This window comes from Hydra vulgaris, chromosome 05 (assembly GCF_038396675.1).
Source record: "Hydra vulgaris chromosome 05, alternate assembly HydraT2T_AEP".
NCBI lineage: Eukaryota > Metazoa > Cnidaria > Hydrozoa > Anthoathecata > Hydridae > Hydra > Hydra vulgaris.
Genome location: NC_088924.1, coordinates 14,125,223 through 14,192,500, shown reverse-complemented (window position 1 = coordinate 14,192,500; position 67,278 = coordinate 14,125,223). Strand labels below are relative to the sequence as shown.

At 27.9% G+C, this 67,278-nt stretch overlaps 1 protein-coding gene and 1 long non-coding RNA gene across 3 annotated transcripts; both read left to right on the top strand.

The window, feature by feature from the left end:
- The first annotated feature begins 10,867 nt into the window (after window positions 1–10,867).
- Window positions 10,868–44,069, top strand: LOC136080600 (lysyl oxidase homolog 2-like). Of its 2 annotated transcripts, none has more exons than XM_065797451.1 (12): window positions 10,868–11,711; window positions 25,254–25,446; window positions 30,416–30,583; window positions 31,847–32,077; window positions 35,734–35,928; window positions 37,787–37,930; window positions 38,409–38,577; window positions 39,065–39,199; window positions 39,398–39,560; window positions 39,970–40,100; window positions 42,826–43,155; window positions 43,277–44,069. In XM_065797451.1, the coding sequence occupies exons 1-12, from the start codon at window positions 11,479–11,481 to the stop codon at window positions 43,450–43,452; spliced, it is 2,268 nt and encodes a 755-aa protein (XP_065653523.1). In that variant the 5' UTR covers window positions 10,868–11,478; the 3' UTR covers window positions 43,453–44,069. The 2 variants fall into 2 exon arrangements, with proteins under 2 accessions (XP_065653523.1, XP_065653524.1); XM_065797452.1 differs by having other exon boundaries at window positions 42,826–43,168.
- Window positions 44,070–56,493: 12,424 nt separating this feature from the next.
- LOC136080599 (uncharacterized) lies at window positions 56,494–59,220 on the top strand. Its single transcript, XR_010638553.1, has 3 exons — window positions 56,494–57,167; window positions 57,366–57,462; window positions 59,031–59,220. It is a non-coding gene; the product is annotated as an uncharacterized LOC136080599 (long non-coding RNA).
- Window positions 59,221–67,278: the final 8,058 nt, after the last annotated feature.

The window sequence follows — 67,278 nt, the reverse complement described above, 5'->3', positions numbered from 1 at the left end:
GATTTTAAATAAATAAACAAATCTTTGATTTACACTAAAAAGTTATTAATTGAAAATAAGGTTTAAGTGCGCTAAGATATTTTTTACCCTTTTTATATTTATATTTCTGTAAAAATTTTGTATTAATGTACTGATCTACATTAAAAATAAGGCTACAACCCTTTCAAATTGAGGGGGGGTTACAAAATTACAACCCCCTCAAATTGAGGGGGTTTTATTTAATTAAACTTTATATGGTCATAATTTTTGAACGCTTAGAGATAATACTATGAAACTTAAAAATTATCGATGAATATAAGTATAATTAAGAAAAGTACAAAAAATATTTTATCAAATTGTTGCTCTCACGTTTGTCGCAAAAATGTTGGGGCTTTTTTGTTCCCAGCCTTTAACCATCGCAATTTTTTGCAAACCCTCATTATTTGATATAAGTATAAACATATAAATGTTTGGAGTTAGCTCCATGTCTGGAAGTTAGCTATCTCAAAGATCAAAAAGTGCTGGATCCGCCACTGACATGAAGTTTTCAGAAAACAAATAACAAATGGACGGTTGTCGTATTAAGTATTCTTTGTTGTTAAGAACCGCAGCCATTATAAAAGTTCAAAAAAATTTCGTATTTTCTTACGCATTCGTACTTAAACATAGCGCTTGTAAACGACCGTGATCAACATTTAGGGTGGAATGCAGGAAGCGAACTTGAGTCAAGTTCGACTTCCTGCAACTTTACATTGTAACCAATAGCGGCAGAGTATTTTTTGAGGGGAAAACCCTGCCGCCATTGGTTACAATGTAAAGTTCAAGTCGAACTTGACTCAAGTTCGCTTCTTGCATTCCACCCTTAATTGCAAATAAACTTGAGAAAATTTTGAGGTCCCAATAGTAGTTTTAAATTTTTACACCGATGTTATTTATTGATAAACTTTTTTTTTTTTAGTTATTTAGATGTTTCAAGGAGTTCTTACGGTCTTGACACAAAGCACCGCGGAATAGCATTTAACCAGGAAGTTCACGCCTCCTTCCTTACCTATGATGCGTATACAGGCGGAGTCATCAACCTTCTACACATCCATGTACTTACTACCATAAGGCTTTGGTAAAAAAAAAACTACTTTTAATTTTATCAAAATTATCTTTAGCTGCTCTTGATTTCATTGTGTTACTGGCTTCATTAAGCCACGATAAAATACTGCTCTTTATTTAAAAAATCGGTATTTTTCGAAATAATGTAACTTAACTTAAACCAAAATTATAATAAAATAGACATAAATTTGATATAAACAAAGTCGCTGACATTTAAAAAATTTTTCAAAACTTATTAATTTATATACCATTTTTATCAGCATTTTAAAAGTTTTTTTATAACCATGCTTTAAATAATCTTTTTGTAAACAAGATGCTGTAAAATTTTAATATAAAATTTTTTTTTTTTAAAATAATTCCTAAACTGCTAGCTGCGTAATAATTTTTATTTTCTTTTTATTGAAAAATGCGCGAAAGTGAGTTTTTCAATGTGTAAACTTAAAAATTGGATAACATTTCACTCGGTCAAGAATCTTTTTTCAGAACTAAATATGATATTTCCGTTAAAAACTCATAATTTCCGTTTACAAGTCAAAACAGCTTATAATAATTAACTTTATCTAAACCTATTAATGAATATCAAATTACTGAATAGTATTAGTGTGAAAATTCATAATGCAAAGGTTGTTTTCAGCAATAATTCATACTAAAGGAGTCGTCCATAAATTACGTCACGCTCTAAGGAGGGGCAGGGGAAGGGTGGTTGTGGTTTTGTGACGACTCATACAAAACTTGCGTAAAGTATTACGACTTTGTGACGAGGAGGGAGGGAAGGTTCAAAACAGTCAAAAATTGCGTGACGTATTTTATGGACGACCCAAAAGCGATACGTAAGAGAAACCAAGTTTTATTGCACTAAAAAATAAGTGCCGCACAAGTGTCAACTCAATCTCTAGAACCTCTTCACAAAATCAACATCGTCACGAAAACAAATTTTTCTATTATTTTTTATTATTAAAATTGGTTGCTTTTTAAAAATACTTATGGATAAAAATATTTACGCCCTACTAATATCAAAACTACGTGTTTGGTGAACTGATTTGTAATTAATTAGTTCAAATTGCGCATTTTTTTCACCATACCTACTCCAAGTTTTCGTGAGACCAATAATTTTAAAATCATGTTTTAATTCATCCAACAAAAACTTAAAATTTTCAAAAGTTTTTTTAAACTTTGAATATTAATGTTGAAAATTGAAAAAATATTTTCATTTTTTTGAAGATATTAGAGAATATTCATTGGTTTTCAAACATTTGTTGATTAAATGATCAAATTCATTGTCGTCACTGAGAAGTGACGTCACTCAGAAGTCACTTCAGCAGCCGTGGCGCAGTGGTTGCGTACTTTCCTCAAAAAAAAAGAATCCTTGGTTCAAACCCCACCTCTGGGCAAGTTTTGCGACATTGCTTAGGAAGGAGGCGTGAACTTCCAATTAAATGCTAATCCGCGGTGCTTTGTGATAAGACCGTAAGGACTTTTTGGGGCACCTGAATAAAATTAAAAAAAAAAGAGTGGCATTTTCATCTAAAAATTTAATTAATAGGTTACCCTCCATCTATTAAAAGATATTTGTGTAAACGCAAAACAGAAAACAAAATAGTTAAGAATAGTTAAAAGAAAACCAATAAAACTCTTTTTTGGCACGGTTTCTTTGATACCCAATCTTCCGATTAGCTTATCATAAAATATATATGAAAACTTTCCCAGCTGTCTCACGTTTTTTATTATTTCTTTTTTTTTTCATTAAGTCTTTTCTTATTATATTAGTTTCGTACCAAAAGTCTTTATAGATGTAGTACTTTCACCATTAAGTTTATAAAATTTTTTTAAAATTTCTTCCTTATCTTTATAATCTGACAGCTTTATCATGATTGTACGTGACTTTTTACGTCCACAACAATAAAGTCGTTCAATTTAAATATTTTTCTTCCCTAAAGTGTGTTCGAATAGCTTGAACACCTTTGTTTCACTTTCCGTTCATGTTTCATTTTTGCTTTCTTTTAGTCCATAGATTCTGAGATCATTTCTTTGTGACTTTGACTCTCAATTTCTTTTAGTTTTCTTTTTAATGTCGCTAGGCTCAATATTTTTATGTACTATATTTTTTATATTTTTTATATTTTTATATTTTTAGGAACTTTTTCTTTCTCGATAGATTCAATATTATTTTTTACCTTTTTTTCAATGAGTTCATTGAGAAAATTCAAGCTTTCTTTTATATCAAATCCTTTTCACGTCTAATAATTTTTCCATATTATCTATAATGTTTATTTCTGCTTTTTATTTTCAGTCACTCGTTATTTTTTCATTTGGATTAATAAGTTTAAGAATGATTTTTTGTTGTTGTGTTATTGAAAATTCTTTCTTGTACTCAGCAAACATTTCTCAGAACATATTTTTTATTTCGCTGATGGTAACTCCCATATTAACGACGTTTAAATTGATAACAGCAGATAACCTATAACAATTGATATTATTTATTTTAAATTTTGTATAAAATAAATAATATCAATTGTTATAGGTTATCTGCGAAGAGATTTTTTTAAATAAAAAAAAAATCTCTTTGCAAAAAAAAAACAAAAAAAAACGTCGCCGCAAAATCTATTGCAAAATTTTGGTTTCACCAACACCCAAAAGTTGGGTGTCGGTGATGGTCTTTTATGTTAAATATTTTTGATTACTTTAACATAGTTTAAGTTTAAAGAGAACTTGACTCATTTATAGATAGAGTATGACATCCCAAGCAATGAGCTTTGCAATTTGCCTCAGTCGGGCTAATTAACCGAAAGTTATAACTTAGGGCTCCTTATGTGACCTCGGCTGCGCACACCAAAAACATTAACATAGACACCATCCTTGCACAACACTGTTAATACTCGAATATTTTATAGCTGTTGATATAATCAGCCTCTCTAAGAGCTTCAACGGCGTTAGAAAAACTCATTATCGACCATCCTCAGAACCATTAAACTGAGTTTTAGAGCTGTACCCTCATTAGACGATAACAAGAAAAGTTTCATAGCCACTGGGATATTTTGGAAATGCATTAGGAAATACAGTACATCTTACAAAATACTAAAAACTAACGTGAACCTAAGTTTTATAGCGTGAGTCACTAGTTGGTAACTGAGAAAAAAACTCCACCAGAGACTCAAGCAGAACACAATTATAATAGAAACATTTATTTCGTCATTTGTAAACATTTTACAACGATCTTGTTGTACAAATTTTATCAATAAAATTTAAATAAAATTAAAAAAAATTAATAACGACAGGAGCAAGTAGAAGACAGAAGTCTTGTCATCAAGCCCCTATAGTAAGCGTAAAATATTTTTTACAAAGTTCTCATTATATAAATTTACAAGTACTTGTTATATAAAACAAGTTAAAACATAATTACAACAAGAATACGACAAATTGCAAAAATTAAATAAATACATACAGTGAGAAATATTACAAGATTTTTTTTTTCCATTTAAAAATACAAAAATATGTTAGTGTCTGTTAATTCAAGCAAATACTGTTTAACTATATTTTTAAAACAATTTATTTAAGTTATACTTTACATATTTTCATTAAGAACTATGTTCCACAGACGAGGCCCTCTATATGAAATTGAGTAATCAGATTTTTCAAGAGTTGATTTAAGTAAACTTCTTTAATTACTTCCCATATCTTTTTTTACTATTTCCAATTGAATGTTCTAAGAGGTTAGAATAATAATTTTTTTTTGTTTGCCGTTTTATTTTTTCAAAACAATTTTTATACTTTTTGTATTTTTTTTTTTTTTATATTTTTTTTTAAAAAGTTTTATTTTTTAAAAAGTTTTTATACAACCTTTGTTTTTTTCTGAATGATTTTTTAAGACCATTTGTCATCAACGGATTATTAAAGTTTTTGGAATTAGTTTTTTTTTTTAATTTTTGGAAAGGATCTTTCGTATTGTTTAGAAAACAACCGTAAAAATAAGTTGTATGCATCATTAGCATCATTGCACTCAGTTAAAAGATTCCAATCAATTTCTGTTAATAATTCTCGAAATTTTATAATAGATTGGTTGTTTATTTGTCTTAGATATGCTGCAAATAAATTTTTAGATTCAGGAATTAAAGAGTAATTTATAAGAAAATTTGGAAAATGATCGCTGATATCAGTTTTTAATATTCCACTTTTGATTTGGCAAGCCATGGCAATACTAGTGATAATTTTATCAATAATTGAAGAAGTATTGCGTGTTGGTTTGTTAATTACAGGTATTAAACTGTTCTGAAGTAGAGTATTTACAAACCGTTTAGCGTAGGAATCATTATTTATTTTTTGAATATCTATGTTTAAATCACCAACTAAGTAAATATGTTTTTTAATTACTTTTGGCAATATATTTTGTAAGTGTCTTTCAAACACATAACATACATATAGCAACACAAACATGCACAAACATAAACAAACACAAACATACATATAGCAACATGTTGGTAAACAAACACTGTGCCAGAACTTCAGACAACACACAAACATATAGGAACTTACGGGTGAATGAACTTCACGCCAGAGGCTCAGACAGAACACAAACATGCATACAATGTAAATTACAGGTCAGCTAACATAGTTATTAAAACACCTCTGACTATATAAAAGACAAACATAGATACCACTATAGACATGATAGATATTAGATAGTATTGATTATAGTTCTTCTAGCCTTTACTTAGAAAGCAAATCCTACAAGGTAGCAGGACATGAAATTGGTTGCATTGTAGTAAGATGATCATGATGACCATACGACTGACCTGAAACTATGACGGTCAACTAAACAGCTGCCACTCATAGTTCTAGAAGCACTTTAAAAGGTTGAAAAGTATACATTAATTTATTGTAATGTCAAAGACTTCAGGAAATATTTGGGAGTGTGCTCTTATCCCCCCACCCCGAACCCCATCCCCCAAAAGAAGGATATTTTTAAGTTATATTAGGTTTTTTTTACGAATTTAGTTAGCTAGTTGGGTATTTGACACAATTCAGCCGGGTAAAATTTAGTTTTGACGAATTTTTTAAGGCACCAGTCGGAACTTTTTAAGGATTCACACCCCCGCGTCCTCTCTTTTTTTGAATTTTTTGCCTTTGGTCAGCAGAAGAAGAAATGGATCAAAAAATGAGAGAAAGTTGTCAGAACCAAAATGAGATATTAGAAGCTTGCTAACTATCCAGGAACCACATATTCATTTCTCAGCATTTTTGTTTGGACCCTTTACTGTAGAAAAGTTAAGAAAAGAAAAAAAACTTGACCGATTTGGATGCCTAACAGTAGATAAATCTGCTTTTCTAAGATGACAGAAAGAATGAGATCATTAAATTTAGTAGATAAATTAAAGAAAGAGTTCTATGCTAATAATTCTGCTAATTCTTTGGGAGTGGTAATAAAATAAGACGTTTGCATAATAAATGAAATTTAAGGGCCCACCCTTCACCCTGCCACCCTTGTTAATGATAATGCTTAATAATATGATAATGTTAACAATACGCCTTAAGTTTGTTATTTTGAAAAAGATTTTTTTCTACTACAAGCTATAAAGTCAAATGGTTTACGAAAACAATTTAAACATAAGATTAGTTATCTTGAATATACCAACTAGTAATTATTTTGGTGTAATTGAGTAAGTTTTCAAAAATTTAACTCGAAATATTAAATTCATTCGTTGATTTAAAATCTTTCTCCAATTATTTTTTTATCTTAAAGAAAATGATTGTAAAACTAAATGCGAAAAATTCTTATTCACAAAAACTTCTTATTAAAACCTAGTATAATAAAATTGTAAATTGAATCCTATTGTGAATGTATGTTTTTGTTCGAAGAGTTCTACTTTAGACTGTTTAAACTTATAAAAAACTTTATTAAAAATTTTTTGTACTTGGCGAAAATTACATCTAAAAAGGACCAATCTTTTGAAATTATACAGTAAGAACAATTTTCATTATGCTACATGTCAACCCAAAAACCTTATAGCACTGAATGCAAAGCATTTTAAATTAAAAAGTCATGTTCGGTACAATGGCACTTCAGTTTTCGGTAATAATATTTAAGAACGACATGGTGTGAATGTTTCCTAATAACTGTAAAAAAAATTTTTTTTTATGAATATTGATTATATACTGAATTTGCTTTATCTTATGAATAATTAAATGTATAAATGATTTTAAGCATACTGCCGGCATTTGGTTCCAAAAGACGTCTTAAAAACGTTCAAAAGACGTTTAGGACGTCTTTTGAACGTTTAATAATAAAATTAATTAAGTAAAAGAATACCAACCTGACAATTAGAACTAATTTTTGGAATGTAATGAGTTGTTATTAACAAAACTTATCATTAAAAGGTCAATTTTTAGGTCACTTTTTGTTGAAACAATACTACTATGTTTTACGCAACAACAACAAAAAAAAATTAGTTTGTTATTTTTTCAATTTTATTAAATTGAACCTTTGAACGATAAAAACTCAAATTTTTTGATTTTAAATTACAGAAAAATATTAAATTTTTACTACTTTAAAAAAGCAATTGAAACCACTGCTATTTTAGGACTTTAAACCAGGTAACTTCAATGAAAAACACTGAGTAATTAAAGCATGCTCATATTGCACAAAAATTGTATCTTTAAATAAAGTCAAAACTAAATATTTCTATGATTTGTTTTCAAACAAATATAGATTGGATTTTTAGCTAACATATTTTTCTTTATAAAAAAATTAATTTCATTGTTTTAGCACCGAAATTTCGCGCCACAGATTTATTCATGTCTGATGATATTATTTTAAAAACGCAAAAAAATTAACAGCTTTTTAATTAGATGATAGCCGCTAATTAATGCGTATAAATTTGCACTAATTGTACTGATTCCTGTTATCACCACATAAAGCAGATTCAAAAAAACAAAGCAACTTTAACTTCACTGCTTATATCTGAGAAATCTTTAAGTATGCTCATATTACCAAGGTGCTCATATTACCCTAATCTGTCCTATTACTAACTTTTAATATAAAATATATTATAAAGCATTTACTAACGCAAGCCTTAATTAAAGATTTCCATTGGTTTTCTAAGCTAGGACACTATCCGTAAAAAATAAAGTTGTTAAATCAATTACCTCAAAGTGGTAGGAAATGCTTGAAAATGCGAAAAAATTCAAAATTACTAATCTTTAAAAAGAAACTCAGTTTTTATGACTTAATAATTTTCAAACCTTCAAAAAAGTAAACTTGGAATAATTTCTTTCTAGTGGACTGAATTATTACATTTCATTCCATTAAAGGAGCCAAGGTAGAAATTAAATTATAGAAATTGAAAAATATCAAAATATTACTGTAAAATTTTACTGTTTAAGGTTAAATTTTTTAATATGTTGATTCTAGTTTTACAAATTTAGAGATAATTTGAAGCAAGATTATTCTTAAAAGAAGCTCAGTGTAAAGGGATTAACATGAAAGTCACAGAGAGTAAAGAATGCCAGATTGTTTTCAAAATTGACCAAATTTAAAAAAAAAACTTAGAAAAATTGAATTTCTAATCTTTATCCAACTCTGTAAAAACTACAAAGTATTGATTAAGAATCACTTAACCATTTTGGAAAGCCTCAAATTTAAGCTATGCAATTAACAATTGTCTCGGTATATTAAAACATGTTCTTTTTAAAGTTTTTAAAGCTTCTATTAATCAAGGAATATTCCCAGACCAATTAAAAGTTGCTAAAGTTACTCCTATCTTTAAAGATGGTGACAGATCAAATATTAGCAACTATCGTCTCATCTCTGTTCTTCCGGTATTTTCAAAAATTTTAGAAAGAATAATGTCTAATAGAATTTACAAACATTTCAACAAAAATAACTTACAATATAACAAAATTAATAAACTTTGTCACACAAAATTTAATCAATTTTGCATTGCTTCTCGTGGACCTCAACTATGGAATTATATTGTCCTGCGGAATTTCTATCAACCAACTTCCTTTTATCTTTTCAAGCTCAATCTAAAAAAATATTAAATATTTTTACTCGATAATATACTTAGATACTTCTAATATTCTGAAAATTGTTATTTAACTTATATATTTTTATATAAAATTCATTAAACTTATAAAGTTTTATATATTCACTCTTACTTTTACCCAATCTATTTATAATATTATGTATTAAACGATATCTACTTCATTTTTTATATATTTTTTGTAAACATTCATTCCATTTTTCTTTTATACTATATATTCTTGAAACAACTTTGTAAAAATTATAAATTGTAACACGGTGCTCGGCGATAAGGCAAATCAACGCCTTCTTCTTGCTCCGACCATTAACTTAATTGTAAATTTATGGAAACTGTTATATTTATTAAACGGCAAAATATAATGTTAAATTAAAAAAACAGCTATAACATTTTAAGAGAAAAAAAAAAAAAAAAATTGAATTTTATTATTTTTTTATTCTAATTTTTAATTTATTTTATTGTATGTTATACTTGTCTTTATTTTGCTTGCTTGTATTTTATAAGGTTCTGACGAAAAGATCTTGTGATCTTCTTCCAGATCCTAGCTTATGTTTAATTGTTAGCAGTTTATATATGTGCGTATCTATACATGTGTAAGTGAATATATGCTTATATTTATATATGTGATTGTTTTTCTTATTTTAATTATGCTGATAATTTTAATTATGGAATTTTTTAAAATGTAACACCATATATACGGCATATAATTGTACTGTGACATTTTAATGTAAGCGAAATAAAAAAAACAAAACAAAAAATAAACAAACAAAAAAAAAAACAATTAAGTTTTTACAGAATTGGACAGAGTTGGACAAAGACCTGAAATTCAATTTTTCTAAGTTTTTTTTTTTTAATTTGGTCAATTTTGAAAACGATCTGGCATTCTTAACTCTCTGTGACTTTCAAGTTAATCCCTTTACACTGAGCTTCTTTTAGGAATAATCTTGCTTCAAATTATCTCCAAATGCGTAAAACTGGAATCAACATATTAAAAAATTTAACCTCAAACAGTATAAATATTTTGATATTTTTTAGTTTCTATGATTTAATTTCTACCCTGACTCCTTTAATGGGACGAAATGTAATAATTCAGTGCACAAGAAAGAAGTTATTCCAAGTATACTTTCTCAAATGTTTGAAAATTATTAAGTCATAAAAAGTTTCTTTTTAAAAATAAGTATTTTTTAATTATTCCGCATTTTCAAGCATTTTTGACCACTGTGTATCTCACCTTTTTATTTAAAAGCCAATTCTTAAATTTATGTAAATGTTGGTTTTATTTTATTGTTATTATTATTATTTTCTGTAAAGCTATTGAATAGTTGAAATAAATAAACTTATACCACATACACAAATTATTTTAAAACTAACTCTAACTATGGCTGTTTATAAAAATTAAAATATTTGAAACTTTCCAAATATATTAAAACGAAAATTGACTTGTGTGGTTTTAAAAAATTCTTAATCCATGATGTAATCTTTATTATATCAATAAGAAAAACAAACGGAACTTACTTTGCGCGTGACAAATGGTTTTTACTCGCCAAACGGCTGATTGATAAATTGCATAACAAAACAATAATAACAGATTTATAATTGATAATATAATAACAACATTAACAATTAATAACTACAATTGCTTAACAAAATCTAGTTTTTTAATTGTAAAACCATATTTATACGGTAATTTTTAACTATGGGTGTCAACTGCAGATTTAGAGAATGCTGGTACCTTAAAATGTTTTAAAGCTGTAAGTTACTTAAAGCTTTAAATTTTTGTTCTAGTAAAAAGAGAACGTGATGTTTGAGCGTGCTATTTGGAACGTTTTTTGATATGAATAAACGTTCTTAATATCGTTTAAAAATGGTTGTCTTAATTTGACTAAAAAATAGCAAATAAATTAAAAATGGAATAGAATAAAAAAGTTTGAATTTTTTTTTTTAATTAATAAAGTCAACTGCAAAAAACCATTAAACTAAAAAAAAAAAAAAAATATTGTTTGTTTTTTATGTTAAAGTTTTTTAGAATTTAATAACTAAAGCCATTTAAAGCTACAATGTTAGCACGTTTTTTGTCTGACCATTTGTCAAGCAGATTTTAGGTACATGCTTGGCGTCCTACTTTAAATTTGTATTGAAGGCACTCTTAAGTAAACAAAATAATCTTTAATTTTTTCTTCTTACGGAGTATATCTTAAGTTAAAAAAAATTTATTTGATGAACGACGTTAAATAAACAGTAACTGTGAACGGGGGAAAAATGTAATGTTCTTTTCTAAAGTGAACTGCAATGACAACACACTAATAATTCCTAAACAAAACTATTTATCATAATAAAATCATATTTTACTTATAACGGTGACATGAGTATTTTATTTTTGCTAGTTGCTTTTTCCTTAGTACTGCTTAACACGCGTGTTAAACTTGAGACTTCCCTATTGCGACTATCTGGAAGTAACAATAGTTACGAAGGAAACGTAGAGGTATTTTTAGACGGAAAATGGAAATATGTATGCGACGATAGTTGGGATTTAAGAGATGCTAAAGTAGTATGTCGACAGCTTGGTTTCACGAAAGCAATTTCTGCTACAATAAAGTAAGTAACATAAATACTACAAAACACTAACTCAAAAATGTGTTTAATTAAATAAAAATATCGTTTTAAATATTTTTTAATAAAGTAAAATATTATCTAACTAGTTGTCTAAAAAACGTGTGAAGAGAGGGAGAGGGGGAGGTAGGGAAAGCGAAGATGGGGTTCTTAATATTATTAAAAACATATTGAAAAAAATTATACATCGAAAAAATTGCAAAAATGCAGTTTTTTATATTGCATTAAAAAACCATAGTGTATATGCAAATCTATAATAATAATTTTAATATAAAATGGTCATTTTATCAAAACTTTTACATAATTTCGCATCGTTTGAATGCCACGTAGGCCTATTTTTTGAGCAACTATTTTTGGTAATATTAAGGACCCCGTTAAATGTCGAAGGGTATTGCGCCATCCCTGATTATTTTTAAATAAAAAATAGGTTAAAATGGTCCATATGCAAAATAGAACTAAAGCAAATGTGACCCAAATTTTTTGGCTGTTTTAACCTCCTCCCCTTTCTCTTGTCAGCAATTTGTCAAGCTTTCAGAGCACATCTAGTTTTTCTTTTTGAAAGTAATTAAATTTATTAAAATTTACACTTACTTTTCTTGACCTCCTCCTTGTCTTCAAATCCCCCTCCCATACCTTACTTTTTGATGTAATTAACGGATAGCCACCAACCTAATTCCACCTTTTCAATTTTTTGACCACACACACACACATACATACATACATATATATATATATATATATATATATATATATATATATATATAATTTTTTTTTTTTTTCAAATTGCTTTGCAGTTGATTATATATATATATATATATATATATATATATATATATATATATATATATATATATATATATATATATATACTATATATATATATATATATATATATATATATATATATATATATATATATATATATATATATATATATATATACATAAATATATATATATACATAAATATATATATATATATATATATATATATATATATATATATATATATATATATATATATATATATATATATAAATTAGTAAAAACACTTATCTAATTTTTAGTTGTCTTCAACATTATGTTTTGATATCAGTAGGTTCGTCAGGAAGAACCTACTTCCTATGAACCTACTAATGGAGAAACATAATGTTGAAGGCAATTAAAAATTAGATAAGTGTTTTTACTAATTTATATATATATATATATATATATATATATATATATATATATATATCTCAAGGTTCTAGTCTTGGTCCTGTTTTGTTTCTTATCTGCATAAATGATCTTTCCAACAACCTCGTACCTAAGATACTTGTAGCTCTTTTTGCTGATGACTCAACTTTATACTCCTGTATTAATAAAATATCTTCTCTTTTTGATCACTTAGAAAAGGCAGCCAATCTTAAATCTGATCTCACTTCTGTAACAGAGTGGGGCTTGCAGTGGCTTATAAATTTTTATTCCAACAAAACTCAGTTATTTACTGCAAACAACTATCGCAATACTGTAGACATTCCTATATTAATAAATAGCAACTTTTCACTGAGTCCTCTTCTTTACGTCTTCTTGGATTATTTTTTACTACTGACCTTTGATGGAAACTATATATACAATCGATCGCTAAATTAGCATCCGCTAAGGTTGCTTCTCTTTATTGTACTTGCCATTTTCTCTCCTGATTTCATTCTCTACCTCTACAAATCTCTTATTTGTCCCTGTATGGAATACTGTTGTTACATTTGTGCTGGTTCTTCTAATGATGCTCTTTCTCTTCTAGACAAGGTCCAAAAACACATTGTAATTGTAGTTGGACCCGCTCTTACTGCTCAGCTTGAGCCTCTTTCCCACCAGCATAAAGTTGCATCTCTTTCTTTTTTCTACAAATACTATCATGGTCGCTGATCAAAGGAGCTATCATCTCTAGTTCTATCAATTAAAATTCATTCATGCTTGACTCGTCATTCAGCAAAGTCTTATTCTTTTACTGTATCTATCCCTGCATGCTCTTAAAACTTTTATTTGTCTAGTTTTTTTCCCCGTACTTCAACCCTTTGGAACTTTCTCCCATCTTCATGTTTTCCTGATTCATACAATCTGCAACTTTTCAAGTCTTTGTCAACTGTTTCCTTGCTCTATAACTCTAATCTTTCTTTTTCTTATTAACTCCCAACTTAATAGTAGTAAAAAAAAAAAAAAAGCTACATTCAAGCAGTTGAAAATAAAGATGGTACCATTGTCATTAATAAAGTAAAAATAATGTGTACCTTGAGTGACTATTTTAAATCTGTTTAAAATAGTCACTCAAGGTTACCAGTTCTTTAGAAACATAAATTTCTTCTGACTATGTTGAAGAAATTTATGTTTCTAAAGAACTGGTAAAAAATTAAATTCTAAAAACAGACATTAAAAAATCTATGGGACCTGACTAATATATTGAGTTTAGAGTTATATCCTATTTATAAGAAGTCAATATAAAATGGTTTAATCCCAGAAGAATGAAAAAAGCAAATGTAACTCCTCTTTTCAAAGAAGGAAGTAAACTTAAACCTAGTTATTGTTCAATATTTTTAACTTCAATCCCCTGCAAGATCTTAAAATGAATCATAACTGGTGAATTAATTATTTAAATTCTAATAAACTTTTGACAATTCATCAACATGGTTTTAGAAAATCTTTTAGTGGTAAAGACAACAGAAATACTAGTGGTAAAGACAACAGAAAATCACATGACTGATTTAAAAAAAGCATTTGATTGTGTTCCGCATAAGCGTTTGTTATTAAAATTATCATCCTACAACATTAAATCCAGTTTATCAAATTGAATCGAGTCAGACGACAAGCAATAATCTTGAGCGACATCACTTCACCATGGCAAAATGTTGAGAGTGGAGTAGTGGAAGGATCTGTATTATGTTCATTATTAATTTTGATTTATATAAATGATTTACAAGAACAAATACTTAACACTATAAAATTGTATGCAGATGATAACAAGTCTATTGCACTGGTTAATTCTTTAATAGATTGTAATGTTATTTAAAATGATTTTGATAAGTTAGTAGAATAGATATTTAAGTGGAGCATGGACAATATTGATAAATGTAAAGTAATACATTTTGGTAAACACAGTCAAAATTTCAATTGTTATATCACTGATAATGAGAGTAAGATCAATTTGTTAACAACAAACATTGAAAGAGATTTAGGAGTTATTGTATTAGACAAATAAGAATGAGCTATGCAGATCAAAGCAGTGGCTTCAAGAGCAAGTTGTAAATTAGATAATATTACCAAAGTTTTCTCTTATAAAACTTGTGACACTTTCAAAAAGCTATATAGATGGTATTCTATCATATGACATTAAAATTCGCGGCCGCCACACTGTATGGCAAATAAAGTAAACAAAGGGAGCGTTTATAAGCATAACGTATTTGATTACAATTATAGTTGTAATTAGTACGTTAATTATAACAAGGTATGTTATCTAAATAATTATTTAGATAACATACCTTGAAGTAGATAGATTTTTAAAGATTATTATTGAATAAATTTATGTAGAACCTAATTATCTATCTCACAATATAAGTAACTTATTTTTGCTTAAAATAAAACTCTATTAAATAATTTGTTTTCAAAGGTGTATTATATTAATAATATAATACACCTATGAAAACGAAAAATTTGAATGCATTGGAGTACTCTATATACAGTTTACTTATTTGAAAATTACTAATAATTTATAAGTAATGGTCAAATAAGTAAACTGTATATAAAGTACTCTGAAGCATTCAAAAATAGACTTAATTATTTTGGTTTTACATTTTGAACATCTTCTTTTAAATATTATAACACATAAGATTCTTTTCTTTTTTTTAAATATTATTGTCAATTTGATAACATAAATAACTCAGACACAGTGAAACATTTTGGTTGTTTAAACATGTTAAATAACTTATGAAATTGTATTAATATTTTAAAATGCTATGTATATAAATAATATGCTGAATTACTTATTAAATTGCTTTAGTATATTAAAAGTATTTAATAATAATTAATAACAATAATAATTGGCAACAAGTGAAACCACAAACTTGGAAGAATGTATGATTTTAGAGGCGATCAACACTAGTGCTAAAGATGTAAACAAGTTGCGTAGAAACAAGTTCCAAATGATTATAATTTTATTATAAACTTCAAATAGTTGAAATTATATGTGTATCTTTTTGCTGTCATGTCAAGAATGTTTTTTATAAAACAAACTTTTTATTGACAAATTAACTTATCACATGGGTGCTGTTCATAAGCTAAACTTTAAATTTAGAAGCTTGCATAAAACCAGTGTTTTTAATTAACCCTTCTTTGCATCAAATTCTGCTGCAAATAAAAGTATACATAGTAGACGAAATTGATTGAAAGATCTGCATTAGCAAAGTAGGAAGAGGACACAAATCAAATTCTAAAAATGTTTTGAAATAAGTTATAACATTTCAAGGACTTTTATAAATAATACTAGTAAATACGTAATAGATGTAAGTATTAAAACGTTTTCAAGCAAGTTGTTATTATGCTTAGAAGATCTATTTCATTTCGTTGATTAGTGTGCAATGAGTTTCTCAGAAGAGGTGACTCTTTGCCATTTGAAGGTGTTGTTAGTTGTGGGCCTTATGTACAATTCTATATATTACCACTGAACGTAAACTGTGTTGGACATGTGCAGTTTTAATAACACAACCTTTTTTTGAGACTATGAAGTAACATAATTCTGCACGTTTTAAGTTTTCTGGATTTTCAAGAAATCAATTTTTAAATACACGTATTTCAAAAATATTCTCAAATTGACAAAAAAAATGCTGGACTAGTACATTTGAAATAATACACATTACAACTTTTTTTAGAATGGTGTTCTATATAAAGTACAACTTTTCTAATTTGAATTTTATAGGTGAAAATAAAAGTTTAAATAAAGAGATTTTTAATTATAGAAAGTTGGTTTATTTATTTTCATTATACATTTTTAAAGAGGTTGTTTTGAAACATGTGTAAAAATATATATACATTTTTTTTCATAGAAACAAATTATATTGTTTTTGTCAGTAAAACTATCCCAAGTACTTGTTTTGTCAACATTTGCTCAAGTCAACAGTTGATACCATGATAGTGACAAAATATCTTTTCATAGTTTTCCAGCTATTATTAAGCATCAAGATAGTAAAATGCTTGAGTTGTAAGAGGCACTGCGAGTGGATTGCAGCAGTTAATAGGCAAAAAGAACCAACCAAATCCTGGAAAGTATGCTCTGCTTACTTTAATTCTAAAGGTGTTTCACCTGAACAATGAAAGATATATATATATATATATATATATATATATATATATATATATATATATATATATAATTTTAAATGTAATATGTAGCAGGACTTTTAAGTACTTTTTAGACAGCAACTTTTTTATACCTTTTTTTTTTAGTTCAGTTTGTAAGGAACAAAATAAATATCTCTATGATATTGATATTCCTTATTAATTTTCTTTTATGCTTCAACAATACATATATTTAGGCTCATCCATAAATAAATTATTTGTAGGCATACAATATCTGCTAAGCATATGTGTATACTTTACGGAAGTACTCCACGTAAGGAAGTGATTTATGATTTGTGTTTATTTGTTAAATTTTAATTTATACAAGTCTACCCCACTAACAGGCTGTAATTTTGTAACATACTGAATTGCAGTAGCAGCCTGTAATGTTTGAGCATGTTTCTCCATTTTCACAACAATATATACAGCTAAACACCTATTGTTGAAATAAAAAAATATAGTATTACAGATTTGGAAATAAAAATTTGACGACTTGCTGAAGATCTTTTTTTGTGGTGGATTTCATGGACATTTACTACTAATTTTAAGTTTTTGGGGTTTATCCTCTCTAACCTTGATATCTTATAGACTTATTATTATTGTAATGGTTCCTATAGAAAGAAGAAAAAACTACATTTTTGTTGAGTTTTTGAAACAGATTTTATAAATTGTTAATGAAAAAAAAAACACTACACAATTAAACAATCTTAAAAAAGTTGATTATATATAATTTTAAAAATTAATATTGGTTTAACATTAATATTGGTTTCTACTCAAGCTCTAACTTAGGTGTTGTATATTAATCCATGTAGTAAAATTAAATGTAATGTAAACTGTAGTAAAATGTAAATGTAAACTTTGCTAACAAATCCATGAAGTAAAATCAATTTTTTAAGTGATAATCAATATTTTTATCTGCATTCCACAATTTTACACGGTTCACAATTCTCTGACAATATCTGAATACTGTTTTATTACTGTTATGAGGTTTTACAACTCTCAATGATGAATGGCCTTTTCTCCAATTTTTTTTAATTTCTTTAAGCAGCACAAGCCATAAATAATACTGCAATAGCTTCATGTGCTTTTCGAAGTGTTTATTTAGTGGCAGGAGATCAACCTACAACAGGCTTGTACTATACATAAAAGTCCTTAAAATGTCACAACTTATTTTATAAATTTTTTCAATTTGATTTGTATTTTTTACTTCTTACATATCTTAAAACCAATGAAGACCTTTATATCAAACTTTCATCAAATGCATAAACTTTTTTTAACTGCAGGGTTCAATGTAAAGAGCAGCTACTTTTAAACACACAGCTTTTACCTTTAAAGTTTAATTTATGACCATCAACCATGCTAGGAGTTAAATTGTAAATAAAAAGTCTATGTTTTATGAAAAAAATTCTGGAATTTCAGCTAAAGATAAACATAAATTTTCAACAACTTGAAATTTATAGTATTTTAGTTTATAGTAAAATCGTAGTCATTTGGATCTTCTACAACTTTTTTGTATGAGTGTTGATTGCCTCTAAAATCACACATTCTTCTAAGTTTGTGGTTTTGCTTGTTTGTATTGTATTATTGTTCAAGTTATTTACAATTTACTTAGTTGCTAAGGTTAATTACCTTGTTTGACAATGTTTAGAAAATAAGTTATTTAATATTGAGCTTTAGTTTGAACAAAAAAAGTTAATTATATCATAAAAAAGAGAATTAAATTCTACATAAATTTATTCAAAATAATAAACTTTTTAACTGTTTTTTCGATAAGAACCACTTTAACAGATAATAGTAATTAGCCTTGCGTTTAACTAATGTTGTAATGGAGTAATTATGTTTACATCGTGACGTCAATAGAACACCATCTTTTGTGTGTAAGTAAGACCACATCTTGAATTCGCCGCTGAAGTATGGAATCTTTACTTTAAAAATGATTTTAATATATTGAAAATGTTCAGAGAAGTGCAACTAAGTTGATACCTGAAATTAGACACCTATTATATAAAGAAAAGTTAATCAAACTAAGTCTAATAATTTTGACTGAAAGAAGAAAACATGATGATTTAATTCAATTTTATAATTTTTTTTATCATATTGAATTTATGTCATGGGTCAATCCACCTAAGTCTTTTGCATAACTTTTATTGTCACCAGCTGCCAATACAAAAAGGAATCAACATAGGTTTCGCATTCGACAGGTTAAATGCCTAAATCAGGAACATTTCTTTACAAATCAAATAGTAAAAGCATGGAATCGTCTACCAGAATCAACCATTAAAGCATCAACAGTAAACAATTTTAAGAGCAAAGTTAAAAATTGAGTAGCTTTTGCGCATTGGTTTCATCGTTTGCTTCAGAACTAAATGGTCTGAGGTTCAAAAAAAGCTGTCATAAATTTAAATGTTAAATCTCAACAGCGATACTTATATAGATGTAATAATTATGTTTTTAGTATTTTTGATAAATTTATGCATGCTGACTAATATATTGTGGAACAAACAATCCTTTCTATATGAATATTTGAAAAATTTAGAAAAGCTACTTTACCACCAATAGTCCTTGTGTTTACTTCAATTGTATCACAAATAATCTGATGGCTACCTACAAATTGAAGTCATTTAGCAAACCACAGATGCAATTAAATAACTTTCAACATTACCATTTAGTAATAACAAAAACTACTAATTTGATTTCTTTTTTACAATTTTTGAAAATTACAGTTTGTATTTTTTTAATCTATTCTTTTACTATTAAAATGAAGTGCATTTTTCTTTCTGAGTGTTTTTAGTTTGTTTTTGTTTTTTATTATTATTTCTGCTTCCTCTTAACATTTCTATAAATATCAAAATGAACTTGAGGTAGGACATAATTAGTGTCTACATACACCTTAAAGGTCTACATAGTTACAAGGTCTACATCCATCAAAAATTAAAAAAGGACACAACTGGAAATTATGCTCTCATATTAATAAATGTTTACTGATACACCTATAGAAGGACTTGGAAATACTTAAGAATTTCAAAGTGATAATGATAAAGCAGTGACAGATCCAGGAACTTTTGGTGGTGGGGGGGGAGGATGTTAAAATATTTTTGTTTTTTGCACCATGTTTGCATCTCCTAAAAATAAAAATAAAAAAAGTCCTCAATTTCTAAGATATTTTAGAACTTTCAGATCCTGGTGGTGGTGGGAGGGGGGGATGCATAATCCTCCATCTCCCCCTGGATCCGTCACTGGATAAAAGACCTCCATTAAAAAATAAATAAATAAAAAAAAAAGAAAATAAATAAATAAAGATAACAGTCTCCAATTTAAAAAGGAAGTAAAGTGTATTTATGCACAAACCACAGTAAAAAAATGTGTCGACAGTAATCAAAACAAGGTATGTTACATGTTAAACTAAGTCTAATTATCTTTATTAATTTATAGGTCTAAGTATTGCATATTTTGTATGCAATACATTGTAGATCTTATTTAGCATGTAACATACCTTGTTTTGATGACTGTTGACACATTTTTTTTTACTTTGATTTGTGCTTATATTCACTTTACTTTCTTTTTAAATAGAGGACTGTTATCTTTATTTACTTTTTTTTTCTTTATTTATTTTTTAATAGAGGACTGTTATCTTTACATTTTTAATGAGGAACTTTTATCATCATCACTTTGAAAGTCTGAAGTATTTTCAAGTTTTTTTTGTTGGTGTCTAAGTATGTGGTTATCATATGAGAGCATAGTTTCCAGCCCTTTTTTTAATTTTTGATGGATGGATGGATGGATGAACTTGATGGATGGATGGATGAACTTGATGGATGAATAGTTTTATTTATCACATGTTCCACTTTCCTATTGCTTTTTATTTGTCACATAATTTCTGATCATCCATATCTATATTTATTTAAATCAATTTACACTGGGGCAACTATGGCATGTAGTAAAATCACTATTATATAATAATTTAGTATTTTAACACTTTAGTATAAATGATATGTAGATATTATTATAAATAATATTAACACTGTAGTTTAAACATTATATTAAACTTGTATAAATTTGTATATTAAATGTATTAAACAGTTATATAAAGAGTATGATGCTGTGCAAATCCTACCAGTCTTTTTTTCAAGCATTCAACAGAGGTGCTGATTTGACAGAAATTTAGTTTTACATGTTTTGATATGTTAAATATTTTTTTTCATTTTTTGTCTATTTCCTTCTCATTGGATTTTAGTGTTATTTTTTTCCTGGTTATTTAAAGCAAATTATTGTATTTAGTAGCTGACTTGTGAGTTATTAAAGGGATACTCAATATGGCTCTTCAACAATAATTTTACTTCTAACATACACAGCTTTTTTTTTTGTTTGAGGGGTGGGGGGGGGAGTGAAGTGGTAAGTGGGGGAATATTGGAAGTTTTTTGTTTTTTTAACAAATTAATTGTTAAAAAAAAAATTTCATATCTCTTAATATCATCGATAAAAAAATCAAATTAATATCCCTTTTGATAACAGATTGTATTAATTTTTGATGCAATAATGTAAACTATTTATTTAAAAAACATTTTTTTCTTAACACAGTGCTGATGAATAAAAAATAATCTCAAAGATACTGAATTTCAGCTGAATTTTCTATTGTCAATAAAGCACAGAGTATAGTAATTTTAGAAAAAATTCGTAACTTATATGGAATATTAAATTAATAAAAACAAAAAAACAAACTAAAACTTTCATTAACGATTTCATCATCAGAATCCCATCTGCCAGACAAAACAATAATGGCTAATTTGGGGAAAATAAATCATTTTAAAAAAAAAAAATTAGTTTTGTCCACCCTTGTTTGCTAAAAGGTAGTCGATAAATGATAAAGTAAGTCATCCTTATTAACCAGTAAAAAAATTGTGAGTGCATTAGACTGCCAGAGTGGCTTTTTTTCTAAATAAAAAAGCCAATATCAGAACAAAATTGCTAAAGTTTTGCTTTCTACTTGAGAATTTTGGTGAATATTAACGTTTTAATTAATTATGACATCAATGTAGTAATTTATGTGTTAAATTAAGATTTTTTTATTAGAATTGTTTTCAATGAAATGGAAGGAAAGAAAATGTTCCAAGGACAGTTACTATTTGAATTCTGACCAATTCTCATCTAAAAAGTTATTTATTTTGAGATAAATACTGCTTTGCTTTAATTAGGAGTTTTTGAAATGGACCCAAAATATTTATCTCATATCTAAACATTAATTTTTTTTGGTAGTTTTTATTGCTTATTTTAAAGTTATTATTAAATTTAAATACATTTATTCCAAAGCATAATTTAAAAAGTTGTGAATAACATAAAGTTTATTCATTAAATGATGTGGTCACAACAGCGTTTTGGAAAATTTTATTTATAAACATATTTTTTTTACCAAAGATACTGAACAATCATATTTTTTACATGTGAACTAGGGTTTCTCATTTCCCGTAAATTTAGCATCCCGGGATTCCCTGTGTGTAACTTATTTATCCCGTGATTTTAAAGCATAATTTTTTATTATAATAACAAGCGGTTTCTGACACAAGTTTATCTTTATTTTAAATATTTTATTTTAGATAATAATATAGGTTAGCACGCAAATCTGTATTATTATTTGAAATAAAATATTGTTTTAAAGAACATAAAAAATCAATTGATTTGTAACTTAATCGTGAACGAATTTTTCCCATAAATAGACCTGCGGCAGAAAAAGCTCTTTCTGATTCAATTGATGTCAGCTTGATGGTTATTAATGTGGAGTATATTCTTTCTAAACTTTCGCTACGCTTTCCAGTTGCCTCAAAAAGTTTGATTTCTTTTGTGAGGTTTTTTAAATTGCTAATGTCTTTTAGAACTGCTTTTTCTACTTGTTTGATATTACAAATAGTCACATCCAATTTTTGTTTGTCAAAATACTTTTGTCTAATAAATTTGGAGCAACAGGTTGAGGTATTGACAGGTCAGAAACCATGCTTTCATTATCATGACTCACTTCAACTTTTTTATTATTTGATGAACTAGTGCTAGCATTCTCTATGTACAACCTGGTATACATTTTTCTTGCTGTTGCTTTTAATGCATGTTTGGACGGTAAGAGTAGTTGGAGTTGATATTTGATTCCTGATTATAACTAATTGGGTTGTTTAAAAATTATAGTAGTCCAATTAAATTGGCATTTCTGTGTTCTTCAATTCTCTGATTCACAGATTGAAGCAGTTTTTTAGCTATTAAATTTTTTCTCTCTGCCAAATCGTCTAAGATGAATATCATTGCACCTTCTGCGTCAAGTAGAGTAGCGTTACTTCTACCGAGTCTTTCTATTCCAACTTTTATCGGTTGCATAGAAATTATGGCGTTCATAATCGCATATTCATCTTTGGAGATATTCAGAACTTCTTTTAAATCAATCATTGCATTTAGTATACATGTTTTTACTTTAAGGAATCTTTTTAGCATTGCAACAAGACTATTCCACCTTGTTTTGACATCTAATATCAGCTTCAGTTCTTTGTAAAACAAAGATTTTACGTAGATTTGTGAAACGTCATTTTTAAGAGGTGATATGCGGAACATCCGAACCACTTTTCGAACCTTCTGAATTGTTAAGGCTATATTTATGCTATTTTGTAAATCATCAATAAACGTAACACCTGTTGAGCTGTATGACTCATCATTACAGTCAAATACATTATCAAACAGATCATAATCACTCAAGCTTTCATCATAATCTTGCAACTGCAATTCAAATTCAATATATTTTGCTGAAGAGTCTGACTTTTTGTAAAGAGCATCACATACTGCCTAATGAAGTCCGTGGGCATAACACAGCTGATTTTAATACCACTGTGTGCATTTTAATTGATAAATTGAAATATGACAGTTTATTTTCAACTAGATCAACAATTTTTTCTGCAGAAAGTGATCCAGCTATCAGAGTCAATCCCAGGTTCCAAAACTTTGTTAATAAGCGTAAATTTACATTTAAGTAATGTCAGTTTTTAAAGACATGTATTTGTCTAACGATAAAGAAAATTGCAACCAGCTAGATATTTCTTTTGTTAACTCTAAAACCACAGTTTGTTTAACTAAATCATATTGTTTTTTTATCATACTCATAACATGGGATGGATTTTTTGGTAATAACATGCCTTTTTCAGACAATGATTTTCTAATGAATTCACTTTTTGTTATGGCATTTATTGAGAAGCCATCCACCATTGCTAGCTTTGACACAATTTCCTCGATAGTCTGCTGTTTAACAAACAATGTGATTTTCTTTTGCACAATTTCTGAACCAGTATCTTCATGTAGGCGCTTCATATTTAAATCCAAATCTTTAGGTGCGTTTTTTAAATGACAAAAGAGCCCACTTATCGAAAATCCTTTGCACATTATCTTTACATTGCACTTTTTGCAAATTGTAGATTCACCAGATTTTTCTTTACAAAAATACAGGCATGCTTTCGATCCATTTACAATTGACATGGTATACAAATATTTCTTACATATGTATGTTACCTTACGTATGACTTTATATGTCTTTGTTTGCCATTTTTTAAAGACAAAAATTATTAAATATTTTAATAATTTAATACAGAAAAAGTTTAACTTTTCAATAATTTATAAGTTTAAAAATCAAACTTACTATTTTTGTCGCAAGAAATCTTTTTTACTTTTACTCATATTTTATTTTAACAAGAAAAAAGAAAACATGGCATTGCAAATTGCAATGCATTCCTTGAGTTAGATAGTTTAAGATTATTTCTTGTAGTGTTAGGTTTTAATCTAAGATATGAACACATAAAACACAACTAAATGCAATAATTTTTTTCTTATTTTTGGTTGAATTAGTTCAAACAGTTATCATATGTAAAATTAAAATAAAAGTTATGTTCCGGGATATAAGAGTGATATCCCAGGAAATCCTGCTGCTACTTTTATCCCTGGGAAAACAGGATCCTGTTTAAGAAACCCTAATGTGAACAAAACTATCTAATGGTTTTAATTTTTAATTGTAATAAATAAATGGAGCACGTTATCACCCTAATGTATGCTAATTGATTTTTGTAACCTCTTTAGTTTATGTATATACACTTTAGTCAACATTTGTCACCAACTATAACAAAGCATGTTTTTTTAATTTTTTTAGGTCAGCATTTTTAGTAGGAATAAATGTTTCTTATTGGCTAGATGATGTTCTGTGTTGGGGGAGTGAATCAGATTTGTTGCATTGCTGGCATAGGGGAATTGGTTCACATAACTGTAATGATTTAAAAGAGATTGCTGGTGTTATTTGTTCTACTGTTATTGAAAATGATAAAGTTAAACCTTCAGAAAATAAGGTAATTAAATAGAAAAAGTGAGAACTATGTCAAATGTGTGTTTTTATGTTTTTACTTCAATTATTTTGTTTAATTTTTACATTTTTTTTTAATTATTTCGTTTAGAATTTATTCAAAGCAATCTTTTTTACTGTTTTTATTTTAAATTAAAACAGCAAATAAAGACGATTTTTTAAATCACACATGCCAGCCTAAAAGTGACCATTTGGCAATACTTTTTCATGCGCTGGCATTGAATTTTAAACAGAGAAAACTGATTACATATATATACCCTAGGGCCTTACAATTTTTGGGGCCCTAAAACGGGTTCAAAAATATTTTTTAGTTTTGGCTTTTTAGCGAGTTACTAAGATAAACTACTTTCATGATTGTAATGGTTAATATAAAAAAGAAATAGATAAAACACATACAAATGTGTATACAATAAAAATGCTGTGTTTATGGTATTTAAATTCAAAGTAACTCAGTAATAACACAAAACAATTAATATTTTTTTGAATCCAAGTAAATTTCGGATACTTGATTAATCTTAAAATCTGTATATTAATGTTACTTTGGAATTTACAAATACTAAATTATTAAAGCTATGTATATTGTCAAAAGTTATTAAGGTGTTGCGCTTATCTAAAAATACCAAATTATTGAAGTTAAATTTATTATTATAAAAATTAAAATTATTGTTAAATTTTTTATACGTTGTTTTGCAGGTTACAAAGTAAGAACTTTATGTTTTTCCACCTGGACAATGAATTATAGGTGATTGATTTATTATTTAGCAAGACAACAATCTTAAGCGCATACCAAAGTTGTGCATAAGCTATATTTTATCAAAAGAATATCTGAAACTATTAACATTTATTGCTTGACCCTCTCAGTTGATGGGTTGTTATCCAATTAGATTGCCTTTAGACAAACTAGACAGGAATGTCTGAAAATGTGACCAACGTCTATGGAAAACTTGCAATAGTGCAAGAGTAATATTTTGCCACTTGAGTTTAAGATTATGGTAGAAAAAGTATTCTCCCCTCTATTTCAGTATGATGTTGTCAACATCATACTGAAATAGAGGGGAAAATACTTTTTCTTCACTTCCAACAAGGCTGCAAGCAACCACTATTAGAGTTGGAAGTTACTGAAAGAGAAAAGATAGAGTTTGAAGAGCAAGATACCGATTGAGAGACAACTTAAAAGATTGCAAATTATATAAATCAGGAAAGCAAGATGAAGAAAGTGAGTTCCAAAGAACTGATGTTTGAAGAAAAAAACTAGGCAAATAAGAGTTTTTGGAGCACTTAGGAATGGTCACAGAAAAAGGATGAGACTTAATTGAATGACAAGTAACACAAGAATGAATTTTAGTAGATGGCACAAGAGATGCTAGCTCCTTAGAGCAGTGCCCATTATAGTATTTGTAAAAAAGAGAAAAAGAAGCAATGTTATGACGATGCGATAGTGGTTGGAGGTTGGCTGCAATAGCAGGTCCAACTATGTTTACAATGCGTTACAATTGCACCTCGCCTAAAAGAGAAAGGGCATCATTAGAAGATCCACCCTAGATATGGCAACAGTATTACATACAAGTACGGATTTGAGATTTATAAAGATAGAGAATAGAAACCGGAGTAAGAAAGTGTTGAGCTCAATAAAGAGATGCAACCTTAGAAGATGGTAATTTTGCAATGGATTTGGTATATGCTTTCCAAGAAAGATCAGAAGTAAGAGGTAATACTAGGAGATGAAGGGTAGATAACTCATCAAGTTCATTACCATTCATAAATATAGGAAGATCTAAATTATTGCAATAACAATTTGCTGAAAAAAATTGAGTTTTATCTAAATTAAACTGATCAAACTGTTTAATTTAAGAGATCAAACTGTGATCAGAAACACCTAAGGGTGAATGTGGAGAAACTGAGCTCTGACTAGAATCAGAAACATAGAGATATAGGTTGAGTAGAGAAGGTAAATGGTTCGGGTTGTCTGGAAAGCAAGTTGGAAAGTTAACTATTTGTGTTAGAGATTGAGAAAGGCAAAAATTGATGGCCTTAACGCCAGCAGAGTCACTGACACTAGAGCCAAGCCATTCAATGTGATGGGCATTAAAGTCAACAACAACAACAATATTGGCTGATGTTATCCATCAGGGTGAAGGCTTGGTCAATTTGATCAGAAATTACATCGAAAAGAGTGTAGTCTTGAGATGAAGGAGAGCAATATAGAACAAAGAGAAAGGCAATAGAGTGAAGTGGTGCTAAACGAAAGCACATAAAATAACAGTTTGTGGATTCAAATCTAGTTTCTCGACAAATGGGTGAATTTTTACAAATGTAAATGCCCAGGCCAACCATGTGGCTATTGGAGTCTTTACGAATTAAAGGAAGATAACCATCAACACTAAGATCACAAGATGAGACAGCTGAACTCAAATTAGTCTCACAAAGAGCTAGTAGGTCTGGTGAACTTTGCAAGAGATAAGACTCAACAGAAGAAAAGTTACTTCGAAGACCACAAATATTAGTGAATGATATGTTCAGAGAACTTGGTGATAATGATGTTTTTTTGTATTTTATAGTTTTTGGTACTTTAGTCATTTTAAATTTTTTAAAGAACTTGACTCAAAGCATTGATAGTACTCAATACACTATTTAATAGTCCAAGCAATTTCCTCATTACTATTATTATACCCTAAGCCGTTACAAAGAGCTTCAAATGTGGCCTAAACAATGTATACCAAAAGTACAAACAGGAACACCATCACTGCGCAATGTGGCACTGTTAATACTTTGATATTAGTCAGCTGTTGATGGAATCAGCCTCTCTGAGAGCTACCACAGAGTTCGGGAAACCTGACTACCAGCTGGCCTCAGAACCATCAAACTGAGTTCAATGTAGAGCTGTACCCTCATTAGGAGATAATAGAATGAGTTGCCTAGTCATAAAAACAGAGACACAGCAAAACCCATGTATTTAGTCAAGAAGATCCAGCATTCAACAAAGTAAGCTGGAAACAAATTATTAAAAAATACATCTGCGCCAGCCTAATAGATGAAGAAGGGATGCGAGGCTAGTCAACAGATAGAATCTGTTTACCCCTAAAGTAATAAGCTTCAGATGCTAATATGTTTAAGCATTAATAAATAATCAAAATATTAGAAACTTATATGTAATATATAAGTTAAATGGAAATCTAAGAAGATTAGCTCTCTTTTGAGTTAGAGTTAATATTTAAGTCAACTCATTGAAGTTTATTGAGTCTCTTTATATATATAGAAATTATTAACTAGGTTACTAAAAAAGGTTACTAATAAATGATATTTAACATAATGATACGTTTCATTGCAATTTTAATTTTTGATTTTTTTTGTTGTTGTTAGCAGGCTCCTTAACACCCTGTTCACTCATCATTTATGCTCTGGTTTAACACTGCTTTGCCTGATCACCTTTCTTTTTGTTTTTAATGTTCTCATTCTAAGGTTGCACTCTTTTTAATATTATTTCTGGTAAAATTGACCAAGCTTTTTCTCTTTATCTGCCAATATTGTGACTTGTTCATCAGACTGAATGGTTTGGGTTTAGAATATTGCCATTAATATAAAAATTCAAATTCTGAGATTTAAACTGAATCTTGATCTGGAAATTGGTACTGGCTGGATTTTGCTAAAAACCAATTAATCGGTATCGGTACCAAAATGGCAGGCCTATCCAAGTAGGGAAAATAAAGAAAATAAGTAAATAAATAAATAACAATAAGAAAATACCAAATAACTAAAAGATTATGTTTATTGCAAAATAAAAACTAAAAAAGCAGAAAAACTCAAAAAGTATTTATAGGAAAACACCACTCTGCATATATTACTTATTTCTGCTGTCTGCCCCTAAAGTTTACCTTGCTAAAGCTTGAAACTTTTGTCTTTCTCTGTTTAAGTTAACATTAAATCAATAAAGTTTTTATGTATATTTATTTATATGTAGAGTATGCAATATTAGTTATTTAATAAATATTTCTGGTTATGCTATTAAACTGATCTTATATTGGGGGAGGTGAGACTCTTTAGTCTCACCTCCCCCAATATAAGATCAGTTTAATGTATATATATGTTATTTCACCTACTCAAGGCCGAGAAGGCCACTACAGACGAGGAGGCTACTTATTTGTGGTATAAACTCTCTCAAAACTCTATAACTCCGAAACACGAACCTTGACGAACAAGGCTGCTGCGCAGAGAAACAAGTTGAGTTGAGCGCGGTACTACCAGGGACTTGGCGGGAATCGAACTCCGAACCTCTCGCTTATGAAGCGAGTGCTCTACCACTACACCACTACCGCATTTTATATATATATATACACACACAATACATGCAACACCATTCCTGGATATAGATACATATAGATACTGGTAAAGTATCTATATGTGTGTGTATATAAGTATACGTATGTGTGAGTGTGTGGCTCAATCATAATGAACATTAATTTTAAATTGTTCTTCACAAGTTTGCATGCAAATCTTTTGTACAATTTTTATAAGATTGCTTTATAATTTTTTGTAGAATGCAGGTTTCATATATCTGTGATTTTACTTGATGTATTTGATAGATTTATAATTGCAATAAGAGTTATTTAACAAGTAATTTAATTATAAATTTTTCAGATCTAATAGTTTATAATATTTATAATATTATAATATTTATAATATTTATAATATTATAATATTATAATACATTTATAATATTTATTTGCAGATAATTTATAATATTAAACAGGTAATAATAAATATTTTTGTTCATTTATTTTTATCTGCACTGCATAACTTGGTTGTTATAAACACTATATAATAAATTTTACCATATATAGTAAAATCATTACTAATGTTGTTATTAATTTGAGAAAATATATTTATCAGAATAGTAGATATTTTGTTGTCTATTTTGTTAGGTCAGTATTGTTTTTATTCGGTTTATAATTGTTTAGAGTGAGAAATTTAATATTCGTTTAAATGGCAATGTTGTAGAAGGTTTCATATCATCGGGATACCTTGAAGTTGACTATGATGGAAAATGGGGTTTATTTTATACTCAGTCATGGACATATGAAAATGGTCATGTTTCTTGTGGAAATCTTGGTTATTCAGCTGTTGAAGTAAGTACTAAGTTTTGTTAAGTGCTAAAAAAAAAACAAGTTTTGTTAGTCCTGATTTTTTTAGAAAGAATTTTGTTATTCTCTTATTTCTGTCCTTTCCATTAATAACTGAATACATGGTAAATGCAAATTTGGTTTTTCATTTTGCTTGGGTTTGATGAGTTAAGTTTGATTGTCTATTCAAGTATAAAATATTTCTTCTTTTTTTAAAAGACTTCTTTTTTTGAAATAAAAACATTACTTTGGATGAATTTTTTTAATCTTTCTATTTTTCAAAGAAAACTAGTTGTTTACACATTTTATAGTCTTCAAATTGAGATTTTTTTAAAGTTTTCAATTCATTTTTAAAAACTTTAGTTGTTTAATCAGTAACCAATAGTAAGCAAATTATAGTTTTATACTATGTTATAGCGTGCAATTATTTTTTAATTTTTCTAAAAAACAATCGATTAGCTAAAATAAACAGAATATTTTGTATTGGGAAAAGAAAAATGTTTTTTGCTTTTTATAACACTTTAAAAAAAAAAGTAATGAATAATTTTTTGGGCACATATGCCACACTAACGGTACCAAATTATGTCTGGGTTTATAATTATTGATAATATTTTGTATTAAGAAATTGTATTATTGTATTATCATGTTATTAATATCATTTTTTTTATTTTGTTGATTTTTTATTTATGTTTATTATGCTATTATGCTGTTTTTATAAAGTTTTTTATAAAAAATTTTATTATATTTTTTTTGTTGATTTTCTGAAATATACTTTTATAATTATTCCTACAATTTTTCAATTGTTAAATTAAAAAATTAAACTATATAAAAATAAAATTATATAATATATAAAGTTATACAAAAATTTGTTTATTCTATGTTATATAATAAAGTTATACATTTTGAAGTTTTTTTTTACTTATGTAACAGAATTCTAAATAAAAAAACCAATAACAAACAAAAAAATTTAGTAAATTAAATTATTTAAAGACTTTTTCACTAAAGTTATGGAGATAAACACAATTCATCAAATGAACTCGTCAAACTCATCTAATGAACTTTAGTATATGAGTTCTTCTAGTGCTGTGTGACCATGAAATACTAACTAATCTTTTTGTTTGTTAAAATACAAATTTTTAATTAATTTTAAATTATATATTGTACAAAAAAATAATCTTGAACTTTGTTGTTCTTCAGAAAAATGGGAACTCTAGAGTGTTGCACATTTATTAGTAATGAAAATTTTACAATGAATGTTTATACTTTCAGCATGATAACGTTCAACATGATAATGTGCAGTATGGGTTTCATATGAATAGCAGTGATCATTTAAATATTTGGCAAGCAAACATAACTTGCGTTGGTACAGAATCTACTCTCTATGAGTGTAAACATGGTTTTTGGAAAAATTATTCTGATACTGAATTTTATCCTGTTTACTTGATTTGCAAACGATCAAAAGTTGTTAATAACCAGCGTTTCGATGTTGAATTTATTGAGGTATGAATTATTTATATATTTCTTGTTTGTTTTTTTGTTTTGTTTTTTATTAGTACATTACAATAAACTATTGTAAGGTATATAGCAATATATGATTAAAGAAAGTTCAGATTTAGTTTATTTCTTTAAAACTCTTAAATAATTGATTGATATTAGTTGCTGGTCTAACTTTTTTTTGTTTTTTTTTTGTCAACTTTAAATAAAAAAATTTAAAAATTAAATTTTAACTTTGAAAGCAGATGTAAATTTTGTGTATGTACTTTCTTTGTACACTTCTCATTTAAAGATACTTTTTGTGAAGATTTGTAACAGGTTCTGAACCACTTTATTTTACAAAACTAGCACAAGTTTATTAAGAAATGATTTAAAAGTATTAACATAAGTTTTCCCATCTGACAGGCACAAAGACTCTTACATCATGAAGCAAGAGTAATGTCACCAAAAACCTTTGAGACAAGGGGAGCAAATAAACCTATGGCTTCAGGTTTTTCATTCAAATTGACTGATATTTTAATACCTATTACAGTTATACAGACTTAACAGCGTATTTTTCACTGATATATGCAATATCTTGGAAAAAATTAAGAGCTGCTTTTAATGAAAAAACTTTCAAGTAGCAAATGTTTAAAGCAAACGACAAGCTTGTCAGTCCCACATCCAATCCATGCTGACATGGGATTAGTATGTTTCTAAAGGCATTTTGACATTTCTCCTTGAATTAACATTGAATTATGGACAACATACAGGAAAATTGACAGTTGGCATTTGGAGCTTTAATATTTTGAAATAACTCAATCAACACTTTCTTGAAATTTGCTGTGCTCAGTGCTGGCCAGAAAGTTTATTAGTTTATAATATACCAATAAAATGATCTTTCCATTGTATTTAAATAAAAAATGGCCCAGTGTTTTGTGGAGCAGACATTGAGTTTCACTGAAAAAGGTGGAATACTTACTATGTAATGATGCCTGCAAAAGTAACTTTAAATACTAGTTTATTATGTGGACATACTTGTATACAAGTAAGAGTAATAGATAATTTTTATTTTTTGGGGCAGTGACCAAATGGGTTTGGGTTTCCTTACTATAACACTTGCTGATGAGCTGAACCAAGGTCTGGATATTGTGCGTATGTGGCCAATATTTTGTAATTAGAACTAAGGTTATATGACACTTATAAGGTCGTATGACTTGATTTCTGATTAAAAATTTGCATCTTGCATCATCCCTTATATGTTAGATTTTCTTTTACTTAATTCTTTGTATGCACTTAAATTTGATGGCATTCTAGTGATATTTAGTTGACAAATGCCTTGTAACACTGCAACTAGGATGGTCAGAGAAATTTCCTGCTTAATTTACAAGTGCTCACATTTTGTGCAAAAGTTTATTCAATAAGTAAAAGTTTGGAAATGATGCTTTGTTTTTTTTTTACATATTTTTTTTTTTAAATTGCCATTTTCAACTTTTCTTTGATTGAAAACTTTGGCTTTTCTTTTTTTTTTCCAACTACATTTTCAGTTTGGGGCTCTTTCTTATCTTTTTTTTTTTCTAATTTTTGATTTTTAAAAGTAATTTTAATAAGACATTAAACTCTACACAAAAAATGCTTGCATAAGCAGATAATTATTATTTAAGGCAGAACTGGATTTTAAAGTATGAAATCATGACACTACATGTAGTATGACACTACGTGTAGTATGACAGTATGACACTACATGTAGTATTGATCAAAAATGTTGGAAATATATTGAAATTGTGCTTAATTATAAATGTCTAATGGGCCAATATGAAATTTATGCAAGAAAGCATTTCAAAGTTTTTGTATTCAAGGAATAGAGAAGTTTTACTGTATTCTAGGAATAGAAAATCGGAAAATAACAGAACTAATAATGTAAAAGACATTTCTTCAAAAAAAAAAAAAAAAAAGAATAAGTTACATTCAACAGAAATATAATTATCGTTGAACTAAATGAAGATAGATTAACTGGTACAAATTTCTGCAAATGTGTTATGCAGACATTTGTTTCTGGAGCAACAATTTTGCTAATATTCTCCTAATTTGAAAATCTTTTGTTTTCTTATCTAAAATATTTATCAAAGAACTTGTATAGAGATTGTGATTTGACTCTGCAGAACATTTTTTAATAGTAGGTCTTCTTTTGTTTGATCTAATGAAAACTAATTTCTTGAGTTTAATAATTATAATAATTGGTACATGATAATTATGATAATTACTTAATGTCACAAAAATACAAGCTTGATAATAGTAAATGAATGCACGTGCCAAAGTTGATGAAAAAAGCAAAAATAAAAGTGACATTTAATTATAATTTCTTATTTTTAAAAAAACAGTGCAAAAAATTTTCACTGGTTCTGTAACTAACTTGTTAATATAGAACCAATTTTCCTCTAAAAATATAAAAAAAGTAAAGTGTTATTCACTTCCTCAAGGCCAAGAAGGCCACTACAGATGAGGAGGTTACTTAATAGTGGTTATAACCCTCTCTCAACTCTCTAACTCCGAAACACGAACCTTGACGAACAAGGCCGCTGCGCGGAGAAACAAGTTGTATATATATATATATATATATGTCATATATATATATATATGTATATGTATATATATATATATATATGTATATGTATATATATATATATGTATGTATATATACTTTTAATCATTAATTATAATCAAAAAATATATATACGTTACTATAAGTTACTTTTACTATAGATTTTTTAAACAATTTTTACTAAAAAATTTTACTATAGATTTTTTTTATGCGGTAGTGGTAAAACGCTTGCTTCATAAGCGAGAGGTTCCTGGTAGTACCGGGCTCAACTTGTTTCTCCGTGCAGCAGCCTTGTTTGTCAAAGGTTTGTGTTTCGGAGTTATAAAGTTGAGAGAGTGTTATAACTAAAAATAAGTAGCCTCCTTGTCTTAGTGGCCTTCTCAGCCTTGGGGAGGTAACTAAATATATATATATATATATATATATATATATATATAATATATAGATTAGCAAACTAAATATTTATGGGAGATTCTCATAAGAAAGATTTTGAATAAACTGAAATAATTTAATAAAGTTAAATTATTTCAGTTAAAATTTAATCAGAAACATGTCTTCAAAGTATTTGTGTTTGTTAATATAATCTTTATTTACTATTTTTATTTCATAAAAATGTTTCTAAAAAAATACTATCAAAAATAATCAATATAATCGAAATTAGATAATTTTGCCAACAATTAGAAAATGAAAAAATGCTGCCTGGCTCCTATCATTTGAGCAGTCACTTTGATTTAAATCTTGTTATGATGAACAACTAAATTTTTTTGGGAACCAGAAAACGTTTATAATAATTTATTTTAAAAAAAGCAAAAAAATATTATTTTGAATAAAAAAATAAATATTTGTCTTCATTATTCTTTTTTTTATCTTGATATTTTCGGAATCATAAATATTTGGTCTTATTTTTCTTTTTCTTTTTTTTAATCTTTTTTTTTTCCTTTTTTTTTTTGTTATAAATATTTTTATTTTGCTTAAAATAAAAAAATTTAAAAATATATAAAAGTTTTTTTTAGTTTCATGAGAACAAGTTTTAAAATTCAAAATTTATGATATTCTACTGTAAAATAAATTTCTTTTGTAGGATCAAACTGTTCGCTTACGAGCTGGAGTTGTTGGTTCTGAAGGTCGAGTGGAAGTTAAACATAAGAATCAATGGGGATCAATTTGTGATGATGGGTGGAATATTGTGAATGCCAATGTTGTTTGTCGACAATTAGGTTTTGGAACAGCATTTGAAGCTACTCATTATGCAAGCTTTGGTCAGGGAACAGGAAAAGTATTTTTTTTTTAAATATATTTATATTTTTTTATTATTTTTTATAAATATTGTTTAACTTATGCTTAAAATTATAAGTAGGAAATCATTCAGTCATTCATTTAAGAAATCATTTTTTAGCACTGTATTTTATATATTCCATAGTACATTTAAGTTGAAGTACTTTAGAGTTACTATGACAAATATTAAAATTTTTCTAAATATATTAAATTTTTATTTTAACAAGTTCACCAAGGCTGTAACTTGAAACCAAATTTAAGTTGAAAAGCAAATAAGTTAAAGAGTTAAAAACAAGAAGGTGGTTAAAAACAAGAAAATAGGTAAAAGATAATGATATAGAAAACATGATGGTAGGAGAGAATCCAAACCATGTTTAAGAAAAAAAATTAAACAAATCAATTTTTTTGAACATGAAAAAACAGTTACCGTCAAAGAATTCAACTTATTGTTAAGTTGTACAAGGTTGTGTTTCGGATTGTGGAACAAGAGGTAATAATTTTTTTTTTTTTTTTTTTTTTTAGATTATTCACCTCCCCAAGGCCCGAGGGGGGCCACTACAGTCGAGGAGGCTACTCATTTTTTTTTGTGTTTTTATTTTTAGTTGTTATTCGTGGTGCAACCCTCTCTCAACTCTTTAACTCCGAAACACGAACCTTGCCGAGCAAGGCCGCTGCGCGAAGAAACTAAGTTGAGCGCGGTACTTCCAGGGACGTGGTGGGAGTCGAACTCCGAACCTCTCGCTTACAACTTGCTTGAGCTTACAACTTGCTCTCGCTTACAACTTGCTTGAGCAATGACTATGGTAACAGTTATAGAAATGAAAAAAAATAATAATATTAAAATGATGGGACATAGGTTCAAGCTTAGCATTTAAAGCAGGTTTCTCTGCTACTAGGCCTCTATCTGCATAGGCAACTCTACCATGTACTCATTTTGCATCGGTTGAGCATTTAGTTTTATAGCATGTGCTCATTTTTGCAATCGGTTGAGCATATGATTTTCATGAAAGGTCAGTAAAAGTCAAAAAAAAAGACAACAGAAATTTACAAAGGAAAAATTATATTGATCAGATCAAGTTGTTCTGATGTTTTTGGATTTTTTTAGTTCACCTCCTTAAGGCTCCAGAGACACTTTTACTGCAGTTTTTTTTTTTAGTTTTTTTGCTTTCTTTTTACTTACAACTTTTTCTTTTTTTTTTTTTTTTATAATTCACCTCCCCAAGGCCAAGAAGGTCACTACAGATGAGGAGGCTACTTGTGGTTATAACCCTCTCTCAACTCTCTAACTTCGAAACACAAACCTTGACGAACAAGGTTGCTGCACGGAGAAACAAGTTAAGTGCAGTACTACCAGGGACGTGGCGGGAATCGAACTCGGAACCTCTTGCTTATGAAGCGAGCACTCTACCACTACATCACTACCGCATAATCAACTCTAAACTCCAAACCATGAATCATACATTAGTAAATTAGTTCTAAAGTACTTAATTTAGTATGTAAAGTATAAAAAATAAATATAGCTAAATACTAATGAAAGCCTTATCACCTTATCAAACATATCACCAAACAGTAATGGTTAATATCAATAAACTGTAATAGAGTCTTTATATGCATATTTAAAAAAAAAATCTGTTGTACTTAGTTACATGATTATTTTATTTCACTTACTTTAGGAGTAATGTCTTTATTCTTATTCACTCTTTAATTTCATAAAGTTAAAGTTTCTAAAAATTTATATGATGAATTCATTATTATGATAATAAATGAATCAATGATGAAACATGATTTTTTTTTTTTTTTTATAATTTATGTTTGATATTGCTTTATTAAAGAATTTATTTAAACATTTTTTTTTACAGATATGGTTAGATCAAGTGAAGTGCAATGGAACAGAGAGTGACATAAAAAGTTGTGTACATTTAGGTTGGGGAGTAGGAGATTGTGGACATCAAGAAGATGCTGGCGTAAAGTGTCACTTTCCTTTAAATCAAAAGAGTTTAAAGGTTTGAAATAAATATTTTTATTTAACATTAAACAGGTAGAAAATCAGAATGTTGTTGATAAAGAATATTTTCTCTTAAATAATTTGTTGTTAAAGATTTTCAAAATAAATTAGATAAGTTGTGATTATGTTTTATGGATTAATCTGAATTAAAAGGTTCTTATCTATTTGCTGATACTTGTTTTTTGTTTTTTTTTTTCATATAATTTTATTATTGTATGCACAATTAGATGATTTAGCCATGTATCAAATTATATTTTTAGCGTATTTATAGAAAAAAAAAGTTTCTTATATTGAAAAGGTTAACATTTATTGTAAAATTTAAAATAAGAATAATTGATGAATTAGAGAATAAATTAGAATAGTTTATGCATTTTTTGAGTAAAAATCTAAATCTAAATAATATAAATAATGTCAATAAATAAATCCAAATATAAGTATTATAACTGAAATGTTTTAATACAATTATATTTTTTAAGGTTCGAGTTATTGGAGGGCCACACAAAAGAATCGGGCGTGTAGAGATCTTTACAGATGGCGAGTGGGGTGGTATTTGTGGAATGAAATGGAGTATACGAGAAGCTGAAGTTACCTGTAGACAAGCAGGTTTAGGTTACGCCAAAAGAGGTTTTAGTTCTTCTGAATATGGTATACTATTAGTTTTTTGAGACCCTATGATTTTTATTATTTTAAAGTAATCAAAGAGAATTTTTTATTGATTGTTAATGAACAGATTTTTTAATGATTGTTAACAAATAGAATTAAATTTAAGGTTTGCTGTTGCATAGAAACTGTAACATTTAACCAGCAGCCTTAATGATTAAATGCTTTTTTTTAACTTTTATTTAGACATTACTTATACCTTTTATACAGTTATTTGATGTTATTATTTTTATTCTCTTTTATTTTAGTGTTTACTTTATCTTTATGTTAATAAAATGTTTTATTCAGGTGTTCTTTTAATGCTTTTCTCACATACTCTGCAAACATTTTGTTCCTTGTACGTTTTATTATGATGTTCCAAATTATTATTTTTTAATTATTAGAACAAATTCTTTTTTTAATTTAATTTTAACTAAATTTCTGGGAGTTATTATTAACAGACTTAGAATTGTTAAATGCTTTTATTTATAAGGTTTGCAACGCAGATTGGTAATGTTCAATGTGATGTGTTCAGGTGATGAAATGGCTTTAAACCAGTGTTTTTATAAAGGATATGGTAAAGGAAGATGTCGATTCTATGACATGGCATCTGTTGAATGCTCTGAAAGTATGTGTTAGTAAATATGTTATATATAGTTTGTCTTTAAAGTATTTTGAGCTAAGCATAACTCTTTCTGAGAATCTTACAATTTTTAGAGTACTAAGTTAGAGTTTAACTTAGAGTTTTTAGTAAACTTAGAGACTTAAGAGTTTTTAGAGTATGTGTAAGAAGTAATACTAATAATAGCATTTCTTTTTTTTTTAGCTGCTCCTGATTTGGTGATGGATTTTAAAGAGCTAGAAGACAGCATTCATGTTGAATCAAAGTTTTTATTAGAACTATCTTGTGCTTATGAAGAAAACTGTCTCTCATCTAGTGCAGCTCGTTTTACATATTATCCAGAACTTTATTCTCGTACTTTGCTCAGGTATTTTTTTACTCTCGTAATCTGCTCAGGTTTATTCTGTTTTAATTGTGTTTTTAGTTATTTTCATTTTAGTTACAACTCGATTTAGTTTTCTCTTATTAAAATTTATAATGAATATAAATTAGAACTACTAGTAGAAATAAGAATAATTAATAAATAATGAACACAATTTATTAAATTCTTTTTTTGTTGTTGTTGTTTTTGTTGAGCTTAGTTTACTTATATGGCTAATTTAAAAGGTTAACTATTTGTTTTGGAATTGTAGAACAGAAAACTTTTTACCCAGTACAGTGCAAAATCAAATCCATTTTGCTCATCCCTAATTATGAAAATTTGCACATTTATTAAGATTTTGTAGATAGTGCAAATTTTAATGAGAAATTGACTCATATATGGGTTATTTTAAAAGGTTTACCTCTTTGTTTTGGAATCGTGGAACAGAAAACTTTTTACCCAGTACAGCTAAAAGAGATTGGATTTGGCATGAATGTCATGCACATTATCATTCTCTTGAAAGATTCTCAGATTATGATCTGACAGGTATTTTTGTATATTTATGTATTTGGCTTGTGTATTTTTATAAATATTCTAAAATATATTTTATCTACTATAAAAGCTGCATAAAAAACTGTTTATAAAATTTAAAACACGCATATAAGACTGTAACAAAAATGTTTTGATATATAAAAGATACGGTTTTAGCAATGTAATAAATTGTTTATGTAAAACATGCACTTAACCAGTATAAGTTAGCAATGTTTTAAATGTTCAGTTTAACAGTATAATTTATATATAATAAAGCACTTTCATTTTTAATTTTTGTTTTACAGAGTTTAAAAAAATGTTTCCAGGGTGTTGTCATTTTTCAGGTTTCCTATCAAATAAAAAGTCTGATGTTTTCTTATTTAATGATGAAACATGTTTGATGAAAATCTTTTTAGTGTGATAATAAAAAAAAATTAGAAAAATAAAAAAATAAATTATACTATTACTAGCTATTGATATTTTATTCTTCCTTGTCTCCCAAGGGTCTGGGTTTTTATTCTTTCTCACCCAGGGTCCAGTTTTTTATCCTGACTCACCCAGGTTTCATAGTCATAGTTTTGGTGTCACTATGGAAATGGGTCAAGGTAGACTATGGAACTTTGGCTTTAAAAAGTCCTTTTCTAATATTTACTAAATTTATATTTATTATAGTAAAAAAGTATGAAAATATTACTTAAGATGGTAGTTGATCCAAACTTATCATATGTTGGTGAAGCAACATGCTTTGTTTGACTTTGTTAGGCATTTAGCTTGTTCTTTCAATTATAAATGGGCCAAGTGATTTGTCAACAAGTGGTGTTGTCTTGCATAAAGTTTTGAAATGATAGTCAAAAATCAACTATTTCAATATTCTGCAACACATTTACAGATAAAGCTTAAGTTCTCTGGCTCAAGGCTAATATTCCAACTATAGAAAAGTGATTAAATTAAAGAGTACTCACAAGCATGCTGCTCATGAATACTCTACATGTTTAAGAGCCTAAAAACAGAAGTGAAAAATCTGCTCCTAAACATAGCAATCAACAAAAATTCACCACCAAGATGAATACACTTTTTAACATTACCCATGGTGAGTGAAATTTTCACATCAGGATAAATGAAGACAAAACATTTCTGATAGACCAGCAAGATTCCCGAAAGATGCCAATAACATCAGATAACTTAATATACAAGCAGTTATTAAATAAAGATAATGCAAGCTTGAAGGAAAAAAGTGCCAGGAATGACATAAAGAAAGTAAAGATTTATCTGCAGAACCATTATTGGATTACAATTAATTAACTCTTTGGATGAAAATTCTGACTGTGATGTCAACACAAAAACCTTTACTTGTCCAAAACTTTTACAACGATCTACTTTGGATACTGCAACTGATAGTTGACTAGTGCCCAAATGTTGTATTCTTGACATTCAACTCTTTAATGCAGCATTAGACCAAACAAAAACAACACCACAACAACAATGATAGTCACACCAGCGAAGATAATCGTCACAACAGCAATAATGATCCTCACACCAGCCCTAGCTGCAATTGGTATTGATGCAAATAAATTAAAATTTTTATATACCTCTCTAATGGAAGCTCGAGCTACATCTGTAATCTCTTGCAATAGCAGTAGAAAAAAACTTTAAACTTTCCGTTCCACTAGTTGCTTATTATGATGGCAAAATGTTGCCGATGTTGATGGAACCATCAAACCAGATACAACAATCGGCATTAATTTCTGCCATGTTGAATCTGGTTTGAATATTCGGAATTTATTAGAATCCTTGAGATACCTGCTAGTACTGGTGCTTTGATAAGGCAGAAATTTGTTCATTGCAAGATGCTCCTTGACACCAGCCTACTCATTCATGAGTGGCCTGGTGTCAAGGAGCATCTTGCAGGTCTTCGCTGGGGATTCATATCACGTATCACTTTTTTTTTTAAATTATTTGTTCAACAAAAATTCACTTTATTATGGCTGAGGTAGAGGGGGCTAATAGATGGACATCATTTATGGCAAATGGGCCACTTGTACCCACAATTAAAAATAAATGAATAAATGTTTAGAAATAAGAAGCTTTTTTTTAATATTTAGAATAACTTTATTTATTTATTTTTTTTCTTAACTCCGACTCCATCTTTGTTTTAGTTAATGGCATCTCTAGGCTGGGGTCTGGCAATAGGTCATTTCTATATATACTTGTCTTGATTCTAATAAGTTAAACTGATGCAGTGCTATATACATTCATATACTTATCTTAACCCTAATAAGTAACATCAATGTATATAACATTGATAATAGTTGATTTTAATACATTTCAGAAATATGTTATTTTATTACAAAAACGGGACTGTAAAGAACTTACAAAGCAGGTCCGGGGGACCACTTTCCATTATCTGTTCGCAAAAAAAAGTATAATGGTGTACTTTTTTGTTGAGCCTCGCCAAATAAAGTGTGTGATGTATGATTCAAAAAAATTTTTTAGAACACTCCAATATTTGTATATATATATATATATATATATATATATATATATATATATATATATATATATATATATATATATATATATATATATATATCTGTGTGTGTGTGTGTGTATATATATATTTATATATATATATATATATATATATATATATATATATATATATATATATATATATATATATATATATATATATATATATATATGTATATATATATATGTATATATATTTATATATGTTTAGATTTAAAAACGGGGCTGAAAGTTGCAGAAGGTCACAAAGCAAGTTTTTGTTTGGAAGACAGTAAATGTGAAGGTGGCGTTAAAAATGTTTTCAATTGCACCAATCGCGGTGATCAAGGAATTAGCGTGAATTGTGGCGATGTTTATAAATCAAACATAGATTGCCAATGGATTGATATTACTGACATTAAATACGGAAAATACAAACTAAGAGTAATTCTCAATCCTTTAAGAAACGTTGTAGAGTCAGATTATTCCAACAATATAGTTACATGTGAGATTGATTTTTTAAGCCAGAGCAAAGTTAACGTCACCTCTAAATGTGTTATAGGTATGTGTTATAGGTATGTGTTAGGTATGTGTTTCTGTGTCTCTGATAAATTGTAATTTAAATGCTTTGCAATCTATATTTTTGGGTATAAGTTATATTATTTTCAATTATTGCTTGCCAGATGGTTGTGAAAGAATGTCACACGGTGGAACGGGTGATGGAGCGTGTTGTAAGTTTCCGTTTGTCTATAAAAACAAACAGTACAACCATTGCACTACTGATGGTTTTAAGGAAAACGTTTTATGGTGCGCAACAACCAGCAATTACGATAAAGATAAGCTTTGGGGGTTATGCTAATATTTGCGTCATCTTTCACGTTGTTAGCAACTGCTATTACCAAGCTTAGAGTAGTCGATTAACTACTCTAAGCTTAGGAACTATTTTAACTGGCCAAAAAAGTTTTTTTCAACGGAAGTAACACATAGAAAAGCTGTTCTTGTTGAAGAAATGTGATGATCGCATATTCGACATGAAAACAGATTCTTGAATTTACAATGTCTGTTACTATGAACAGTTTAGTACTGAATCCGACAAAGCTATGGTACAATAATCCAATTGTTAAACAAAAACAACATGAATATCCAACGTTTAGAAACTTATTTTGTGAATTTTACAACTTGATAAAAATCTGTGAATGTCAAGAATAAATGAATGACAAGTATGAATGAAGTATGAATGAATAAATCATTAGTGCTAAATTGAATGACTTAAGGGAAAAGCAATGAAGCCGTGATTGTTTTTTGTAAATTAAACATCAATATTTGTCTATTAAACTTTAATTCTTATGTAATTTTTTCCAAATTTGAATCTTTGCACCGTGTTTGTACCGTGAATTGTTACCGAACTTTTTATTTTGAGTTCTTATTTGACATGCATAATTTAATGTTGCAACTAACGATCAAATTTTGTTTTGATTGCGTTTTTTTTTTTTTTTTACTTGTTTGCGTTCTTGTTTAATATTTTGATATAGTGGTATTATATATTAACTTGAATGATTTAAATAGGTATAACGTAGCTTAAAGCCAAATCACATCCAAGTTGTTTTGTAAGTAGAGTACAAAAATGTATGAGAGCATGCTTAATAAACTTTTTATATCTTTTATTAGAAGATATAAAATGCCAAAAAGCTTAAGAAAACCTGTTTTTTCGCTCTTCAACTGACTTCTTCAATTCAAAATAGTAGTTTTCTCCTTACTTAAAGTGAATTTTCGAATTAATTTAAACATTTTTTTAATTCTTAAGAAAGCTCTAGGAAAACCTTAAGACAATTACAGAAATAGCATTTAATGAGGTCTTCATTAATGGCATTTGATGAGCTCGTCATTAATGATATTTAATAATGACTATATGTATAAGATCACGCACACTTGTAAAAATAGTTATCATAGAAATGTTTAATGAGGTCTATATTTAATGAGCTTGTCATTAATAACATTTAATGAGCTCTTCGTTAGAAACAATTAATGAGCTCCTCGTTAATGACATTTAATGAGCTCCTCATTAATGATATTTAAAAAAGACTGCATGAATAAGATCACGCGCTCTTGTAAAAATAGTTATCATAGAAATGTTTACAGCATTTTTATATGAAAGAAAAAAATTTATATTTATCTTCCACTTTGTCTCATTGTATGAAAAAAAAGTTCAAGGAATAAAACAAAGGTTATAAATCAAAGTAATTAACTTTAGTTCTAATGAAATTTAAAAAAGTCAATTGTAATTGTAAAAAGAAAGTATATTTAAATAGAGGTTTTAACTGACCAAAATCAATGTACTTAAAAAATATCTAACTCGGTTTGAAAATGTGGCTATACAAGAACAGGAAATGTAAACAACGTACTATCGTTTTTTCTTTAGAAAAGAGCTAAAAAAAAAATAAGGTCAATAAATCTAGAAATTTCAAATTATTGTTATCAAATAGGTCACCAGCTTTTAATCTAATAGAGTTTTAAAAAAATACAATAAATAAGCATAGAGTAACTTGAATCTAAAGTTCTTAAAAACGGAGTTTAGTCGCGTGGCTTTTTATTGCGGAAAAAAACCATCGTTTATTTTTGAAAAACTTCGTCCAAGAAATGAATACGCGTAGAAAAACTTAAACTCACTCATAAAAATTAATAATATATTGCATGTATTGGTATTGTTTTTTTAAAACATTTTTTTTACTTTAAATTGATTCATCTTTGTTTAAATACCAGTAAATTTAGATAATTCGTCTGTCTTCGCATTGAAATAAATTCTTCAACTATTTATTTATTATTTCAAGAGTTTTCACATTCTCAGAGTTAATTGGGTGCGTTTTTTTGTTTGTAATGAGTGATTTTCATTTGGGGTAAGAATTGTTCAAGAAAGAAATCTTCCGATTCTTTTCTTAGACAACTTTTTCATGTAGACTTTTCTTAGACAACTTTGTCATGTATTCCGATTCTTTTCTTAGACAACTTTTTCATGTCAATATGAACTGTTGATAAATCATGAAGTTACAGAAAATACGCAAGACATAGAAAGTTGGAATTGTTGTGAGGTGAATCTTTTATTTCATCTGTGGAAAATTTTTCTGATAATACATCTAATCGTTTAAAAATTCCTAATAAAACAACCCTTATCAGTAAAAACGTAATCAGTAAAAGCTCATGAAGGAAAATAAAAATTTTTAATTTATATAATGAGACCAATGTTTTAACAGAAGAGAACCAAAAACTTTGTAAACTTGTTTCTTTGTTTTATAATTATGTAATGACTTTGGAAGATGGTAGGCGCGGCGTTAATTTTTGTTCAAAAATTTCCCGATTGCCAGTTTCCGCGTGTTTTTAAAGTTACACATAGTAAGTGGAAACCATGTAAAAATGACTTTAAAATTTTAACAGACCAATCAATATCGGAAGTTTTCTGAGAGTGGTTTCTATCGGTATTCATTTTGCGCTAAGCTTGAATTTGATTTATAAGAAAACAAAGCGTATGGTAGGGTGGGGTAATATGGATATATTCAATAAGTATGCTTGGAGTACGTTATCAATACATATTGCTAAAACCTGAAAATTACCGACAGTCTACACACATAATTAGCTTTTTTTTTCTTTGAATTAACAATGTTTATATTTGATTTACATAAATAGATCCAAATTAATTTGAAAAAAACATAAACTGATAAATTCAATATTTTTAATTTTAATGTTAAAATATAAACATAATAAAAATACAAACAGAAAAAAATAAATGAAAAAACATGGGCAACCTTGAGTTTAAAATCAAAATAAAAAATTTATAAACTAGGTTCTGCAACTTTTTGTGCAAAAGAATTCTTCGCCTTTTATATATCTTTTTGGGAGACAAGGTTTGCAAATCCACGAACTGCAATTTGATTTTTCCCAAGTTTTCCATAAAACTTGCATACCTGGCTTTTCATTTTCGAAAAACTTTGGGCACTTTTTATACCTTTTTTTTGGCTTTCTTAGCAGGAGTTTCTACTTCTGCTGCTGCAATTTCAATGTATGTTCGTTTTAATAGCTTTGCATCTTCTTCTTCTCTTAACTAGTTTAACCATGCTTCTTCTGTTAAAGCTTGACCAGCCACTGTTGTGACATTTCTGGCTTTTTTTCCAGGATGTTAATAAGCATTTTGGAATTGAACTTGCTTCAAGAGAGCTCTTTCAAAACTGATTTTTACATCAACTTTCTTTAGAAGTTAAATTTAAAGTTGGAATTGAAGTTAGAGTTGCAGGCGGAATTAAGGTTTGTGTTTGTTTAGCATTTTGAGGCAAAGAACTTGAACTGCGTGGTGATTTTGTAACTGCTAATAATGTTATTAAAGCGTTATTAAAAGTTTGACGAATTTGAAATGTTGTGAATATTGTCTTGATTTAATTTTAATTTAATTTTGACAAATTTGTAATTTTAATTTCGCAATGTTGTTTTGATTTAATGGAAAAAGCCCAGTGTTTTCAAAACCAGCAATAGTTTGAGTGCAAGTGTAATCTTTGTTGCTTCTATTCAACTGTGCAAGGAGACTTGGGAAAATTTTTTTGGACAAATTGCTAAAACCACTTTCAGCATAAAATTTTCTTAAAATATCACCAACATCATGCACCAACATCAAGAGGCTGCAGAATGTGAGATAAATGGGCAGGAATGCAAATTAGTGTTATATTGTTTTCTTTAAATTTTAAGGCTACACTAAATGACACGCGTGTGCTGTGACCATCCAAAAGTAAAATATGTTGACCACCATTTTTTTGAATGTCAAGAACAAAAATTTCATCGAGCCACTGCAAAAATTGATTACTTTCCATCCAACTAGGTGGCGGATATTGTGTAAAGTGTGTTTGGTGGGCCTCTTTTAATCCAATCATCATAGAGTCAATTTTATAATTTGTAAACAATAAAAGAAGGTGGAAGGAATCCGTTAGCATTAACACAATTAAGAACAGTGTAGTTTATTTTTTCGTTATTTCCAGTTAATACTAGTGGACGCTTTGCACCTCTTCTGGTAATTACTTTCGTATCGCCTTTGTCACCATTGAAATCAGTTTCATCACAGTTCCACAAATGCATGGCTTTACTAAAATCTATTTTTGCTAAATCAAAATGTTTTTTCAAAACATAAAAATAACGGGCAATAATTTCTGGTGTGCACGACCCTGCTCTCAAAGATGCGAAGCTTGTAGCTGCTCTTTTGCCTAGTCCTAAGAGCCATCGACTCATAAACCTTTTATACCATTTGCTACTAGGCATTCTATTTTTAAACAAACACTTTTCATCATTTTAAATTAAATGATCTCTCATTAAACTTTTAACTTGATCTAACCGTCAAAGTTTTATTGTGTCTGGTTTAAGGTGAAAACTAAAGTAAACCTTGTTTCCGTCATAACTTTTTAACGGAGTAAGATTTTGAAAATCTAAAACTATTTTTAGAATCAGCAGAAAATTTCCAAAAAAATACCTTACCTTTGTTTTTAAATTGCCTTTTTAATTCTTTTATGCTAAGAACCTAATTTCTAAAAAAAAGTTTGATCTTTAAGGTTAGATTTTGTTTAAACTTAAATATCTTATTAAAGCAATGATTTAAACAATTTTTTATTGAAATTTTATAATTTTCCACACACTAAAAATTAAAAACTTTATTAAACTTTGCAAATATCTTTATTTTTAGTGAAGATATTAAGTTTTCCTAATAAGTGTCCGCTTTTGCGCACTGTCCGGTTTGTGATACTTTTACTTTTTAGTTCTCTCAACCATTTATTTTACCACTGAATGTCAAAGAAAATATGAAAGATATGAGTAATTTTATCAGCAAACTCCATTTTCTACTGAATTGTGTGTCTGAAACTGATTAAGTTTTAAATTGAGCTACATTATAATACAAAATACTAAAACGATTTCCAATAAATGGAACTAACAATAGTTTTGCATATTCTCATAATTATCTTGTAACAGAATTTTTCAAAAGAATTTAAAAATTTCTTTCATAATAAGTTTTAGTAAACTTATTTGGATTAAGACATAACTATTTGAATACGGAGATTAAGTAATTCTATTAAAGCATCCTTGTTATAATATAGGGCGCCCTATATTATCACAAGGATGCTTTAATAGAATTACTTAATCTGTATCCAAATAGTTTTACAAATCCGTAATCTAAATAGTTTACTAAAAGCTATTAAGAAAGATTTCACAAGTCTTGTATTTATAGCTAAAGTTGGTGCGTTACGAATTATTGACAAACTACTAAGAGGTCCCTTGTGGATCACAGGTCCTTTGCATTATTAAAATACTTGAAAGCATTTTGTATTTGACTTCTACACACATAAAAAAAGATACTCATCTTCAGATATGATTTACTACAAACTGATTGAAAACACACAAAATAATGAGTTTGATTCTTTAATTGTGCAATCACTTGAAGTTATTTTCCATGCTATTTCTATTATTTTAGAGTTTTTCAATAAAACTCGTTAGCGAGAACCGGAACAAAGTGTTATAAATATTATTTGTTATGTACATTTAACTTTCTTGTAGTAACTAAACGTGGGGCAAATCAAACATCGCTCTGAAAAAAAAAAGAACAAATAATTTAAAGTATGTTAGCGAATGTACATAACCTTCAAATTTTGCGTCAAATAGGGTGTTCTAGAAAATTGGTTTAAAACATATTGAAAGATACATTACTACTGATGATAGAATTCGAAAGCCGCCGCCAAGAAAAACTTCAACCAATATAGATTGCTAAATTGTTAAGATATCTAAAACAGAACCTTTTTAACTTCTAATAAAATAAAATTAAAAATTGAAAAACTGCATCACGAAGTTGTGTCAGCCTCAACAATTCGTCGTCGTTTAAAAGTAGCCGCTCTTTGAGGCTGTATAGCAAAGAAAAGAACCCTTGTATCAAAACGAAATCGGCTAAATCAATTAAGGTTTGCAAAAATTTTCCTAAACCAAAGTTTAATCTATATTGGTTGAAGTTTTTCTTGGCGGCGGCTTTCGAATTCTATCATCAGTAGTAATGTATCTTTCAATATGTTTTAAACCAATTTTCTAGAACACTCTATTTGACGCAAAATTTGAAGGTTATGTACATTCGCTAACATACTTTAAATTATTTGTTCTTTTTTTTTTCAGAGCGATGTTTGATTTGCCCCACGTTTAGTTACTACAAGAAAGTTAAATGTACATAACAAATAAAAGCTAATTTTTCTTGAATTATTTTTTTTAAATTACTGTACGCAAATTGTTATCAGTTCTTATCATTTCTCTTAAAATGTTAAAATATGTTGTAACATTTTGAGATAAGTACATTAAATAACAATTTAAGTTTTAATTAAGTACAGAGAAATATCAAATAAACTAAATGTTTTTTTGTTTTTGTTTTAATTGTTTTGAAATATTTATGCGTTGGGGAAGGAGGGAGAGAGCATTTGTTTTGAAAAAAAATAATTCGTACGTACGCGGAGAGGGAGGGGGAGTCTTCGAAGGCGTAGAGGTTCGTACAAGAGGGGAGGGGAATCCTAAATCAGTTGTTTTACTGCGTACGTACTTTATAGATACCCCTAGTGATAAAGGAAGATATATTATTTAAAAGTGCAAACATTCGCAAAAAGTCAAAAAATAAGATATGATTTTTCAAAATACAATTAGTAAAAAAAAAAGGGGGGAGAGAGTTTTAAAGTCTGGGATACTACAATGATTTTTTATCTTATTGTTTATATTTTAAATTATTGATTAATAAATTTTAATTATTAATTAATATATATTCATAATTTCCCGAATAAAGAGAGAAATTATATTAACTCTAATGAAGAAAACGTAAGATATGCTATTTCTGAAATTACTTTAAAATAAAAAAGAAAAAAGTAATTTACAAATTTTGGTGTCTTTGTGGACGCTTAGTAGATTTATGGTTTAATTTTTTTTGTTTGCCCAGATCAACGCTAAACATTCTTTTACAGCTTTCTTATCTTCGCGTAGCTTTTCTTCACGTTGCTCTTCCGATTTGTCTTTATCGAACTTTTGTTTTTGTTCAAGCAAACTCTCAATACTCTAAATTCTCAAATTTGGCATTTTACGGTTTCCTTTTTTTACTTTTTTGGAATTTGCAACATCTTTTTAAGGGATTTTTATTTTGAAATTGATGCATTAACTGGAAAATATCCTTGATTTTCTTGAATTTTGATTTCAAATGGGTAATCAAAACCTGCGTTCAAAGTTTCAAATTTCAGCAAATTGAATTTCAAATCTCTTGGAATTGTTGAAACATTGTCAAGTAGTATTTCATTAATGATCAATTTATTTTGATTTGCTTGGGCTAAACGTTACGCACCTAATTTACGATCCATGTTTAAATTTTTGACATATTCTTGAGGAAATATTCCTTGAAAGTATTTTTAATTACTTCTCTGTGAAAACATTGTCCTCAACAACTTTAAGTAATTTTTCAAAAGTTGGATAATGGAGTGTTTCATTTGTCAGTCCCTTCTATTTGTGACTTTTTTTTGTCCATGCTTGATTAGCAGGTCCAAAGAGCGTCACAAACTTACAAAATGTGAGATGCTTTTAAAATTTTATCTGAAATAATCTTCACTGAGGTTGCACCAAACTTGTGACGTCTGTGCAAACAATTTTATTTATAAAGCCATGTTCCAGCAAAAAATATGAAATGTATACGTTTACTTTATATGAAAAGTTACACAACTTTGTGTTATGTTTATGCATATTAAAATTTGATTGGATAACTTTGAATTAAAATGAATAAAAGTTGCATTTAAACAAAAATTCGTCATATCTAGTGTAAAAAATTTTTTTGATTTACTTTGTTAGAAAATACAATTAAAATGTAAAATATTGTAACAAAAAGTAACAAACTAATAAATAAATCATATACTTGTAAAGAAGTAAATTAAAATTAAAAACATCCTTAGAAATGTCCCAGTAATTGACAAATTTTATCTTACAAAGTTGCCTTTCCACCGGTTTGTTTTTGTATTTGTCTTTTATAAAGTCAATGATAAATTATCTTTTGGAAATTTTCATTAAATAAGATGACTACTGACAGCTCAGTAGTCGTAGAAGCAGTTCGTAAATACGTATCTAAAACTGTATCATTCTTGCTAATATAGTTTTGCAAAACTATATTGGCTATTTTTTTAGCTTGCTAAAAAAGCTATTTTTTTTTGCAAAAATTTTTTTTTTCAACAGAAAAATAAGAAATATAAGTTTGGTTTGGAGATACAATAATGGAATAACTGATGTATTATGTTTTTAATCAGGTTTTTGCAACTTTTAAAACAATTGCAAATAACATTGAACTTAAGCGTCATCATGGCACTCTTTGCAATCGGCAGAAATAGCATCAATCACAAAAATTCCTCGTGGTAACATGACCTACTTAAATTAAATTACTTAAATTACACGGCCTGATTTGTTGCACTTTACGTAAAAAATTATAAGTTTTTTTACGGTTTATGTATAAAAGCTTGAGTTTTTGTTATGGTTGAGTCGTGTTTTTACAATAAATGTTTTATTCTTATTTTATTAAAATGGTTAAATAAAAGTTAGATTTTCTTTGAGTACTTACATTAGTTTTTGCTGGATTTTTTGCCAACTGATTGCCTGCTTCACTTTATTCCAATAACAAAGAATACTGAAATAAGTTTTCAGATAGCTATATATCAACATGCTTCTGAAAATAAACTTACATGTTGCTAAGATTGCCTAAAACTCTCCATTAAAAATATAATCAAAGGTTTGTAATTTTGTATTTATTATAATTGAAATTATATTAAGAAATACCTTTTTACTAGGAATATTTGTTTGATCTTTGTCTTTTTTTGAATTCTTTTACTTGCTGAATATGTAATTTCTTTTTGCAAATTATTATAAATGATATCGTTGACAATACGGGACTATATTTCATTATTCCTTTTTAGTGATTTTCACTAGTAAAATCAACACTACCATAACAACTTGTTCTTCAAATTTTTAATTGAAAAAGAATAAATGCAATACTTGATTAGAATAGGATAAATAGCATATAGAGTACTAAAAAGATAAAAAATAAAATCAGTCAGAGGTTGAATTGAATTATAGGCTCTCATAAGTTTAACATATAAATCTTTTTTCTAATTTTTTACTATTGTAACTTGCTATAGTATATGTATAGTATAGTATAAGTATGTTGTCTTCAGAATGCCGATTTAAGTATTTACTTTTTTTAAGTATTATAGTATTTAAGTATTATAGTATTTAAGCATTATAGTATTTAAGTATTATAGTATATAGCAGACAACTAAGCAATATCTTGCATAATATTTTTTAAGGACTATCAAATGTCTGATAAATATTTCCCTCTCAGAAAATATTATAGAGCAGACTTCTGCCAAAATCTTTTCACTATTGTATATTTCTAAAAGACACACAAAAGGTCTACCACTGGCAATTTAACAATAATTACTAAAACCTAGCTCCAAAGAATCAATTTTTAATCTTAAAGTAAGTACAAATATATAGTCAACTTCAGGTAAATTGTTCATAAGAAATACAGTAGCTTGTAGTGTTGTTCTCAGAGCATGAGAAGTTTGATTGGTTAATGCAAAATATTTCCAATTTGACCAAATTTCAATACAGTTAGCAATTTCTTTTTTAAGTAAGGGTTTGTTATCACCTTTCACAGCAGCATTGCTGAGTTGATTAGGTGAATTGAGTTTCTGTTTTAAATTAAGTGTAATAGATAAGTTATATAACAATGATAAGTATTCTTTCAGGAAAATAACTCAACATTTTGTCAAGTATTGCCAATTTAAGTTTGACGACTTGTTTGTTGTTTCCGAGATAAGTGACTTGATAATTAATTTTTATTGCTTTTTCTTGCCTGTTTATTAATTGATCTCTTAATAAGCTTTTTGAAATATATTCCCTGCAATGCAACCAGCAGTTACTTCAAACTATAAAATTGCATTAACATTGGTAGAATATTTATCGGTAACAACAGTTCTTACTTTTAGTTTTGATTGGTGCGTTGAGGTAATAACCTGTTATGAAAACCTTAGGTGAGAATTTCACAACATAAGAATAAATTTTCGAAGCCTTACAATCATTAAAACAAAAACAACTTCTTTATAAAGATTATTTTCTCAATCTTCGGGAAAATATTTACCGTTTTGATATTGGGCTGCATTTTGCAAATACATATTACATCTTTAGTAAAAAAATCGTAGACAATTTTTGTCTACGATTTTTCTAACATACTACAGTTTTTTAATTTGTAATTTTCATCACTGCGAAACTATTCAGGTAAATAAATATGATAGCCTGGTAAAGAAATATGATAGCCTTTTATAAGACAATGAAAAGTTTAGTATTTTAAACGGTTGGTATGGTTAATATTTCTTCCAAAACAGTTGGTATGCATAATATTTCTTGGCCTACTGTAATTAAATGGCCTAATTTGTTGCGTTTGAAACATACAGTATAATTATTTACATTGCAAAACACAGTTTTGCAGTGTAAACATTACTAAGAAAATCTAATAATTGCAATTGTAATAAATACAAAATTACAAACCTTCAAAATGATTTTCAATGGAGAGTTTTAGCAACATATAAGGTTATTTTAGTAGCATGTCGATACTAACATATATCTTGATATATGTTGATATAGCTATCTGAAAGCCTATTTTCGTATTCTGTGTTATTGATATAATCTGAAGCAGGCAATCAGTAAGAGAAAAAACCAGCAAAACATAAAATAATTATTCTTAAAAATATCTAACTATTATTTAATCATTTTAATAAAATTAAACTAAAGCATTTATAGTGAAAACACGACTCTTGATAATAACAAGAGCTCTAGCTTTTAGACATAAGCCGTAAAAAAACTGGTCTCTTTTTTTTTATACGGAAAATGCAACAAATCAGGTCGTGTTATTTAAGTAGGCCATGGCGATAAATCACTGAGTTACGTGGTGGTAAAGTACCGAGGCCATGGTGGTAAATTACAGAGTTGTTAACAAGATCAAAAGTAGCGAGACCAAGGCCACATGTTACAAGGCCAAGGCCAACCCCTACGCAAACATTTTAAGACTTAAAATTTTGCTTTAAGGTGGAAAACCCCTGAAAAATTTTTTTTGAGTAAATATCAATATTTTATAAATTTAACTTCATATACAAAAGAAGTAGACACTAACAAATCGAAAGTCTTGAGCATAGAAAAAGACCTACGCGATTTTAAAAAAACTTTCAAGAAATAAGCATCACGGAAAAATTAAATCAGATCACGAAGCGTTATGAAAAAGAAATTAACAATTTAAATAAAAAGGCATTAGATCTGGAGAACCGGTCTCGAAGGAATAATTTAAGAATAGACGGGATATATGAAAAAACAAATGAAAATTGGGCTGAGTGCGAAAATGTAGTAAAGGAAATGTTCAAAAACCAACTAAAAATTAAAAATGATATAGTTATAAAAAGAGCTCATAAAATAGGCCAACCTAAAGAAAATAAAAACCAAGAACTGTTGTCCTAAAAATGTTAAATTTTTAAAACAAAACAAAAATACTTAATGCTACAAAAAACTTGCGAGGAACAGGGATTTATGTTAATGAGGATTTCGCTAAAGAAACGATCGAAAACCGAAAAAAGTTGTGGGATCAAGTCAAAAAGCTGCGACTCGAAGGTAAGTATGCAGTTATTAAATATGATAAAATTTTTTCTAGAGAATTTCGGAAGTAAATGTGTTCGTTCTCAAAAAGAATTCCTTTTTAATTTATTTGTTATAACTAATCATGCCCAGTCGGCATATCTAGTATTGTAAATACTCGTAGTATTGATCACGTATAACATACCGCCATTGATACCAGAAAAATACGCATTTAGTTTTAAGTTTCGAATTCGAGTTCAATACCACTTATTTATCAAAAATACGTATTTATAATATTTGATCAAAATCGGATATGATATCGAACCCGATTTTGATCAAATATTGCCAAATAAAGGAAAAACGAAAATCTTTGCTTTTAAAGCGCATGCTTAAACTGATATAGCAAAAATAAAATTTAAATTAAAAAGGTTTCCTTTGAGAAATTTAGTAAATTATCTCCAGTACAGTTACAGTACTTTTTTGCACTAAAAGAGTTACTAAAACTTTATCATAAAAATATTTATTACTACTTTTAAATTTATTAATTTAGTTTTATGAAGTCCTAAATTAATATAATTCAAATATACGTTAAATCCTATCATTTCATACCTTACTTATTTTATTCCGTTGATTACTATTTTATTGACATTTCTGTTATACTATTACCTTTTTTTGTTCTGTTTTAGAAAATTTAGAAAAATAAGTTAAAATTTTGAGCCAACGCTGACATTTTATTTGTTGCTAAACGTTAAATTTTGTTATTAGGATTGCAGTTCTTTTATCTGTTTTTTGTTCTTTATTCAATAAGTATTTGATTTAAATTAAATATGATTATAATTTGATATTTTATTACGAGATATATGTCTTTATATATAAATATATATGAACCTTTTTAGATTTTTTCATGTTATTTTAAAATTTTTTGTTCACGCAATTCAAGTTATATATGTCTATAGTTTGCATATATGTTTATATTATGTTCAGAATTAAAAAGTTTTTGATAAATATATGTATGTGGTAATATGTGTTATATAATTGTTTTATAAATGTATTTTTAAAATAGTATAAAATGTATCTATTGTGTATATAAATATTATAAGAAGTGTTTATATATGTTATATAAATTTAAATAAATATATTGTGTTTTATAGTTAGTATATATGTTTATATTATGTTGTTTCCATGACATAGAAACATCATAATATAAACATATATACTAACTATAAAACACAATATATTTATTTAAATTTATATAACATATATAAACACTTCTTATAATATTTATGGATCATGTTTTCAAAGTGTGTGACTTGGCAAACGTGTTGAGCAAGATTTTGCATAAAGTTGTTATTTATGTTACTAATGTTGTTACATTTGGCTTACCTTTATGTTGGTGTCTATTGTTAAAAATTATAAGTGGTTTTATTATTGAAAGTCACTGCTTTTAATCATTCACTAAAAGCCACTCAAGAAAAATCATTTTGCCACATATACATTTTGTTTATATCTTAATTTGAATTTTTAGAACCATGACGTACCAACATGAATTGTTTTCTAAAAGCTAACATGAAATAACAATATTTAACAACTACTACTCTCTTATCATGACATCTTATCTCTATCTGATATATTGATTTGCGATTCATATATGATGTTTTTCTTTGTATTTGCTTATCCATTACATTTTTTTATTTCAGATTTATCATATGATGTATTTATGCAATATAAAAGAACGAATATATGTAAATTTTTATGAATTTTTTAAAAACATCTGCTAATAATTAGTCCAGTCAATGTTCAAACTTCAATTTTGCATATGTCATCTTTAAGTAGTTTCTAGGCTTTTCTAAATGTGTTTCTTATTCACATGGTTTTACAAGCAAGGTATGCAAGCAAATTTGAGCTGAAATTTTTTTTTTAGCCTTTAAAGAGAATTGGCATTACACTTTTTTAAATTTAATTTGTTTAAATATAGTAGTTTTAACAAATAAATGTTTGTTTGTTCTTTGTTTTTTTACTTATTTGTTTTCAGATTCTTAAGAACTTGGCAACTTATTTAAGAAAGTTTTTTTTTTTTTTTAGTGCAATTGGAAAGAGCTGAAAGTTATTTTTTAGAGCAATTGAAAAGAACTACAGTGTTTTTTTGTTACTTCACACAGTATAACTGATACTGATTTGAGTAAGTTTACTATTTTGTTTTATTTGATATTGGATTTATTTGATATTTGATATATGTTATATTAGATATATATTTTATGTATTTAACATGGAAAACTGACTGTAATTTGTTGACACAAAAGTTTATAAACATAAATCTGCCTATATTTCAGTTTATTTTATATTTCTCTGTATCTTTATAAATATTCTTTCTTAGAAAAAATAACAGACTAGAAAAAAATAAATTCCTTTTGAAAGTAGTTGAAAAAAATGATGATGTATTTCCATATTTCATTGTGTAAAGTGCAATACCACTTTTTAAAGGTATGTGAATAGATATATAGGGGAACATGGGGCAAGATGACGACTGTTTCGAAAAATGCCTTTATCTTAGTCTGTCCCAAAAAATAAAACTTACCTTTAGCTGGTGATGTAGCGATGTAATAAATCAAGTCAAACGAGGATAAAAAGTTTTTTTTTCAATGTCGGAAAAACTTTTTTAATACTTAGCTTTCTTCACAAAAATAATGTTTAAAAAGAAACCATTGATAAATCTAGTAAAATTAATCTACTTCCCTTTCAGCTAAAGTCAACTGTTATATTTAGTTTTGCTTAAGAGATAACTGTTGGTCGTCATCTTGCCCCACTCGTCATTTTACCCCATGTTCCCCTATATATATATATATATATATATATATATATATATATATATATATATATATATATATATATATATATATATATATATATATATATATATATATATATATATATATATATATATATATATATATATATATATATATATATATATATATATATATATATATATATAAATAATTAATTTAGAGTAAAATATACTGATTGACATTACTTCATTTTTTCATACAAGATTGTGCATTTATTATTTTTATGCATTAAGGTAAAAATAATTTTGTGCATTGTAGTCTAGATTCTTTTTTAATTAAAAATAATTGATGTAAATAAATGTTGTTTAATATTTTTGATAAACGACTAATGTATGTAAACATATAAAAAGATATGGATTTCAATAAATCTTAAGTTTAAATAAAGTCTTTGATTAGAAAAGATCACAATTTGTAAGATTCTTTTACGTTCATTTATTCAGTTGCAGCGATAGTAAGATTACTGGATATGTTTAATGATAATAGTTAAATTGAAATAGATAGTATTAGGCTCAATGAAGTTGTTAATGTAAATGCTTATAGGCAACTTGAAAATAGTAGTCAAATGAAAAAAATAGATCATTTCTAAGAAATATTTTACGATTTGCTTGCTATTTTATGGTATAATTGTTTAAATTGTTTAACTATAATTGTCCCTCGATTGTTCAAATATTGTAATAAATAAAATCTTTTCAGTCCAAGTATTTAAGTTAATAAAATATTTTATTAAGTTGTGGTGTTATTTGCCAGTGTGTTGTCTAGCCTTTTTATAATCTTTTTTAATTATTCTGTAGTCACGGAATATATATTTTCTGTTATTATTATCCTAATTCTACTAACAATAAAATGCAAATAGTACTTTTGTAATTAAAAATTGTAATTTTTTTTTAATTTAATTTTTTAGGTATTTGCAGGCTTTACTTGACTCTCCGTTTCTGGTACCTGTGTTGTGACAGATTTTAAAAAGAACTCAACTGATGTTGATGCGGTCTTCGTCGTTAACTATAAGCAATGACGTTGCTGATAGGAAGTTAAAATATTTATAGATAAATTTGTATTTAATTTTTTAGATAATATATCAAGTTATTAATGTGTTTTTATTGTTATTAATGATTTAATAACTCATAACCCGTATTACGGGTTTCTTATTGCTAGTCATTTTCATTATATTATGAATTCATATTAGTTAATAAAATTGTATTGAATATTCTCTGATTATCGTGTTTTATACGTTTTTAAATGCGAGTTTGATACTCAGTAGGCGTCGTATTGTATACCTGTCTTTATACGCATCTGATGTCTATTTTTAATGCGCGTTTGACACGATAAAATGGCTAACAAATATTCGTAAATAATGCGTATTCTGGAAAGTTTTAAATGCGCATGTAATACCAGGAAAATATCGTATTAAATATTCTCTGGTTATCGTATTTTATACGTGTTTACAAGAGTTTCAAATGCGAGTTTGATACTCAGTAGGCGTCGTATTGTATACCTGTCTTTATACGCATCTAATGCGTATTTTTAATGCGTATTCGACACGATAAAATGGCTAACATTCATACCACATCGATACGTATTTAAACGAGTTTCTAATGCGCATTTACAACTAAATTTGCCGACTGGGTGGCTTTAAAAAGTGACTTTGAAACTCTTGCCTTTAATTTTTTTGAAACGAAATTTTTTTCATTACACGAAAACTCCGACCCAGATATTAATTATTTTCATGATACAAAAATCGAATATTCTTACTATTATCCAAGTGAATTAAGAGGAATTCTATTTAAGAATGTTAATTCTTAAATAGAATTCCTCTTAATTCACTTGGATAATAGTTCAAATTAGCAACGTTCAAATTAGAATTCTACACGCAAACATCAGAAGCATTAATTGTAATTTTGAAAAGTTCTAAAATTTACTTGAGGAAACTAAATACTTTTTTAATATAATTTGCTTAACTGAAACTTGGGCTACCTCAAACGACACTAATAAAAATTTTAATTTTTATCTTTCTCATTTTGAAATAATTTCTCTTGAAAGGCAAATAAATAAGCGTGGTGGTGGAGTTCTAATTTACGTTCATGAAAATATTAGGCATTGCTGTAGAAATGATCTTTGCGTTTCTGACGGCGATGGAGAAATATTAACAATTGAGATTACTAATGAACGAACAAAAAACATTTTAATTAGCTGTTGTTATCGACCGCCAGATGGCGTGAGCGAGAACTTGAGCATGTTTTTACAGCAAAAAGTTATTGCGAAAGGTAACAACGAAAAGAAAAAAAACTTTCTAATTGGTGATTTTAATATGAATTGTTTTGACTACAATGACGATAACAAAGTTAGAAATTTTTATGATGCAATTTTTGAATCTGGAGCAATTCCTTTAATAAATCGTCCAACTAGAGTAACAAAAAATTCAGCAACCTTGCTGGATAATATTATTTCCACAGACTTGTTCAACAGTGATATAAAATTGGGCATCTTAAAACAGATATTTCAGACCACTTTCCTATTTTTCTAACCATAAACACTAACCAACCACAACAAAAATTAAATAAAGTTATAAATAAAAGTTTTTTTAAACCATCAAATATTGAGTCTTTCAAAAATCAGCTCTCATTATTACATTGGAAACACTTAAATTTTAATGAAAACGCGAACAACCTTTATGAAAAGTTCTTTGAAACATTTGCCTCTATTTACGAATCTAATTTTTCCAATTGTTACAGTTACATTAAAAACAAAACACTTTAATAATCCCTGGATTACCAAAGGATTCAAAAAATCATCCAAAACAAAACAAAAGCTATACATTAAATATCTAAAAACAAAAACACCAGCTAGTGAAAAAATTTACAAAGATTACAAAAATCTTTTCGAAAAAATTCGAAAAAATTTAAAAAAAACTAATTATTCAAAATTAATTAATAAAGTTAAAAATGACTCAAAAAGCACTTATAAGTATTAAAAGAAATTACTGGAAAACAAAAAACATGCTCAAGCTCTTTGCCACAAATGCTGAAAGTCGATAACAATAGCTTGTATGAACCACAAATAATAGCTCATGAATTCAATAAATATTTCACTGAAATTGGATCAACTCTGTCAAGAAAAATGCCAAATACCCAAACCTCATTTTATGATTTTTTGGTACCTATTGATAAAGATATTTGCTCTGAAGAATTATCTGCCGAACTATCATTTGATGAGTTTGAAAAAGCTTTCAAATCCTTAAAAAAAAATAAAGCACCTGGTGCAGATGAAATAAACGGGAATATTGTTATAGATTGCTACGAACAATTAAAAAATGTTCTTTTTAAAATTTTCAGAGCATCAATTCATCAAGGTATTTTTCCTGAACGTTTAAAACTTGCCAGGGTTACCCCTATCCATAAAGAAGGCGACAGATCCAATATCAGTAACTATCGTCCTATCTCTGTTCTTTCTATATTTTCTTTAAAAAAAAACTTTAGAAGGAATTATCTTCAACAGAGTATACAATTATTTTAATTACAACAACTTATTTCATGACAATCAGTATGGTTTCAGAAAAGGAAGTTCAACTGAACATGCCATTATTCAATTTATACATAACATCTCTGAATCTTTTGAAAAATCTCAATATACACTAGGTGTTTTTATTGACCTATCAAAAGCTTTTGGTACGGTCGATCACCGAATTTTAATCAAAAAAATTAAACATTATGGTTTAAACAATAAAATTTTAAAATGGTTTAAAAGCTATTTAACAAATCGAAAACAACTTGTGTATAGTAATGATGGTCAGCAAAGTGAACCCCTGAGCATAACCTGTGGTGTTCCACAAGGTTCTATTCTCGGACCACTACTATTTTTAATCTATGTAAACGACTTAAACAATGCTTCTAAATTGAAAAATATAATGTTCGCTGATGATACTAATCTTTTCTTATCCCATACTGATGTTTATGAACTCTTTTCAACTACAAACAAAGAACTCAATCACATTTCTAATTGGTTCAAAGCTAATAAATTAACTTTAAATATTAACAAAACAAAATGGATTATCTTTCACTCCTGCGCAAAAAAACGTTTTTACCAAGTAATATGCCTCAAATTTATACTGATGAAACGATAATAAAAAGAGATACCGTTATAAAATTCTTAGGTGTTTATCTTGATGAGAATATTACTTGGAGAAAACATATTGATCATATAAGCACAAAAATTTCTAAAAACATTGGCATTTTATACAAAGCCCGAAATTATCTAAACAAAAAAAACCTAACCCAACTCTATTATTCATTTATACACAATTATATAAATTATGCAATCATCGCCTGGGGAAGTACGGATAAAAGTAAATTACAACATCTTTATCGCCGTCAGAAACATGCAATCCGCGTAGTTAATTATGCGGATCGCTTTTCACATTCAAAATATTTTTTTGATTATATGAAGGTTTTAGATGTTTATAAACTGAACGTATTTAATGTCTTATGTTTTACTTTTATATGGAAAAACGATTTATCTTTATTTGTTTTTAACGACCTTTTTTTTTTAAAACCAATAAATAAATACACATTAAGAAATTTTAGTTTTTTAAGTGAACCTTTTTGTAGAACTAAGTTCAATCAATTTTGTATTATCTTTGGAATAAAATAGTATTACCAAACTTTGATCCTTCTATTACTCTTCCTGTTTTTAAAATTCAGTTGAAAATATTAATTCTCTATATGGACAACATTCTAAAATTCTACTAAAATAAATGTAAATTGTATTTGTTAAATATTCAAGCTTATTATATATTAAAATGTGTTGTATCTTTGCATAATGTAAATACGTTAAATCTTGTATGTATATATATATATATATATATGTGTGTGTGTGTGTGTGTGTGTGTGTGTGTGTGTGTGTATATATGAATATGTATATATGTTTTACATATATATATATATATATGTATGTGTATGTGTGTATATATATATATATATATATATATATATATATATATTTTGTTTTATATATATACGTTATAAATATTACTTTTTAAGGTTCCGATGATAAGATCCTTACGATCTTCTTTTGGAAACCTAGCTTTATATTATTAGTACGCTGAATTGTATTATTTGCGCAATTGTATTACGACTTATGTTTATGTATTACGGCTTATGAATTATGTAACACGACTAACATTGTAAACTTAAAAAAAAAAAAATAAATAAAAAAAGTAAATAACAAAATTAACTGAAAAAAACAAAAAAAAATTTTTGGGGGTAAAATGGTAGCTGTAGCAGGTGCCAAAAACACCAAAATATTGAAAGACCCCGGCCAACGTATCTAAAGATGTACACAATTTTAACAAAATCTTTTTAGCATACTTCTTATAACAAGGTAGTTCTGTGACTTTGTTGACCTATTTAATGACTGGATTCAATTAAAAAAAAAATCTGTCACGTTTAAATCACAGAAGACAATCAAACAAATTCATACCTAAAATTTTAGCTTAACACTACTTTTAGTTATTTAGATATGCTGGCCGGGGTCTTAAAAACTCTTTTTCTGAGAAAAGCAGCTTTTAAAAATGCTAAGATAAAAAATTTCAAAATAGTGTAAATAAATATGCAAATCTATATATAATAAAAAAAGTTAAATCTTAAAATGCACCAGTTTGATATGGGTTTTGCTCTTTTTCAATAGATTCGTCATATCGACTCTCCTTTTTACCACAAAATACTTGTCAGTGTTTCTTTGCTCGTTCTGTGTTTTTACATATGGCTAAGTATAATCACTTTTGATTAATTTTCTTACATCCTTCTAACAAATACTTTCGAGGTCTTGAATTCATTTTTTCTAAAACTAAAACACTAGCTTGTCTACCAATGTTAAAATGGGCAACTGCATCAAAAGTGCCAAACTGAAAATGTCTAAGCGAGACATAATGGCCTTTTGGTATACGCTCCCATATTGTCATGTTAAAAGACTCATTGTTATTTTGGGTAAGGCCATGCAGACATTTTTTTAAAAGAATGTCACTACTTAATTCATCATAAATTGGCTTAAGTTTCCAAACAATAGATATTGGTAAGCCAGGACCAGGTCTGTATGTTGAGGTATGGTTTGCTTTGTCACGATTATACCGACACCAACTATCTGAACCTTCTGGATAGTGAGGAAAATGTAAATTTTCATTTTTTGATGAAGCAACATGATAAAGTGTAGCTCTTACAGTAGATTTCATAGCATTTAAATTATTTTTGTTTTGGCGAATTGCAATGCCATAATAATTTTGGAGACGATCGATAGTTGCATCGGTCAAATTTCCACGACCACCAAGACCTTTTTCTTTTTTTTTAAATTACGTAAACGTGTTCCAACTCTTTTTTGCACATGGCCAACACATTCAAGTTTATTTACAAGAACACCTTGATAAACATTTTTTACAGCATCATAACCTTTGCCATCACCATAGAAATCAGTATTTCGTAGATTATGTTTTTCAATAGATCTACTCCATATTCTGCGGGCTCCCTCTGGCTCCAATCCACCAGGTAGTCCTTGGTAATTAAAAGCACATTTATGTTTATTATGCCATTTTTCATAGGCTAATGGGCTTTCTTTCTTTAGATGTTCTTTATGAAAACATGCTTTACATACCTATATTTTGAGAAAAACATTAAAACCTGAAGTATGTAACATCAAATAGATTTTAATATTTTAAAAAATAGCAATCTTTTATAATATGTAATATATATATATATATATATATATATATATATTATATATATGATATAGTATGTAATATATGTATGTAGGTGGGCGTTTATATACACACATACAAACATATATATGCATATAAGCATATAATATATATGCATATATGCAAACTAAAAAAAAAAACCAAATTGTATACTAGGGTGGACCAAAAATTTTTTTTTTCTGATTTTTGATTCGCTATACCGCGGAAAAACATGCTTCAAGGGTATCTAAGGAAAATGAAAAAAAAATAATACAAATATTTGACATCTGGAGCTAGCGCATCGTAATTGAATATTTGAATAAATACTCGCTTTTTATCATTTTCGTAACAAAGTGCGCTTTAGAGTATTCCCAAAATGCGCTGCAAAATTGGTGTTTTTCTTGCCACAATAACTTGGGTTGGTATAATTTTGTTTTGATTATTTTAAAATATTAACCAATCTGTCATGGCTGTTTTTAAAAAAATTACTCGTAGCGAATTTAAGTGCCCGATTTTTGGTCATCCAATAGAATTATCTGCAAATAAACTTCCAACTTATGAAGATGTTCTCAAGTGTTGTTTTAATGAAAATTACAAACTAGCTTTGAAATTGAACAAAAAACCAGTTAAGTTTTCTTATGTTTCAAATTGTGTCGCACAACAAGTTAAATCAGTGTTTGATAAAGGTTCAATGCCCACAGTAACAATTTACAGAGTTGTGCAATTAATAAATGGATACCATGACAGTTATCGCAACCTTATGAAATCTTTCAAGCGTGATAAAGAAAAAGGAAAGTTCAAAAAGAGAGTTAAAGATTTTAAAACAAAATCATTGTTATTGTTTGATGTCTCGGCGTGTAAGTGTAAAATAACATTAGACTGCAAATGTAAAATGGTCACTGAAATTTGTTTATGCGAGTGTTCTGTTTCAATTATCTGTGTGAAAATTATCTGTATGATTGAAAAAGAAAAAAAAATCTCCATAATTGAACTAAAATTTGTGTACTTCCAAAGAATGCATGGTACTGGTAAAATCGGAAGTATTGACGTAAAAGAAACAAAAAAAATTACACAAAGACACGATAGGAAATGTGCTGAACTTAAAAGAACTCTGCCTACTAATAGTCTATTATCGCAACATTCATGCTCAAACCATTTAGATGAAACACTAAAGCAAAAAGAGTTCAATAGTGATGCCTTCGTAGCCATTAAAGAAGTCATCGAAGAACAATACAAGCTACCTAAGCAATCATGGCAGATGCGCATTACAATGAAAAATACTGCTCTGACTAGCAATCGCTATGGATTATCAGACAGAGCAACGGCAGCTATTGCCTCAAGTGTTTTGCAAGATTTTGGTATTGTAACTAATTATGATCCCAGTTTTGTTGTTGACAAAAATAAAATTAGAAAAGCAAAAGTGGATAACCGTTCACAACTTCAAATGCAGATCAAGGAGAAATAAAACCCACTTCAAGGGCTGTATTTTGATGGGAGGAAGGACAAAACTCTAGTGGTTGAAAAAAATGAAATTGAAACGGTTTCGACAAACCATAAAAGAGGAACATTACTCAATTTTAAAAGAACCTGGTTTCGTGTACGTTGGTCATGTTTCACCAACTTCTGGGTCTGCTGAAAACATTGCCAGTAGCATTATTTCATATTTGAATGAAGCTGGAGTTTCATTTCATGAACTGGACTTTATTGGATGCGATGGTACTATTACTAACACGGGATGGAAATCTGGTGTTATTGCCACAATTGAAAAATATATAAACAGACCACTGCAGTGGGGGATTTGTCTCTTACACTTCAACGATTTTGCCATTCCGGCATTTATTTCAAATTTTAGACGGAGAAACGACAGGCCCAAAATCATTTAGCTGCCCGATTGGCGCACAGCCTAATAAGTGTGAGAAATTACCAGTGGTAAAATTTGTCAGTGTCCATTGTAAAATTCCAGAAATTGACCGCAAAATTTTAAGCAAAGATCAGCAGTTTTTGTTGGATATAAGTTCTGCTATTAAATCAGGCAGTTGTTCAGAAGATTTATCTGTTCGTGAACATGGATCCATTTCACACTCAAGGTGGTTAACAACTGCAAACAGAGTTTTACGATTGAATTTGAGCCTTGAAACCCCAACGGAGGAGCACAAAATCTTAGTTTCTTTTCTTTTAAAATCATATGTCCCTGGATGGTTTCATATAAAAAAAAGTAAATACTTCACAAATAAAGCAGAACATGTATTTGAAATAATAAAGTCGTCAAGATTCCTGGCCAATGACTTGCTAAAAGTAATAGACCCAGTAATTGAGAGAAACGCTTTTTTTGCACATTCAGAAAACTTGCTTTTTTTTTTTTTTTTATTCAATTTTTGTTCTTTAATCCTTACAAATTCGTAAAATATAATAGAATCTTTACAGAGTAAGT

What these genes read in the sequence shown, in the direction of transcription:
- LOC136080600 (XM_065797451.1), top strand. Translation starts at nt 11,479, where the DNA reads ATGAGTATTTTATTTTTGCTAGTTGCTTTTTCCTTAGTACTGCTTAAC. An exon ending in TTGGTCAGGGAACAGGAAAA is followed by an intron (nt 35,929 to 37,786) that starts GTATTTTTTTTT and finishes TTTTTTTTACAG; the next exon opens with ATATGGTTAGATCAAGTGAA. An exon ending in CTCAGATTATGATCTGACAG is followed by an intron (nt 40,101 to 42,825) that starts GTATTTTTGTAT and finishes ATATATGTTTAG; the next exon opens with ATTTAAAAACGGGGCTGAAA.